At 39.0% G+C, this 51,918-nt stretch overlaps 7 protein-coding genes across 7 annotated transcripts in view; 4 read left to right on the forward strand and 3 right to left on the reverse strand.

Annotated features, from left to right (window-relative positions):
• The first annotated feature begins 2,840 nt into the window (after positions 1 to 2,840).
• Positions 2,841 to 4,759, forward strand: fkbp3 (FKBP prolyl isomerase 3). Its single transcript, XM_057353195.1, has 7 exons — positions 2,841 to 2,975; positions 3,279 to 3,380; positions 3,511 to 3,609; positions 3,846 to 3,981; positions 4,192 to 4,259; positions 4,339 to 4,436; positions 4,543 to 4,759. The coding sequence occupies exons 1-7, from the start codon at positions 2,871 to 2,873 to the stop codon at positions 4,595 to 4,597; spliced, it is 663 nt and encodes a 220-aa protein (XP_057209178.1). The 5' UTR covers positions 2,841 to 2,870; the 3' UTR covers positions 4,598 to 4,759.
• Positions 4,760 to 6,224: 1,465 nt separating this feature from the next.
• faua (FAU ubiquitin like and ribosomal protein S30 fusion a) lies at positions 6,225 to 7,602 on the reverse strand. The gene is made up of 5 exons (XM_057352941.1): positions 7,544 to 7,602; positions 6,929 to 7,011; positions 6,699 to 6,843; positions 6,518 to 6,573; positions 6,225 to 6,412 (listed from the first exon to the last, which is right to left on the reverse strand). Exons 1-5 carry the CDS (start codon positions 7,593 to 7,595, stop codon positions 6,287 to 6,289), a joined length of 462 nt encoding a protein of 153 aa, XP_057208924.1. The 5' UTR covers positions 7,596 to 7,602; the 3' UTR covers positions 6,225 to 6,286.
• Positions 7,603 to 8,302: 700 nt separating this feature from the next.
• Positions 8,303 to 14,586, reverse strand: prpf39 (PRP39 pre-mRNA processing factor 39 homolog (yeast)). Its single transcript, XM_057353676.1, has 14 exons — positions 14,456 to 14,586; positions 12,851 to 13,374; positions 12,644 to 12,769; positions 12,179 to 12,297; positions 11,929 to 12,096; positions 11,679 to 11,841; positions 11,176 to 11,283; positions 10,738 to 10,902; positions 10,207 to 10,333; positions 9,823 to 10,091; positions 9,399 to 9,583; positions 9,226 to 9,300; positions 8,907 to 9,024; positions 8,303 to 8,776 (listed from the first exon to the last, which is right to left on the reverse strand). Exons 1-14 carry the CDS (start codon positions 14,466 to 14,468, stop codon positions 8,690 to 8,692), a joined length of 2,247 nt encoding a protein of 748 aa, XP_057209659.1. The 5' UTR covers positions 14,469 to 14,586; the 3' UTR covers positions 8,303 to 8,689.
• A 1,000-nt stretch (positions 14,587 to 15,586) lies between these two features.
• Positions 15,587 to 17,622, forward strand: arf6a (ADP-ribosylation factor 6a). The gene is made up of 2 exons (XM_057353756.1): positions 15,587 to 15,733; positions 15,866 to 17,622. The coding sequence occupies exon 2, from the start codon at positions 16,397 to 16,399 to the stop codon at positions 16,922 to 16,924; it is 528 nt and encodes a 175-aa protein (XP_057209739.1). The 5' UTR covers positions 15,587 to 15,733; positions 15,866 to 16,396; the 3' UTR covers positions 16,925 to 17,622.
• A 4,740-nt stretch (positions 17,623 to 22,362) lies between these two features.
• Positions 22,363 to 30,334, forward strand: LOC130565894 (E3 ubiquitin-protein ligase pellino homolog 2). The gene is made up of 6 exons (XM_057353026.1): positions 22,363 to 23,000; positions 26,352 to 26,481; positions 26,580 to 26,681; positions 28,115 to 28,312; positions 28,449 to 28,634; positions 29,545 to 30,334. The coding sequence occupies exons 1-6, from the start codon at positions 22,927 to 22,929 to the stop codon at positions 30,142 to 30,144; spliced, it is 1,290 nt and encodes a 429-aa protein (XP_057209009.1). The 5' UTR covers positions 22,363 to 22,926; the 3' UTR covers positions 30,145 to 30,334.
• A 9,122-nt stretch (positions 30,335 to 39,456) lies between these two features.
• Positions 39,457 to 41,029, reverse strand: LOC130566001 (homeobox protein OTX2-like). Its single transcript, XM_057353204.1, has 3 exons — positions 40,895 to 41,029; positions 40,591 to 40,742; positions 39,457 to 40,309 (listed from the first exon to the last, which is right to left on the reverse strand). Exons 1-3 carry the CDS (start codon positions 40,989 to 40,991, stop codon positions 39,791 to 39,793), a joined length of 768 nt encoding a protein of 255 aa, XP_057209187.1. The 5' UTR covers positions 40,992 to 41,029; the 3' UTR covers positions 39,457 to 39,790.
• A 5,825-nt stretch (positions 41,030 to 46,854) lies between these two features.
• The window catches only part of LOC130565670 (protein eva-1 homolog C), an 83,008-nt gene continuing 77,944 nt past the window's right edge, over positions 46,855 to 51,918 (forward strand). Inside the window, exon 1 of the mRNA XM_057352633.1 lies at positions 46,855 to 47,092. Within this exon, the coding sequence (XP_057208616.1) occupies positions 46,990 to 47,092 (103 nt within the window). The 5' untranslated portion in view covers positions 46,855 to 46,989. The remainder of the gene's footprint in view (positions 47,093 to 51,918) is intronic.

Below are 51,918 nucleotides of genomic sequence, written 5' to 3' on the forward strand. Positions count from 1 at the left end.
GTAGTCAGTGTTATTTAACGTAACATAATGAACTCATCAACCTTTGAGCAACAAACTTTTCCTCTGAGATGTCACTGTACTTCAGGGAATTCAAAACAAACCTTGTCAGAAAGTGTCAAACCCAGATCTTGTGGAGAATTACAGAATGCAAGGAAAGATGCTTTCCAAAACCTCAAAACATGATCGCTATTTATGACTGAACAATTGAAATACATTTTACACACAGGTATGTTCGATTTCTTTTCTTTCAATCCTTCATATATTTAAAAAAAATGTTCGTTCTTTTGACACATCAGGCTGCAGAGTTTCATATGAGACATGTTCAACCTTTAGGAGTCATGACAACAGACGTAGTTTTTACTTTAGCACACAGAAGCTTTCGTGGATGGTTTATTGATTCTATTGTTAATGCAGAATGGCTTTAAGAAACTATACAGAAAAAGAAAAACAAACACTTGGTGTAAAAGCACATAAGGTCTGCAATATTTTATCATCTTTAGAGAGAATTTAACATTGATTATTTTTGTGTGTTTATATACATAATGATTCTTACATTCAACTGACACACGAGATGTATAAAACATGCATTTGTGGAACATACGTGGGTTTCGTTGTAAAGCTTGTAAAAGAATCTCAGAGGTTTTAACTATGTGTGAGTTATCCAAGTCAAAATGAAGCTTCTGTTAAATTTGTCGTGAGATAAAGGGTCTGTCTGTTTGATAGAGCTTGTGGCTCTGCATAGAGCAGAAAGCGTTGGAGGTTAAAGTGTTTTAAAATCTTCAGTTAAATGTACTTTTCTTTGGACGTTTGACCATGAGTAAAACGAATTACTATGTCGAGAGTTATGCAGCCATGTGTAGACAAACTGACCCTTCCTCTGTAGTCCAGACATAAACTCTGTGTTATTCTGTGAAGCTGCTGCCTGAAGCGTTAGACCGCACTTTTGAACTTCTCTCTGACAGAAACCGTTGAACCTTCTTTCAGAGAACAGCAATTAAAGAGAATCACTAATGTGTTTTGCACTTTATCAAAAACGTACAAAAATATATATTTCACTTCAGAGACCCACACAAAAAGACAGTGTTCTGACAAACGTCTAGTGTATGTTGTCCTTCTTATGTCTCATTTTATTGCCGTTTATAAAAAGCAATTGAGAGATTAATGGGATTTTTCTTTTCCACTCGCGATTCTCAGAGAACAAAATAGCTTAGAAGAAATAAAAGAAAAACAAACGAGAGAGTATTTGTTGACATCCATGAATGTAGTATGGAGGTGTAAACTTAATGTAGATTGTAGATTTGGGTCATTTTGAGGAGAAATATTTGACTTAAATTTGAGATCTTCAATAATATTGACTTTTGATTTCAGACTTGACAAATCTGAGCTCGGTTTAAGACATTGTTGAGATCTCTTATGAAACTCTGAGACATTTGTCAGATTTCCGTCTCTTTCCTTAGGAGAAATATCTGAGACGCAGATGAGACTTAAGCAAAAGTTTGCTCTTCATTTAATCATAAATGAAAATATTAGAGCCTAATGAAAGCTGTGTGAGAAATGAGTCTGACAGCAAAGTGGGTGTGTGTGAATCTACTGCCCCCATGTGTGTGTTTGCTCTCAACACCCCTTGAGAACAGTCATTACTTCTGTGATAAGTCGAATATTTAGTGACAGTCATTTCTCAGTCCTGTTCAAATGTGTTTTATTAATCACTAGGATAAAATTTACCCCGGTGTCAAATGTTGCATGAAATCTCATCTGTTTATACAGATATTTTCTGTCTGTCTGCATTTTCAGTCATGCCGAGGATTATCTGTTTTCAATCATCCACGAAATTCTCACTCAAAGTTGTATCAAATTTTCAAAAGGTGAATCTCTGAGATGCGCCCACGTTCAGAATGAAACAGGCGTGTGCGTGCATGTGCGTGCGTGCGTGCGTGTGCGTGTGCGTCTCTCTCTCTCTCTCTCTCTCTCTCTCTCTCTCTCTCTCGGCCCTCAGAGCAGAGGCTGTGATTTATGCATATGGGTCACGCACACCAAAACTAGTTAACTCTGACAGAATTACATAAGCCACCCCTAAAGTGTTACACAATGCAAAATTAGCCGGCTAACCGTAAAAACAAAAGTCACTTTGGGATGAATGAATTCCATAGGGGTAAAGCTAAATACTATAGATTGTTGTTAAGGATGGCATGGCTAAAAAAATTCATATGAACAAAAGCCTGCGTCTTTGAACATGTTTTTAAAGAGGATAGAATAGGATTATTAAAGCATTTTTTATTTATTTTTTTGTTATATATTTTATTCTGTTATTTATAGGTAGTCATATAATCATAGGGATATATTAAACATAATTTTCATCCTATACTTAAGTCCCTGTTTTTTTATTATATATTTTTTATTCACTTGAATTTGAATCTTCTGTTTTTGACCCCTTTTGCACAAAATGATCATGTTTTATTTACATTTATGCATTTGGCAGACGCTTTTATCCAAAGCGACTTACATTGCATTGTATTATACATTTTGTTTCTGACTATGTGTAATATATATATTAATAATTATATTAGGCTAATTATATATATATATATATATATATTTTTTTTTTACACCACATTATTTACCACACACCTCTGTACACATTATTTCCTTATATACCCTATCATTCGAACTAAACTCCACTTGACATTTGCGCTAAATTCACATTATTTGTTATTTTTAATAATAATAATAATATGTATTATATAATAAAAACACGCACGCACACAAATAACACATGTATATATATTGCAGCAGTAACAGCGCGCTGTCGCTTTAAGAACGTGACGCGTGATTGGATGTTGATACGCACGTGGTTAGTCTTGCTGATCATCATGGCGGCGGAACCCGCACGCGACTGGAGCGATGAACAGCTAAAAGGTGAAGAAGTACCGAAGAGAGAGATCATTACATTTCTCAGGGATAACGGAGCGCACTCGGTAGTGTACACACCACATCTGCGCACTGACACATATGGGTGAAACGACATACAGTCCTTAAAGAGCCCGTTCAATTCTCACTCGCTATTGTACGCATTATACATGCGCACTGACACACAGTGTGAGTGACGTGAGATACAGTGCGCAGTGTTATATATATTCATGCATTCTGGAAAAGGTGGAACTGATAAATGCCGATTTGTAATCAAATGTTTTGTAAAATACTAATCAAAAGCATCGACGTTGAACGTGCAAACAGATTTACATGAGACGTATGTGTTGTTATACACGATCTATTTCCAGTTTCTAGCTGAACACAAACTTCTTGGAAATATCAAGAATGTGGCAAAGACGGCCACAAAAGAGAAACTCGTTGAAGCCTACAACCAGCTGTTCTTGAGCAAGGTAACAACCATGCGTTTAAAGTAAATCCAACAAACGCATTTGACTGAATGAATATCACACCATCATGAAGAGAGACGTGATGGAGTCTGTGCAGTTTGTAAATGTTTATTTTTGTGTGTCATTTTTTCAGAGGTTTAAAGGCACAGAAATTGATGTGGTCACAGAAGAGGTCAAAGCTGTAAAAATCGATGACACCCCTAAAGAAGTCAAGATAGAAGCTGTAGATGAGGTACCACCAATACATTATGGGCTGATGTTCTTATTATCGCTCACGTTTAAGGTTAAAGTTTGAGCAACTAGCCATAGCTTCTTTGCACATGCCTTTAGATATTTCATGCATTGAATGTGAACATTAAGTTTCAGTGACCTGTAATGATTGCCGGTCTAAAACAGCATTTCGTTTTTCTTCAGCCTAGCAATGTTGATGTATTGCTGAATTTCATGTTTACTCTCATGTGTTTTTAGGGTCCTCCTAAATACACGAAGTCAATCCTTAAGAAAGGCGATAAGGCGAATTTCCCCAAGAAAGGAGATACAGTAGGCTGCTGGTACACGGGAACTCTTGAAGACGGAACTGTGTTTGATACCAACATACCTGCATGTAATTATCTCTAATGCGCCATAATTAAACATTTGCAACCCATTCGCATCATTCAGTTCACACATGCATTTCTAAACACCTGAAGTCCGAATTTCAATCGCAGGCATGGATCTCTTTTGTATTTCAGAATCTCAAATCTTTCAGTGTGATTTAGTTTTAGTGATTTGGTTCGTGCGATTCAGTTCATTAGATTTAATTCTGCTTTCACAGCTGCAAAGAAAAAGAAGCAGTCAAAGCCTCTGAGCTTCAAAGTCGGGCTGGGAAAAGTCATCAGAGGAGTAAATAAAACATGTCACTTATTAATTTCACGTGTCTGTATTTGTTTCAGTAACTCTTGGAATCATGTTTTTCTTGCAGTGGGACGAAGGTGTGATGACGATGAGTAAAGGCGAAACCGCTCGATTAGACATCGAGCCTGAATGGGCGTATGGGAGAAAGGGAGTGCCGGACTCAAAGTATCCTTTATTATTGATCCTTTGCTTTGTTTATCGGATTTTTATCTAGTTCTTTAAATCTAAAAATACAGGTATCGAATCAACTGCCTTAACCATTTTAACCCAGAATCCCACCCAATGCAAAGCTGATATTTGAAGTCGAGCTGGTGTCTATTGATTGAGTCCTTCTAAAACACAGAAGCACTTCAGTATCACTCGAATGTTATTTTGTTTCTCTTTTTATGTTGGAATGGCCATGTTTCATCTCAGTCATGCGACACTGAGTTCTTCAAAAGCTATTTTTGCATGGTTGTAATGTTACAATAAAATGAAACACTGAACAATACGGTGTGCTGTTTTTCTTATCTATTGTATTTAATGTTAGACACTGCTGTTTTATATAGTAAGTTTTGTGTATATAAAATAGATTTTAATGTCTTCATATGAGGGATGTAAGTTCTGGTAAGACATTTACAGCAGGTCTTCCTGACCTAGGGTCTTTAACTTCTCTATCGTTTGCTATTCTTACAGTAAAAACATACCCCTTTTAAATGGGCAATTCCGTGAAACTGTCTACCTACCTTACCATGAAAAAAAAGGGTTTTATCAAAAGTTTTAACTATACTATACTTACTTTAGCACAGATGTCAACCTTTGCTGGTTCGAAAACCCATTTCAAGCCTCCAAGTTTTTAAAGGGTTTGTTTTATTTTTATTGCATAATTTCCCATAGTGACTCATGTAAGAGCCAATTTCAGATTACATAGCCGTCTGTTGCTTGGCCTTGCTACACATGTTGAATAACCGTTTTATTAACGCAATAAGCCCCACAAAGCAGTGGGCTACAGTGTGTTTTATAACAGCTAAGGGGTGTTGTTAGGCATGATGAAAAGCTTTATTATATACGTAGTATCATACTGTATGTCTCTGAGCATTAATGCTATATGAAAGTTCATGGTTTGACCTGCAGTGAGTTTAAAAAGTTGGCAAACGGTACAATGGTTAAAATAGCGTCGGAGAATATTTTATAGTATAAACTACAAAACTTCAGTTAGATTAGATGGAAACACTTTATTCACTGTTTGTTTTTACACCATTTACAAAAGTTAACTCATCAAACTATAGTGTAACTGGGAATTTTTGCAAATAAAACCACTGAAAATAAATCAAAGGCATGTTATTTATTAGCATCTGCAAAGTTGCCTCCTTTCATTTCATCATTCAGATTCTGGAGGTCTCTGGGAAGCTCTTTGAAGAGTATTGAAGGAGTTCCCATCTATTCGGGTAATATATTTAGAATCATTTTAACTACACTACATTTGTTTTGGTTTTAGAAAGATAACCTGTAAGTTCTTTGGTTTTCAAACATTCGTGTTCTTGCAGCAGTTCAGTGATTCTGAGGTCAGACTTTGCCACTGATATCACAAGACTTGAATACTTTCATGCATGAATTTTCTGACGATCTCAACCAGGATGTTTTTATAACTCTTAGGGAACATTAAACAAGATTTTAACTGTCCACTAGAACAGCGAGTATGTTTTTGCATGACATATTAGAGGTATCCTCCTCTGACCTCTATGCATAAAAGGGTTAAATAGTCATTAATGCTTGAAGCAACACTGGAAAGTTACGTACCCTCAAGGCATCAGTTTGATATTAAACAGTCTGCATAAATGGCTTGATAAAGAAAAATTGGCAAACATGTTTAAATTCTTACATCAGTGTTTGTGTAAATTCAAATATTTTGCCTAACAGCATAGACCGCTTGATCTGAAAGTAAAATATGAATCAACTTAAAATCAGACAAAGTTTGAGTTCGAGAAGAACCTTTATTATTAATGTAATTTCTCCAAACAAATCAAAGGAAACATTTAGGAGTTTGCGTTGGGACCCTTCTTCTTGCCGAAGGTGGGCACCACATTCACGAAGCGCCGGTTGTACTGGATACGACGCTTGGCGCGGCCAGTCTTCTTTTTCTTCTTCTCCTGTTTGTCCACCTATAGACAGCAGAGAATGACGGTCAAAATCAAACGTAAATGTATAAAACCAACTAACAGGCTTTGGTTAACATGCCAGAATTATAATGAAAACATTTCACTTACTTTGGGTGTCTGTCCTCTTACTTTACCAGCACGAGCCAGAGAACCGTGAACTTTACCTGAACATCACAAACAGATGTTATAATTTACAGATTACACGCCAATCACACTTAACTAAACTTTATGATCTTGCCCATTCCACATTTTTGTATTCTAAAACAACTGAATTCTAAAACAAATTTACCTCCCAGAAGCCTGGCAGCTACTTCAAGGGTACAATGTTCAGTGATGCCACAATCCAGCAGACTGGCATCGCTCTCCAGCGGGGTACCAGACAGCAGAAGAACCTGATCTTCTACAGACACTCCCTCCAGAAGCTGGACACGGGCCTAAAGCATCCAGAAACACACCACAATGAAAAAAACTGCTCTCCAAAAACACATTTAACATGCCCAATGCTGAACTATGTCTCACCTTGATCTCATGGACAGTCTCATGTCCGGACACCTCAACGGTGTGAAGATTCTGTGCGCGCAGAAAAAGCTGCATGTTGATCACTGAAACGCAAAGAAACCATTTAACCAGTTAAAATGACGCATCCTATCATGGCAACAACATAAAAACAATCAATAATGACTATATGTGAAGACACGATTACAACAAATATCTTAACGGTGCTACACATCGACTTTGGATGTCTCCAACACGTCCGTGCATTTTTCTACTGTAACGTTAATAAGGAAGCTCCAGCTGTAACTGCACCCGTCCACCCAAGTATGATTTAACCAACCCATACATATAGATTTACTCAGCCCATACTTATTTATCCAGTTATCGAATACAGGCAGTTTATCGTTACTTTGGAGTGTTTTAATAGCGAGTCTCTCACGCGTGCGCGAAACATACACGACCGCACTGCACGAGCACACGCGGTTTAAATAAATGCTCATAAACGACCAGTATGAAACAACTTGTGGTAAGAATATCGACCGAAAATACACCTAAAGCGTATATATTCAAACCAGGAATTTAACAAGTTTATTAAGGGTCTTAGAACGATAATTTTGTTATTCGAACATAAGGCCTTACGTCGAGTGATGCTCGTCGAACCACAACTGCTCGAGAAAAGGAAAGTGCGCATGCGCGCAGCAAAGAACTATGGGAAGAGAACCGCGTCACCTACAGGCCACGCCCGTGCATGGTGACGAACGTAAAAAATAAACGCTTTTACTGAAAGTTTGACGTTTAGGTTATGAGACTATTAAAGATAAATAAGTTTATTTTAGGGAGAAAATACTCTTAGATATTTTTATTCACTTATCTATTACGATTAGTTCTTATTTGTTCATTAAGCCGTTTTTCGAAGACTGTTACACAATAACTACTTCAATGGTTAACTCAGCATTTCAACTCAACATTGATTCTCATTTACCTTATCAAAATAATGATTAAAAAGGGTCTGAATGGTCATTTGGAACATTAGAAGTCAATTTGTAATTTATTTTACATTTTAAGGTCAAGTATATATAATTTATTAAGAAACCAAATACATTACCTTAAACACAAACGCCGCTTCAAGAATAAACTACCCTGAACTGTAGTAAGACAACTTACTTTAGAGCAGAACTTAATCAAACCTCCTAACAGGTCACAAATGACAGAGTTGATGATTTTGTGGCTACATTACCTGGTGTTAAAAAGGCCTGCTTGTTTAACTGCTGATGCATCTTGAAATACTTTTGTCAAAGTTTTTACCCATTGAAATTACCATTTCACACAATAGTATTACTTTTCATTTTCATCAGTCATATTTAAATATGATTCAAACACAAATGAACCACCGTGAAGTATAGCATGTCAATCTCTTTATTATGAAATCAAGTCAAAATAAAAAAGTATTCATGTCATGTTTATCTCTGAAAACAAGATCACATTTAGGAGAGCATGGATGAGGTTAAAGTGTTACGTCTTCAACTTCCACACAAATGTAAATGTTTCATCTAACATAACTAATCCAGCAACAGACGGCTCACTAAACCAAGCACCTTTCATTAAAAACTCACTTGCACTTGTACAGAAGTTAGAATGCTCGTTTAAACTTTCAACACGTGCCAGAAAAAAACCACACTAGTCTGTTTTGAGTGACAGTATGAATGTTGATGAGAAACATGAAGCTGTAGGTAAAAAGATCGCAGTCCTCCTGGATGGAGCTCACATGGGCGCAGTAGTAGTCCGTTATGTGGGGGGTGGTGGGTAGTACTGGTTATATTGCCCATACTGGCCGTATTGACCCCAGGAATTCTGAGGTCCCCAGGAATTATACTGATGGCAAAGACAAAAAAAAAAGCAAAACATTCAATTCAAACACGCAATATAACCATAACCAACAATCTGGTTTACACTGTGATTTAAAAATATGCATCAAAAATGTAATGTGACAGCAGCAGCTCACCTGATACCAGTTGTTGTAGTTGTATCCTGCGTTATTAGCTTGCATGTCCTGCATCATCTGACCCGAGGCTGCTGATTGGTCATCTGTTCGTTGTCTCTTGGAGTCTGGTTCCTCCGAGCTGCAATAAACACAATTAATTACTGTGCTTACATTTATTATTAATAAATGTCATTTGACAGACCATGTATCTATATGATATATATATACATAAACATGACTTATGTTAAACAAAGCAAAACAACATGTCATGAGCCAGGCATTACAGATATTCAGCAGCTTTTACAGAGCTCAGTGTGTCATCTTTGTGGCTTTAGCTTACCCATCCTCCGATTTCCTCTTCAAAGAATCACTCTCCTTAACAAGCTTCTGATGCTCTTCATACGCAGCCACAAGTCTGTGAGAAAAACACGGATTACCTCTCAAAGAAATCCATTATAGAGACAGAGAATCCTTCTGGTACCACTTGTCTTCTGAAATGAGATCTGTACTTACACATTGATATCAATGCCGAAGTCTTCCAGAAACTCAACTTTGCGCTGGGCAAATGTGATGCGTGATTCTAGAGACATCGAGCTGCTCAACGCTCGATCAAAGCAGGCGATGATGTTGGCTTCGTTCTGCTGAATGTCACTGCTGTACTCCATCTCAAGCAGGTTCAGGTACAGCTTTGGATTCGTCTGGAAAAAATATGATGACACCTTTTGTACATCTTCAAACATGCAACATGAAACAGCACTCACCAGTAGAGCTGATTTTAGTGTGCTTTTTAATGGGCAATTGTTAAAAAGTCTCAGATTTCAGCAACAATGTTGGCGGCAAACATGATGTTGCAGGATCATGGCATTCTCAGAGAACAAAAATAGATGAAGTGTGTAATACACCTAGTAACATGAATCGCGTATGAAATCATACACACCTCATCTTTCTCCACAGCCTCCAGCAGCACGGTCTTGGCTTTGTCGATGCTCTTCTGCACTTTCACCAGTTGCCGTGCCAGTTTCACAGCGTAGAACGACGACTCGCCGCTGTTCCTCCCGTTTGCGATGGCATCACGCAACAAGGCCTCAGATTCATCCATGTTCCCATGACGACGCTCCAGACTCACCCTGCGTAGCCTCACCATGGCCAAACCCAGAACACCCTCCTCTACCTCTTTCAAAATTCTGCGCGCCTCATCAATGTTTCCTGTAAACAAAAACACATTTAAAAATCAAGGGCATATAGATAAGTAGAGCTGCACAATTCTGAATACATTGAGAATCCGAAGGCATAAGGTCAAGAACATGATGCTCATCTTTACCTTGTTGCTCCTCAAAAGCCGCCCAGAGTAGGTGAACCGTGGGTTTCTTGGGCATGTGAATGGTGCAGGCCTTCTTGTAGATGTGCCTCACTCCTTCAACGCTGTAGCTCTCGAGATACTTGGCGTACTTCAGAGGAAAAGCAGGACAGGAGAGACAGAAGAAATAACAGAAGAACAGGGAAAAAAACACATAAAAATTGAGCTTTCATTTCACATTCCCGCACTGGTGAATTTCCATTGACAAGATCGTTTTGAGAATTTCTGTTTTAAACCCATCAGCACCTTCATGGAACCAATAAGATAAGTTTCTGTAAGGTAGAAGAAGACGGAGAGGTGCAACGGAGTTGGCAAATGCTGCAGTCAAATCTTGTGGCAAGCAGGCCATCTCCTAATATAACAGATACAGTCAAATATCAACGTTACACGCAAAGAGGGCAGGTAGTTTTACTGTGGAAGTGATGAAATCGTTGATGGGGAAGCAAAGGGGTGGACAGAGGGAATGACGCGGAAGCGGAAGGTCCATCTAACTACCTTGATCCAAAACTCCTCATACAGCGCACAGGCGATCAGGCAGCGCTCGAACAGAACCACGACTCGCTCCGGCGTGCCGTTCTCCAGCTCAAACTCCAGGTACTCTCTCCAGTTGTTCAGCTGGGTCTTCTCCAAGGCTTTGACATGGAAGTACGGACGCTTTATCTAGAGGAACAAAATGACTGAGTGAGAACGATGGGCACGTCATCATAATCAACAACAATTTGATTTAGTTTAAGAAATTTAATTGTCCTCAGGATTACCAAAGGTAGATGAAAAATGTTGGTGAAAAGTCTGATTACAAAATTTATCTCTCTCCTCAACAAGCTGCATGTTTGAGGATCATTCATGTCTGCAGCACAAAGTTGAAAATTTAGATGTTTCTATAAATCATTAACTATAAGCGACAGTGTTGCTTGAAAGGTCATGCTAACTCACCCCCTCTTCAAACGCCCAGCGCTTGCTGACTTCGTGCTCGTTATGGTTGAATATCTCCTGCCGAGTCTCGGTGACTTTGTGCCTCATGTTCTCGATCTCCGTCACTCTCTGAAGGGAGAAACACACCGTCCTGATCAATCACATCATGAAGAAGACAATAACTTATCTCGTCTGATGTCCAGCTACACAAAGGGTTTACGTCACCATGACTTTGACAGAAACAAGCAGGTTGTGGTGAGTAGAACAGTACGGTATGCACACCCAGTGAATCAGCTGTGGAACGAGCCCTGGTGCTGGGAGGGGTCAGGGGACGGTGTCATTCGCCACGATCCCGTCCCACTTTTAGCCCATGTCCCTTATTGGATGCCAACCCGGACCCTCAGCTGGGCTGCTAACGGAAAGACACCTTCAAACCTGTACAAGTTTTGCTTGTCTCCAGGATCAGGAAGGGCCCCCCGACCTCTGCAATGTTTTGTAAAACTTCAAACAAGTGACGCTCTTACCTTAGCTGGATCTGGGAGGTCCTCTACGCCAGGAGGAAGTTCTTCGCCGGGGGCGTCGTCCCCATCGGGTCTGTTAGCGTTGGCCAGTTCCACTCGAAGCTGCACAAACTCTTCCTCAGACAAAAAGTACTTTGGGTTGTTGTTCTGAACATGTTCTTTGAACCTGAAGATGGTGCGATATTCATTTTAAATTACGAAAGGCATCTCAAAACTCTAAACGAATTTGTTTGGCTCGAACAGCAGTACTCACTTCTGAAAGTGCTGGGAGTAGAGCTGAGTAGGAATGCAGAGGATGCGGTCGTATACGGCCGTGACGTTGGCCAGTTTGTTCTGCTCCGTCTCCCAGTTGATGTAAGCTTCCCACAGACGGTCAGAGCGGAAGTCTGTCCCACAGGCGAGTACTGCGTGCTCGTATGACCTAAACCATAGAACACTTCTACTTAAATCAGTCCTAGAAAACGTTCAGGGTAGTTCAGGTGAGACGGGGTGGGTGTACTCACGCTCTAATGCGGTTTTCAGCCTCTCCGTCACTGTTGTCTTGGTTCTCTCTTAGGAACGTAATGTAATGAAGCCACAGGTCCACACTGAGTGGGATGGCCTGCAGGCCACGGCGATACACCTGCGAAAGAAATAACATTCAAATGAATACATTTGTATCATGTTGTTTTTACAATACACACACAGCATCACAAAGCAACTGTAGAACACAAAAACATGTCATATGTCACTCCCAAATTAACTCATATTTGTTTTTAATGAATCGTGGCTGACTTTTTGTATTGTGACTTTTTATGACACACAAGGAATGTTAATGGTTTTAAAAACTTCATTTTGTTTGTGCAAAACAATTTCTATAATATTTCTTTTGGGATGAAAAACAACCCTGAGTTAGTGATCATAAAAAGCAAGTATAAAAAGCAAACAGCTCCATCAGCACTTAAACATTTAGTGCTGACTGTCTTTACCTCATCTGCCATCTGTATACAGCCATGTTTCTTCTCAATGTCGGCATATTTCTTCCAGTACCCATAACAGTAGGGATAGTGCAGGAAAAACTCATCAAATGCTTTCCTCGAAGAAACCAGGTGGTTCTATAACAGAAGGAAATATTTAAAGCACTGAAGAATGTTTACACCGATTATGATTCCTCATTATGAAGTCAAAGCACTTACCTCTTGTTCAACATACTGCAGAAGATAAACCCAGCCGTTGAAATCTTCAGGATTATCTTCCACGACCTTAGAGAGCCTCTCGTACTCAGATGGAAGCGCAGGTTCTTGTTCCACAGCAGCATCTGTCGCTTCTTCTGCCTCCTCTTTGGGCGCATCCTCAAGCTCCATGTTGGAAGGGCTCTCTGAGTCGCCCTCTCCTGCCGGTTTCTCTGTTGATTGGTCTGTATGCTGGCCGTTTGATTCCGGAGGCTGTTCAACAACCTCCCCGGAGTTTGCTTGGCTGGGATCCGCCTGCTCAATGTTCTGTGCCGCAGACTTCAATTGCTCCTTCGAGTACAGCTGGTACTGCTCCACACCGGAGGCCTGTTGCATCTGGTCGTTTTCCTGGTCTGCGAGAGGAACCTGTCCCGCAGTCCAGTCGGTGGCAGTTGGGTCTGTGGCATTTTCGTTTCCTGCAACCTCCATAGCAGGCGCGTCCCCGTTGTCGGGGGCATTTGTGTCTAACATCCCCGTCATGGGTGTACCTGAAACAGCCAGAGCAAAATAATTCACATGAAAATAGTGTGAGAGTGTATGCGTTTCAATGTATCTGTGTTGGCCAAAAATTAACAAATGAAGGGAATATCACGAAGATTTTTAGAATCTTGCTGATCAGCCATTAGATTTAGTTTTGTAAATAGCATTCGTTTTCATGAGGCTATCTTTATAGAACACCGTCACCTGTACATTGACATCTCAGGGGCATTTTTTACTTTTCATACCGGCCTGTAGAGTATATAGGCCTATTGTATCTTAAAAGACACTGGAGATACATATGAGAACTGCTAAGAAGCACAGCAAACAGATTTCAATGTCCGCTACTGGTTATTGTGAAATATTTGTCCGTCTGATTACACGTGTGATTGATCCGAGTGCCAAGTTTGTGTTATTTAAAGTCAAAGTCTAACAGACCCATGTGTAAACACGACCAAAGCCCAAAACTCTCACACATGAACTTAACACATCGATGTCAAAGTAAAGTAAAAAAAAAGTATTACTCAGCAAGCCATTACACGAAAGTATAAAAATTACGAAAAAACATATGTAAATATGATCTCTGTGCAATTTGCATTCTTACTTTAGTGACGTGTAACGTTAATTCTCACGTTGCAATGATTTGTCCCCTTTTTTCTTTCGCATTCATTTTCTTGTACTGGTTGTTATTTGCGTTTTTCTGTAACTAATGTAACGTTATTGTAAAACTGTTTTTTGTATTTCGTTACGAGCATAAATTCCTCGAGCTTCCTGGTCAAGAAAATCTATTAAACGTCGAAGTTAGTTCGCTAAACTAGCTAACGTTAGCTGGTTTCTTTATCTAGTAACGCAAAGCTGGCTTTAAAAACGCGTTAGACTCAAATCCAGCGTGTATAAATTAATTATTCTTTGCACACCGACATAAACATTTTAAACTCTTTCGGTTCGGTCCGTCTGGTTTCGGCCTGGCCTCTTCACGCGCTAGCTAAACTGCTAAATACTCGACGGCGCTAATTTACCTCAGTTTTTAAAAACAAAAACACACAAACCACGTATCAGTTGATGAAAACCTACGATGTTATTAATACTTACCAGAATCTTCCATGAAACTGGGTTGAAATGGGAAATATTTTAACAACGTATATCAAATATTATCGGTTGATAACATGCGGTCAGGCGGCCGCGCTGCAACGAAATGAACGAAAATGCCCTGCGCATGCGCGACAAAAGACTTTAATGACTGCATGGCACTCTGTGACCGATAGGGGTGCGTCGCTGTACCACGTTAGACACTCTTCCCTTTTAAATTTGAGTTATTGTGTTGCTCACATGCCCAGTAGAAATCAAGTATTTGTTGTTTTTTTATTATAATTTAATATTCAATGGCATACTTTGAAAAATAATTCTTAGATATAGAATAGATAACTGTTAAATAAACATTCTTACATTACTTAGAAAGTATTTTACTTCGTTACACTTTATGTTAAAACAAGAAAATAAAACAACAACCCCATCACTTAAAAACATCTCGATAAAGGCTCTAAAAGATTGCGTTGTTTTGTATGTAAAAACTAGGCATTTTTTGAACACGCGATCACGTCATGAGTTACACCCCAACGACGTAAAATGATGCCACTTAGCAGTTTGTCTGAATTTGAATGTACAAATGTACTTTATGCAAAAATGCTCTAGGTTGATCGGTTTGAACGTTTCTTTCACCACACTGCAAATGTCCCATTTATCCTGTTTGAAACAGATCACATGCTACAAGAGCAGCGCGAGCGCACTCGAGTCTGAATGGCATCCATTTCATTCAGCTCGAGCTCGACTCGCATTACAAATCCTACTATGATATGGCGAATGCTGAACTCCTGAATATTAATCACTTCATGCGGACGTCGCTTTTCGAACCGTGGGTAAATACATTTCGTGTGTTTGTCATCCGTGAGCCCCTTTGCAAAAAAACGACGCTAAATGTACGTAAACGCTTCAATAAATCTACTTTTGGGACTTTTTTCCTTGTGAATGTTAACAAGGTCACGCCCACCCTTTCGGCGATCCTCCGCCTTCTTTGCGTGATCGTTAACTAACAACAAAGACGCGCTGACGCACACGCCGTCTGTCCAATAGCGAAGCGCCCCTCATGAATATGAAGAAAGAGCCCTCGCCGTAGTACGATTCGAGAGCCCGAATGGCAAATGGCGCAGTGCGCCTGAGCGAAAAAGAGAGGAAGTGGCGGCTGAGGCAGGTCCGCACCTTTTCCGGTAACACCGACAGCAGCAGCTCGACCGGGACCGAAGGAGCGACCGGAGAGGAAAGAGGGGCGAGAACCCACCCGGGGTGAGAGAGAAGGGCTGCCGTCATATGAAGGTAAATGGCGCGCGCTCGTGTACGTTAGCCGCATTTAGGGGTTTCAGTACGAGTAGCACGCGACGGGAAAGTAAGAATAAGAGTGGCCGATTAAAGTTGTTTGACACCCCTCCCTTTTCTCTGGTGTTTCAGGGAGAGAAGAGGGAGAGTCGGCATGAACCGCTGACCTCTGGAGGTCTTCATCTGATTCCCACCTGACTGAGAGAAGGACCCGAACGTCGGAAGTCTCAAACAGAAGTCAGACCGATTGAATGCGAGGGTGAAGTCGGAACTGAACAGAAAGGCCCGTTGTCGATCAATACAGCTTCACTTTTTTAAATTACAAACCCTTAAAGATCTTGTTTTGGAGGCGAGGAGCTGTATTTTTCTGGAGTTTGAGAGTTTGAGGGTCTCTACGCCCTCGCTAGTTCACAAGTTGCTTGCATAGTGGTTTCTGTTTCCCCTTGTGCACACTGTATCAGATGTGAGTCATTGGTTATGCGTGCTATATTGGGTTTTTGTAACTAACGCCTGGCAAGGTTTGGACACAAGTCGATTTGAGACGCTCATCTTGCAGCAATATTTTGTGTGAAGTCACTTATTTCTTGCCAAAGCTGCAAAGCCAGACACCCCTGTGTTTTTTTCCTTCTTCGCAACCATCGTAATATATGAACAGCCAACAAGATGGGGAAGATGCTTTCGAAGATCTTTGGCAACAAGGAGATGAGAATATTGATGCTTGGACTTGATGCTGCCGGCAAGACAACAATCCTTTACAAACTTAAACTGGGACAGTCTGTTACCACCATTCCCACCGTCGGCTTCAACGTGGAGACCGTCACCTATAAAAACGTCAAGTTCAACGTTTGGGACGTCGGTGGTCAAGACAAGATCCGACCCCTTTGGCGGCACTACTACACCGGCACCCAGGGACTGATCTTCGTTGTGGACTGTGCGGATAGAGATCGGATAGACGAGGCCAGACAGGAGCTGCATCGCATCATCAATGACCGTGAAATGAGGGATGCCATCATTCTGATCTTCGCCAATAAGCAAGACCTGCCGGATGCGATGAAACCACACGAGATCCAAGAGAAGCTCGGCTTGACCCGGATCAGAGATCGAAATTGGTACGTTCAGCCGTCCTGCGCTACGACGGGCGATGGACTCTATGAAGGGCTCACCTGGCTCACGTCGAATTACAAATCGTAATGCATCCATCCCATCGAGCAGAAAAGAGTGAGCAACGGCAAAGAAAATCCAGAAGCAATTAACATTAACTTTGGCTTCAGATCTGTCTGTAAAGTTTGATTTTTATTTTAGATTTTGTTGAACATCTTTTTCTTTCGTTCGCCTTTTCGTTTGGCACGCGCTTACGTTCCTTTTAGCACTATAATCTCTGTTGCGTTTGTTTGACTGTCTCTGAATATTTCATGCAAAAACCCGTTTCTTCACCAGTATTTTTGTCTTTGTCAATTTATTCTTAAAACCAGATGACTTGTTCTCAGAACGTGTGGTCTTACTGTTCCCAATTATAGTTGTTTCTTATTTAATGCATAAAGAAAATAACTATTTGTCACTATGGTAAGACAAATTAATTAAAACTATATGCTCAGAAAACAAGTCTTAGTATCTTTCACAAATTTGCTTGATTTTTGTTGTTTTGTTTAAACCAAAAAAAGTCAATACTAATTAAGAAAAATATTTTTTATTTGCGGTGTAAAGTATTACTTTCAAAGTTCTTCCTTGCAGTCCAGGTAGCGCTTGGCTGAGTTTTTTTTTTATCTGAAGATCCAGTTGTTAGCCCACAAAATGGCAGCTTGTTTGTTTACCTCTGTGCCAACACACGTAACGAATGTATGGAGAATATTTACAGTATGGAGCATTCAAATAAATAAATCCAAGCAGAAGTTGCTCAAAGAATTCATTGTTTTCTACGACAACGCTTCAAAGTTGTTCTTGTTTTGGGTAGCTTTCCATTGCAACAAGTATTTACTCAGTTTTGGCCCTTTCTTGAGCGAGACGGACCAAAGGTGCTTGAGACACGGCTGAGCTATTTAAAATCCTGGAAATCATTTGGTGTTTAAGGGCCCTTTGCATTGGGTGTTTCTAAACTTTTGGAAACTAAACTAATTCAGGCATCTTAACCCATATGTGATATGTATCTGGTACCTGTTCTCCTCAAACCTAAACCATAAACCGCACAAATCAAACCAAGCCTTCCTTTCCACGTGAAATTCTCGTAATTATTGATAAATGCTTTGTTTTATTATTTTGACATATTTGTTATGCTCATGAAAATAAAATCTATATACATCCAACAATGTGATCGTATCTTCTTGATGTGTTCTGCGGAACCTAAAATGTCAAAATTCATTTTATGCCAAAGTGTAGATCTTTGTGTTTTGGATATCACATCTTTTAAAGTGATACTTGGCAGAAAAATGCTGCGGAGATGTTTTGCAACTTATTTGATTAACAGACATTTCGACTTGTTCTCACTCCTGGCATGCATCGCCGAGGATCTCATAGCTTGTATTTCAGTATTTAATACATATCTGTGTGAATCTCAAGAAAACATCTCCAGGTCACATTTCACCCGTGCAACCAGTTCATTTCGCCAACTATTTTAAATGAAAGGTCAGGTGACATCATTTACTTATTAGCATGTACATGATGTCATCACGCCATATTTGTGTTCTCTATTTTTTTGGCACTTTACAACTATTATGCTTCTCTCCTACTCTCTATACTGTATTTAATACAGCCAAATGTAAAAAAAGCTGTTCTCATTTACATATGTTCTGTTGTCAGACAAAGAAACAAGTATGAAATGATTGACTGATCGTGACCCGTTTAAACTACCGTCTACTGAAAGTTAACACTTAATTTCACCTCAAAATGTAAAAAAGTGATAGTTTGGATTATTAAAATAAGCCTTTTTGTCGGACCATTAAGATTTTTTACACTCCTGAACGATACAGACTTTTGTGAGTTCTCCGATTTTTTGCAGTGTTTGTCAGGGAATTCCAGTGACGTAAAATACAGTGGAAACAGAAAGATTCTCATGAGTGTGTTGTCATCATCTTACAGTCAAAGAGTGTGAAATTACACCCAGACAACAAACAGGAGCAACATGAGGGAGGTGCTGAGGTTTTTTGGATTAGCTCGATCTCTCTAGCGATACAGTAATCCTGCAGTTTACCATTGAAACACTGTTGTTTGTTCAGCGAGTTTCAGTGGAGTTTCACCTGACACACAGAAGCTTAACGTTTTAAATACATTCAGCGACAACATGAGACGACTTACTCAACTCAGTCAATAAAGCAACATGTTTTGAACATAATGATTAAAACTTCAATCGCTGTGTGTGTGTTTAGACGGAGCACTATATCTAAGAAAGAAACTTCCTCTCCTTATAAATGGAGAAATCTTTAAAGGCCTGGAAAAGTTGTGTTGCAAATGTCATTTGACGCAGTAGAAGACAACCGGTTTGTCACCGGAGAACGTGTTGTACTTTGCGAAGCTTTACTGAATTGTGTATCGTCATTAGAGGAAGATACTGTTAACCTGCTGAGTCAGACCAGAAACTGAGATAAAAACCATCCCATCACAGTTACTGAGGACACGATCCACCCGTTACAGCCTGTGCTCTTTACATCTACAGTCTTTTATTTTCATTTACTGTACTCATGTCATTCCAAACCTGTATGACTTTCTTCTTCAGAACACAAAAGAAGATATTTTGAAGAATGAAACCTCATTGACTTCCACTTGATGAACATAAAACCACTGAGACATTTCTCAAAATATCTTCTTTTGTGTTCCACTGACGAAAGAATGACATGAGAGTAAATAAAAGTGAAACTGAAATGTATCACAAATCAATGCGTGTTTTAGTGTATTTCATAGCACAACTTTACATGCGTGCAAACTATCATGAAGTCATCACTTCTGTATCAACTGTATCTTTGTCTACTCGTTCGTCACTTCTGCAGACACAGGAAGTGATGTCAGTGCCTGATGTAAGACGACCGGTGTGGTTTTTCAACAGAAATATCCACAGGCTCTCTTTATTATCGTGTTGTATTCTCTTTGGTTCAACAGTCTGAACTCATTATTGTACTCAACACAATTGAAGGTGTCGTTAGATTCAGTGAAACAGATTTGCATTGGTTTACATTTTGGACAAACCACTTTTAATGTGTTAATCTGTGTGTTGTGTGATGTTTTTATGAGGTATGACTTGTTTTAGTAACAGAATACACTTGTTGCAAGCTGATGAAAAGGACCTGGTTTCAAGTTTCTTTGTGACACAATGAGGTTTGTTTGCCTGCACAAACTGATCCTGTAACTCTCGTGTCACTCACTGTCTTGTAATCCTTGAGCTTTGAATCAATATTCCTGTGAACGAGTATAAGTTATGTGTGCGTGACTAGATTTGTACATTTCTGAACTATAATGTGTTGTGTTTGCATTACAGAACTCGGTGCCACATTGCTAGAGTTTGGTGCAAGGTTATTTTAGTTTACTATAATAAAAACTTTGAAAACGTTTCTCATTGAAATCAGATAAAATACGGAGTTACATTTTTTTTGAAAAACTTAACTGAAGTAAAAATGTAAATGTTGCCTTAAATATAAACTGAAATAAGTTTAAAGCACTAAAATTATAATAATGAACAAAAACTAAAAGAAACTAAAATAAAAATTTCATTTAGCAACATAAAAAAAATAATAATAATTATAAAATGATAAAAAGCATTCACCAAAATGGCTAAAACTTTAACAAAATTTTACATAAAAACGAAAAAGCTCAAAATAAAAGCTAATTAAAAATAGTAATAAACCTAAATAATACTAAAATCAAAACTATAATAACTCTGGTTTGGTGTGATGTAGTTCAATACTTAGGGTTGGGCTTTACCCTCTAAGCGTTTACAGAAGCTGCAGTATATGAACTTTTTATTTCAATATTTTGTATCAGTTCTCACTCCCAACCTTCAATAAGAAGCATGACTGCATTGTCTCTGGTTTCTAAGGGGTCCCTCAGAAGTGGATGAGCAGACCAGATAGCTTTACAGAGCTGGAAATGTCTCTGGTTTCCGTGGTGACCGACTGGAGTCTGTGCGGTGAGTATTCTGTTCTCACGAAGACAGAAAACAATACAGGGGAAAGAGAACAAATGAGCATCAGCTGTATTTCCTTCCTTCCTATAGAAAGAAAGTAAGCCACAGTTATGTAGCAAACATACTTCAGTATGATGGCGGTAAAGTGTGGTCATTAAATCAGCTTTGAGCGTTTTTAAAAGACATTCAAATTCACTTTAATGTCTGGAGTAAACCTGCAAGAGAAAACTTTAAGCATGCTCCTATCTTACTACAAATAAAATACAAAACATTTTAATTAACCACGTTGTTTGATAAATAAGATGTATTTATTGACATAGTTATTAGAAGAAATGAATTTATTTGTTTAATGTGTAATATAAAACAATATTTTTATATTGAAATGTTTTTTATAGGAATATCACGTCACCGTTACACTTAAAGGGATACTTCACCCAAAGATGAAAATTCTGTCATCATCTACTCACCCTTAGATTGTTCCAAATCTTTATAAATTTGGAAGAATGTCAGATCTCACCCACCATTTATTGCCATAGTAGGGAAAATAAATACTATGGGAGTCAATTGGGGGGGGGTCTGAGATTTTACAATCTTCCAGATATCTATACCTATGTGTTCAGCAGAACAAAGAAATTTATACAGGTTTGAAACAATCTGAGGGTGAGTAAAAGATGACAAGATTTTCATTTTTAGGCAAAGTATCCCTTTAAGAAGGAAAGTACACTTACAAAAAACATTTTGTAAGCATATATATTGAGGTATATTAAAGGGGCATGGGGTGGTCCGTCATTAGTCACTAGAAAATTGTGAGTTTGGCTCTGCATTTTTTACAGTGAAGTGTACACTGAGTATAACTCATGATAGGAATGACAGAAGGTACAATCAAACGCAGCATCGGTTTATGATTCAAGAGTGACTGATCCGTGTTTGAATATTTGTTTACAGTGATCATGTGTTAACAAAGAAGTAAAACATGAATATTTACATGTGTTGATGCCTAGGGCTATGAGGAAATGTCACTTTGTATACTCTTTTACATTATATAATAAATCTGAAGCCACACAGACGGCAAACATAATGTAGTCCAGATGCTCATAATGTGAGCAGAATCTCTGCTGTACAACCGGATAAGGACATAAAGCCAACTGATCAAAACATTCATTTTGAGAAATCTTTCAAACACCTATTAGAATACAGAAGGGTCACCCGAGGCACATTTACAAAAGGAAAAAGTTTCAAGATTGAAGATTTTTATTTGTCACATACACTTTGTGAACATGTACAACTTGCAGTGACATGTTAATCTGGTGTACTCCAATTGAAATCAACAAAGCAGACAGCATGCAGTCAATGTCATGGGTCGATCCCCAGGAAACACAAAAAAGTATCAATTGAATGCACTTGCAAGTCGCTTTACATTAAAGCAAATGCATACAAAACAGATATGTATTAATATTAATAAAAGATTAATAATTAATCAAATAAACAATACATATAAGGAATATCCTGCTCATGACCACTTAAATATATCAATACATCAGCTCCACACAGTTTTTAAACTATATTTAGTTTCCTCTTTATTACATTTTCAGATGATCAGATTATGTGAGACAGCAGACACTATTGTACAGTGACGTAATGCTTCAAGGCGATCCGGCACACGTCATCCAACTCAGATCAGAGGGGGGCGACTTTATGAACGAAAACACGCGCGCGTCACCAAGATCCTGCACGGTCGTAAATTCTGGACACTGGACTATAAAAACCTAAAAGAGACACTTGAACCATAACTAACACGAACGACGTTTAAAGCAGTTACACATTTGAGTGATTTCAGAAGCCCCGCCCCCGCCGCGCGGATGGTTCGCTCCACTCCGCCGTGAGCTGCTTGTTCCTCCGCCGCCGCCGTTTGGACCCGATGAGCGAATCCGTTTCGAATATTTACGCTTCGGACCCGCGGAAGAGCCATGCATTGCGGATTTCCACGCGTGTTCAGTCGCTTTTAATAGTTTGAGTTACTTCTAACGCTACTTGATCAGGTCGTGTAACGCCGATCGCGGACCAGAGTGACGGTGTGTCCAGTCCCATGTTGCAGCCGAATCAGGACGAACATGCCCGCTCAAAAGATCCGGTGAAATACGGTGAACTGGTGATCCTCGGGTGAGAAACACACACACATACTCGCTACAATAATCGCGTGCGGCTTTCATCTCCGCGCATCTGTTACAATGTTGCAACATTACGCGCGAGTTTGCGAAGGCGTGCGCGCTTGTACCATTGATCCTCATGTGTTACTCACACTAGCTGCGTTTTTTCATATTTAAAGTGACATTATTAGCCTTATTGTTATCAGCACCACTACACTGTCGTGCTGAAGGGTATCGTATTGTTTTTAGGCCGGGGTTTGGGTTGAAGTGACAGGAGGAAGTTGTGAACTAGTGCTTGACAGATGTGCTGTAGATTTGATTCTTAATATCATGTCGTTTACAATTTAATTGCTGCAAATAATCCCTTAGGAAAACTAACCATGATTTTACTACAAATGAAAAACATGGTTACTGTTAAACCACAGTAAGCTCAAATGAACCATGCTATTTGTGGTAAACGTGTGGTTATACAAATGGTAATCAATAATGGCCAATTTTCGTAGGGGGTGGCTATTTTACGCAGTAGTTAAAAATATGTGAATGGACAAAATATCTATAATAGCCTAGGCATTTTCTTGATTTGTAGTAGGTCACATTTATGGGCACCATAAATTCACGATAGTCTCACCCAATAAACTTAGTTTAACCATGATGTCTGCAGTAAAGCTGTGGTAAAGCAGACATAATTTGAAGTCAAATAATAACCACAAATTTGCTATGTTCTCACCACAATTATCGTAGTTTAAACTTGGTATTTATTTGTAGTAAAACTATGGTAATATTAATAGTAATAAATCGGTGTTCCTACACAGCGTTGTGTTAACCAGTCAAGCGGTCAAATGGTTAAACTGGGCACAGAAGACAAAACCATTTTGAGTATCTTTTAGAAAGCTGTGAGCGTGAGACAAACCCACTCAGGAAATGAAGTCATAAAATGTTTCCAGTCACATGCTTCACATGAGGAAATGTTTCTGGAGAGCGCTGAATTAATCTTTTAATGTTCGCACGTTCCATTAGATGTGAGTGAGACTGTTGGGATGCGTATGTCCCGGAGTGAATTTAAATGATGTTAATCTCCCACCTGCTCCCGGGATGCATCTCTCCTCATGTGCCCCCCAACCCTCGCTGGCACGGCCAAATGTTAGCGGTGACCGTGCATGCTGATCTGACCGGATTCGCCGTTAATCGCACCCTAATCTGCATTTTTGGGCTTCAGATTCGCATCTGTAGGAGAAGGAAAACTCCAGTGACTCTGTAATGCCGCCATGGCCTACTTCCTGTTGTCTGCGTGATGGATTTTTTTGGAACTTTATATTGTGTTATTCTTTGCTCTCGTATTCATAACGCCTCTGGAGAATGCGAATCTAGCCCACAGTCTACAAGACCATCTTTATTACATTTCTTTTCTGGCGGTCTCGCTGGAGTATCATTACTTGTGTTTGCTGAGTCAAGCGTCACCATTAATGTTGCTTGTGCATTGGGTAACATTTAAAGAAATCTCCAAGTGTTAATTAAACATGAGGGATTGTTGAGGAGAGGCGTGCTGTTGCTTTTCAAAGCCATTTTGAACTTGCGGATAATACAAATCTCTTCCATTTATGATTCCATTTATTTAACCAGGTTAAAAACTCATTGAGATCCAAGAAATCTCTTACAAGAGTGACCCGGCCAAGAAGCCAGCAAACAAGTGAAGACGATTTACACCATCAATCGCAAATAACAATGCATTATCTGTCAGCCATAACACCCACGGTGTCAATGCGTCAAGTGTTGCACCATTTGCTGTCCTAGCGACACATCTGCTCTCTGACAGGTCAGCATGGGACTATTTAAAGGTAAAGGTGTTTGAATATTTCATTCTGTCTGTGTGTGTGCGCGCTCATGCGAACCCTCGCTCTGCTGCAGCCTGTCTCAATGCTGAACCGGCACTTTGACCGCTGTCGACAGTCGATGCGTTTACAGCACCTGAGTTCCAGAATTTTACAGGCTGTGAGTGTTCAGGACAATGCACCATCTCTGCAACAAATGCACATGGAGGCCTGATAATAATGACGTATCCCATAATAATGAGGTTGTGATATCAGTAGCACAGGAGTTTAATGTTCTCTGCACGCAGCTGCGTCCTCTTGCATTTGAAACCGAAAGTTTTTGGGCATGCATGCAGCTGCAGGTCTAGTCGTGTTACTGATAGCTGCGGCGAAAACAAAAGAGTCTTTCTGTCACATACTGAGGTCTTGTGTCTCGTGGCGTCACGCGTATGCAAATGATGGTTATTTTTATGTCTGCACTTGCTTCTGCTTACTTTTGCAGCTTGGTAAGAATAAGGTTTAGTCATGGATGGGAGATGCTTTTCGGGGGGGGCACATGTTGGCTTGAGAATGGCAACAGAATTTCTCTTATCGGTGTTGTTTTCCCAAGTAGGAAAATGAACAACTCGAAACCTGTGTGACTGGATTTCCTTTTGGCAAAAAGACTGAACTTGTAGACTATTCTTTGTATGAGGAACAGACTCGAGCGAAAGATGTCGGTAACTGTGAATGTCTGTTGTGTGTTAAGGGACAGTTCACACAAAACTCAAAATTCTTTCATCGTTTATTCACCCTCATGTCATTCTGGATCTGACTCGTTCTTCAGTGGAACACAAGAGATGATCTTTTGAGAAATGTCTCAGTGGTTTCAATGGTTTATAAACAGTGGAGGTTCAATGTTATTTGGTTGCCAATGTTCTTCAAAATATCAAAATAGGAAGAAAGTCAAACAGGGCGGGTGAATGATTTTCATTTTGGGGTGAACTGCCCCCTTAAACTTTTTCCTGTTTTAAAGATCAACACGGGCGTTCTTTGACAGAATTCAATGATGAGTAAACGATGACAGAAATCTCAGTTTTGGGTGAGCACATTTGTTCTGTGCGAGGAAATTTTTTCCATCTGTTTGGTGGAACGAGAGAATTCCACAGAAAACCGTTCATGTATGAATCACATTGCTGTTCATCTTTGAGAAGAAACAGATGCTTGAGAATAATGTTGACTTTTCAGCGGAAGCGGCAGATGTTTGTTTGTCGGAGTGTCAGAGAACTTGTTAGAATCTGCGGAGAAGCTCTTGAGAACCACCGGTTAATATCAATTGAAATTTTTTTTTCACAGAGATCTTATTCAATTTTGATGTAAGGAACGCAATTTCTTCTTCAAGCCTTCACTCGCTTCAAGTGAGACTCATCGGTAGTTTATGAGCAATATTGATTTATATCACATATTTAAGCAAAGCTGTACACTACAGTCTTTAGGCTCATGGCGTCAATAAAAAACATTTTTTTATTGTTCCGAGTTTAAGAAGACAAACCAACGTTCTTCTCTCTCCCGTTCAGGTATAATGGCTCTCTGCCAGGCGGAGATCACGGTCGGAAGAGGAGCCGCTTTGCTCTTTTCAGGAGGGCAAAAGCCAACGGCGTCAAGCCGAGCGCTGTGCACATCCTCAGCAACCCACACGACAGCAAGGTGCGTATTTTAAAAGGAAGACGTCTTAACCGTCACCGTTTAAGCTCTTGAGGTGCATCATGTGCCGTTTGCAAAACTTGCGTGACCTTTTGTTTCAGGCGGTTAACAGCAGGGGTCAGCACAGCATCTCCTTCACTCTCTCCAGGAATCAGACAGTGGTTGTGGAATACTGCCATGACAACAACACCGACATGTTCCAGGTGAGCCGGAAGATTGAATATCGATTGAAATGTGAGCTGACCGTCTTTTCTTGAAGCATCTTCCTAGTTCTATTGTACGTATATCAGCGTACGTTATGTAAGGGATCATGTTCAGGCAGCCGGTTGTTCTCAGAATTAAGCCCGACAGTGTGGTCTTGTCTTGTATCGCACTGAAGGGGCTTTTTTCCCGTTGCTGCTTGTACACTATGCCGCTTATTACACGTCTACTTGCCACATGAGAAAAAAACTAGACATTAAATATTTTATTAGCTCATTTGTACCGAATGCAGAACTTCCGTGAGGAAATGCTGTTTACTTTCGATTTTTTTTAAGGTAAGAAACGACATTCAAATGTCACGAACAGGCAATTTGGTGTAATCATTTGTAAATATAATGGCATATATGTTATTAAAAGAGATATTTATATTTAATTTGTCAAAAGAACTGTCAAAATGATTTTTAGAGGTTGTTATCTGGGAATAACGAACCCACAAATGTCACGACTGGCCAGTCGGAATCAAGCATTCCAACGAGCCGTGTAATAAGAACACTGCAAAAAATGACATTCTTACTAAGCAGTTTTGTCTTGTTTTTAGTGAAAATATCTCAAACTTCTTAAATCAATATACAATTACTTGACAAGAAAAGTGACCTAAGATATTTGGTCTTGTTTTATGAAAAAGAATGTAAGAATTAAGTAAGTTTATGGTAAAAACAAGCAAAAAACTCGATCTTGAATTTAGTTTGACCTTTTTCTCAAGTATCTAAATCAAGTTTATTTTTCTCACCACATGGACAGATTTTTTGCTTGTTTTTACCTATTATTTTTCTTATTATCAAATATCTTTGGTCACTTTTCTTGTCAAGTAATTGTATTTTGATTTAAGAATGTTTAGATATTTGTACTACAAAACAAGACAAAGACACTTAAGCCCATTGCACATTGAGTCCGAAATTTGCGTCCAAAATTTCCGCACGTTAAAAATAAATACGACCTCACGTTGTGTGGTAATCACATTTACACACTGCCTCCGACATTTTCGTCCGTCATAAAAAAATTCGGACCGGGTTCGATTTTCTGCGTTTTTCGCATCCTTAGCAAGCATTTTGATTGGCCTTTTTTAACAATTCAGAGACATTGAACAAACGAGAGCCAAATATGAAAAAACGCATACGAACATTTCAGACTTTATGTGCAAAGACCTTTAGTAAGAATGTCATTGTTTGCAGTGAAGAAATTATGTTTTCATCTGTCATTAATAACTAAAGAATAACTAAAATGTCTTATATCATAGTGACTTACTGTTTTTTCTAGTATGCTTAGATAAGAACGCTAACTATCTTTTGGATCCTCTTAAGTTTAGAATGATTGAAAAAATGATCATCCTTGGTATGAACAGTCTGTGAGACAGTCAAATATTTTTCTTCTGCAGATCGGCCGCTCCACTGAGAGTCCTATAGACTTTGTGGTGACCGATACACCCGGCGGCTCAAAAGAGAGCGAAGAATCTTCGTCTGCGCCCAGCACCATCTCTCGCTTCGCCTGCAGGGTGGTGTGTGACCGGAACCCTCCGTACACCGCCCGAATCTACGCCGCTGGCTTTGATTCCTCCAAAAACATCTTCCTCGGGGTTGGTATTTACACTGGAATAATTCGCAGATTATATTTTGTCATCTGAGAACAACTAGCGCTGAGAGCTAGACCTCTTGTTTTGTTAAACGAGTCATAATGTAGTTCACTTTTTATGGTCCGTTTCTCCCATATAGGAAAAAGCTACAAAATGGAAGAATCCGGATGGTCACATGGATGGACTGACGACCAATGGGGTGCTTGTGATGCATCCTCAAGGTTTTCCAGAAGATCCTACGCAGGGTCTGTGGAGAGAGATATCGGTCTGCGGGGACGTCTACGCCCTCCGAGAGACCAGATCCGGGCCTATGCGTGGACAGCTGGTAAATGTGATAAACATGATCTTTACGTTGTAGTTTCTGTCAAAAAGAATGTTGAGATTTAAGGATTATGATACAAAGTACAGAGGGAAACGTGTTTTAGGTAGGGTTTTAGAAAGAAGCTTTTAAATCCTGAAGCTGTGAAAGCGATACTCCACCCAAAAATGATCATTTGCTCCCCCTCGAGTTCCAAATCTGTATAAGTTTCTTTGTTCTGATGAACACAGGGAAAGATATTTAGAAGAATGCTTATAACCAGACAGTTCTTGGACACCATAGTAGGAGAAATGACAATGGTGGTCAAAAGTGCCCCAGAACTGTTTGCTGTTCTACATTCTTCAAAATATCTTCTTTTGTGTTTAACAGAACAAAGAAATGTATAAAGCAGTTTTTTCCTACTATGATAGTCAATGGTGATCAAGAACTGTTCAGTAAAGTCTCTCTGCTCCGATCTTTATTCAGAAAGCTAATTTGATTTCATTCATGTTTATATCCAATATTTTCTTTTTGTGTATAATTTTAAAGGGATAGTTCACCCAAAAAAGAAAATTCTGTCATCATTTGCTCACCGGCAGGTTGTTCCAAACCTGCATAAATGTCTTTGACAAAAGAAAGATATTTGGAAGAATGTCAGTAACCAAAGAGTTCTTAACCCCCATTTACTGCCAAATAAATACAAGGAAGTCAATGGTGGATGAAATCTGTTTGGTTACTGACATTCTTCCAAATATCTTTCTTTTTTTGGGGTAAACTATCCCTTTGAGGTCATTGTTTTGTGGTTAAAGATCTGGGGTAACCAAACATTTGCTGGCAATTTATGAACGGCTCCGTTACTAACCCAGATCTTTAACCACTAGACGTCACCTCTCCTGACGGATGAGTCTTGGTCATCAGTGTTTTCGTGTCACCACAGGCTCAAGGTGAAAGCAGCGCTCTGCAGGACGGCTCTCTGGTGGATCTATGTGGTGCCACGCTGCTGTGGCGCACGGCTGAAGGCCTGCTAAAAGCACCCACCCTGCGACACCTGGACGCCCTGCGTCTGGAGCTGAACGCCGCTCGCCCGCAGTGCCCCGTGGGTCTGAGCACGCTGGCCTTCCCCAGCCTCCCCCGCAGCCACAGTCTGGAGGAACGTCAGCCGTGGGCTTACCTAGCCTGCGGCCACGTCCACGGCAGACACGACTGGGGGCAGCGACCCGAACGCCACCGGGAACGAGAGGAAGGGTCCTGCGGAGGCACCGGGGGCCGTCGGGAGTGCCCTCTCTGTCGGACGGTCGGGCCTTATGTTCCCCTGTGGTTGGGTTGCGAGCCCGCCTTCTATGTGGACGCAGGTGCCCCCACTCACGCCTTTGTGCCCTGCGGTCACGTGTGCTCAGAGAAGACGGCCAGGTATTGGGCGGAGACGCCGCTGCCACACGGGACCCACGCCTTTCGACCCACGTGCCCATTCTGCTCGGCCCCGCTGTCGGGCGGCCCCGGTTACACTCGCCTCATCTTCCAGGGTCCCATTGATTGATAAGGTGGCCGAAGGAGGGGAGGAGGGGGCGTTAGTTACACTAGAGGCTGTATTTCTGACCGTGATGCCTGTGCCAATGTTTTACATTACGTTATTGTGAATTCGCATTATGTATTTTTGTTTTAAGCGCACAGATCGCTCAGCATTGGTGAGTAATGCTGCCTTCAAGTCAGAATGATGGATGAGACGATTGTATGTACCAGAAAAAAAGAGTTTTCAATGTTTCTTGAGAAACAGTAGTAGATGCAAATTTGTATACCAATATATTGATCAGCGCACGTTTTTAACATTTGGGAAACTGGGACCGGATTCACAAAACATTATTAAGAAGAAAATTCTTCGTAACTGCCATATATCCTAAAAAATGTAGGGATGATATGTATTCCCTAAAAAACTAAGACAGTTCTTAAATTTTTGCACTTAGGAATTAAGAAGAATCCAAATTCTCAAAACGTAAATGTCCTCTTAAAGTTAACATGGCTTCACGTTTGTCTTAAATCATGTATATTTTATACATGTATTTGGTTGTTTCACATGTGACGACGTGTATCGCATTGAGCCAGAATCCTAATTTTTATGTTTACTTGGCATTGAGGAGTTTTTATACTGATATAATAATGATGAGGTCTCACTGTCTTTAACTTTCATCATTAAAAACAGTGTTTTTTACATGAAGTGACTCGAAACGAGAGGGTCACAAATATTTTAGTCGTAACACTAACAGTATTATAAAAATATAATATTGTAACGCTTGCTAACATGCTAAAAGACCGTAAACGCCATTTAACACGTCACATAAGAATGCGAGGTGCTTGTTACACAAAGTTTATTGTATAGATGAATAGTTTACCTCACGAGCAGGCGTATTCTTACAAAAAAATAGATGTTCTTAAAAAAATATTTGAGAGCTTGAGAAATGTTTGAGAATCACACTTTGGAACATTCTTACGAACTTCCTATAATTTATCTTAAGAACAATCCTATATTTTGTCTTAAGGCTAAAACACACTACAAGACTTTTGCTCAGACTTTCAGTCGTTGCAGAAAGTCTGTGCCAGTCTGCAGATTTGATCAGTTAGTGTGTTTCTATCTGAAACTTTCAAAAAGTCTGCAAGTGTACGATGTCTAGTTTAAAAAAAATCTCTTCAGTTTTTAAGTCTTGTAGTGTATTCCAGCCATTAAGGACAGTTTCATGAATTCGGCCCCAGCTCACTAAAAAAAGTGACTACCTTAACTACATTTTTCAGTAGATTGACGACAGTTCAAATTCGATCATATTTTTTATGTCCCATTTTCTTGTGTTTGATCTTTAACTCTTTCTCTCTCGCCCTCTCTTTCTGTTTCTATTCTTCTTTCTTTGTCGATCTCTCTCTCTAAAGTAGTGTTGGTGAGTCTGATTTGATTTTAGCAAAACTCACTTATTTTATATTTGTTTGTGCATATAGTTCATGCACATAAGATCAAGTTTAAAAAGATGATTTCCCGATACAAATCATTTATAGCTTCTTATTTCATTATTTTATTTCTACTATTTTGATTTTGAATAGTAATTAGGGTTTGATTTAGTGTAACGTCTTTTGAAGTTTATCCTGTCACCTGCTGTCACCACTAAATGACTGCATAACTATATAGCCTACTATGAAAATATACGATGTTATATTGTTGAGAAGTTTCCCTACCTTTATTTTTACTAACCACTTGTAGCTTGACTAGTTAAAATGGCGAGTGGCGTGTAACGTTAGTGTTTTGCGAAGCAAAAAGAGAGACAAATAATCACTTGATTACCAATGCAAACTTCCCAGAAGGACTTGAAGGCAGCGTTGATTTTTCATACAATCTTTAGTCGTCTCCTTGAGTCCAAAGAAACGCGGTATTATGGTGTGACGGCCTTCACATCTTCAATGGCTTTTAATGGCAAGATCGCAGTTATGCTATGGTTGAGCTAAACTAAGATGGTTGCCTTCTTACTCCCTCCTACGGCCACCTTCACAGTACATGACTGACGCGATTGACTGATCTCACACAACACGCTAGAAAGTACAACTTCTTTTTTAGCAATAAACAGTATAGAAGCTACTAGATTACACAGAGAGATGCAAACGGTTCGAGCCATGTGCTTCCTATAGCTTATACCTTGAACATGGCTGAATCCGGCCTTCGCGTGAAGGGCTTCACACCTCACGAGAAGTCTAGCCCTTGTGGTTTTGTTTTATATTGTTCTTTCCTTTATAGATGGTTTTAGCGTTTCAATGAAGTCGCCGTATGTATCGTAGTCGTCGAGATGTCATATTTTTCTACATGACTGTGTTACTTAACTTTTGACCCAGGGTCAGATTGTTTTATATACGGTGTTTCACATATAGCAGTATATAGATTCTATAAATATATATCGATTATTTTATGTACATGATATGATTTGAGTCCAGGAGAGCTTACTGGTAACGATGACACAATGACTCGCTGTGTTCAGTCAGAGAAGATACCCAGTACTCCATCTGTTGACCAAGATGATGAATGTACAATTCCAGTGGTTACTTTCTCCGATCACCCTGGTGCTATCGTTCAGTTGGTTCTCCGGTGAACTTCACTGCACTCCTTCTTTCACTCGACAAAAGACTAGCGCTCGATAAAAGCTTTCTTCAATAAGTGCATAACGTTTAACCTCTGATGTCGGTCAAGTTACTGACTGTGTTATTGATGAAAGTGATTGTGAAGTGTTACGTTAAACTCATATATTTGGCTTCACTGTCACGCGCCTGCACTGTGCACCTCTGAACATTATAAACTAAGCACTTGACGAAGCTTTATATCGCAGGGTTTAGATATAGAAATGCTCTACTTTACCTCACAAGCTTTAGCAGAGACCTCAGTTTAAGACCCTATTTTTTTATCGACGGAAACGATGACCGTGGGCAGTTGGGATTATTTTTTACCTTTTTTAAAGTATGTGCTGTGCCCTTAACGTTGCGTTTGCACGATTGGGAATCCACTCTTAATTAAAAAGATTCGGTGAGAGCTGGATTCGGTGCGCTCTGATTCTGTACGCGCTTGATTCTTGGCTTGCTTGATTCAAAGTTTCTATAGGCTCTGATTCGGTGCACTCTTGATTCGTAGATTTGGTGCGCGTTTGATTCAGTTTGTGCTCTATTCTGTGCATACTTGATTCAGTGTGTGCTTGATTTATAGATTTAGTGCTTGATTCAGAACCCTCTTGATTCAATGAGCTCTTGATTCAGTGCTTGCTTAATTTTCGTGTGCGCTTGATTCATAGATTTCGTGCACACTTTATTCAGTGCATGCTTGATTCAAAGACACTGTACGTGCTGATTCAGTGCACACTTAATCAGTGTCCGCTTGATTTGTAGATTCGGTGCTTACTTGATTCAGTGCCCTCTTGATTCAATGCATACTTGATTCAGTGCCCTTTGGATTCAATGCATACTTGATTCAGTGCCCTCTTGATTCAATGCATACTTGATTCAGTGCCCTCTTGATTCAGTGCCCTCTTGATTCAGTGAGCTCTTGATTCAGTGCTCGCTTCATTTTAGTGCGCGCTTTGATTCATAGATTTGGTCCACTCTTGATTCATGCATACTTTATTCAGTGCACGCTTGATTCAAAGACTCTGTACATGCTGATTCAGTGCACACTTAATTAGTGCCGCTTTTTTTGTAGATTCAGTGGACTATTGATATAGTACATACTTAATTCAGTTCATGTTTAATTCAGTTTGTGCTCTGTTCAGTGCATACTTGATTCAGTGTGTGCTTGATTTATAGATTTAGTGCTTACTTGATTCGGTGCCCTCTTGATTCAATGCATACTTGATTCAGTCCTCGCTTAATCAGTGTGCACTTGACTCATAGATTCATTGCACTCTTGATTTAATGCATGCTTGATTAAGTATGCTTTATTCAGAGTGCAAGTTCGATCCTCTGCCCTCTCGATTCATTGTGCGCTTGATTGAAAGATTCAGTGGGCACTTGATTCAATGCATGCTTGATTTAGTGCGTTCTGATTCAGTGTGTGCTTGATTCAGAGGGCACATTCGATCCAGTGCTCGCTCGATTCAGTGTGCACTTGATTCAAAGATTCAGTGGGCTATTGATTCAATGCATGCTTGATTTAGTGATTCCTGATTCAGTATGTGCTTAATTTGCAGCGCACATTAGATCCAGTGCTCGTTTGATACAGAGTGCGCTTGATTCAAAGATTCAGTGGGCTCTTGATTCAATGCATGCGTGATTCAATGCATGCTTGATTTAGTGTGTTCTGATTCAGTGTGTGCTTGATTCAGAGTGCACATTGGATCCAGTGCTCGCTCGATTCGGTGTGCGCTTGATTCAAAGATTCAGTGGGCACCTGTTTCGGTGCGCGCTTGATTCAGTGCACACGCTTGTTTTAGTTCATAGATTCAGAGCGTGCTTGGTTGTGCCATTCTTTCACTTTTTTCAAGGCATTACAAACAGGACTTTGCTGCAGTGGCCCTGTTTCTTTTCTCAAATCCTTCAGTAAATGAAAAGTTTAAATATAAATGAGAATTCTTTTCACCGATCCCGTTTCAAACCTGTATGCTTTAATTTCCCAGTGAAGGGCAGACATTCGGTTCATGTGCTTCTTTTCCAGTTCATAGAAACTACATCTGTTAGCTCCAAAATCTGCAAACTAAGACTTTTGTGTTCGAGGGAAAAGTGACAGCAAACAGGTTTGGAAAGATACGAGGTGAGAGAATTTTCATTTCTGGGTGAACGTGTAATTGAATTGGAAGTGTGCGTTACGTAGAATCTATGCTTCAAGTGGTGTAGCAGCAAATTCAGCTCTTGTGTTAGTGAAGGACAGTTTGTAGTCTTCCAAACAACCTCCAGAAAATGCTGTTCTTGTCCCATTCTTGACCTGGGAACAGGTCAGCTCAGGTTTACACTAGTCAACGTTTACACAAGTTCCAGGGTCTGTTTGCAGAGTGTCGTGCATGTGCCTGTATCGCCACCAGGAGAGGCGTTTCCAGTGCAAATTCAAAACTCGTAGCTGTATGTTCAGTATCGACTGGTTGGGAAAGATTTGTCCCGCTGGTCTTTACCGGACCTGAGAAATGACACACTGGATCTGTTGTCTTCATCCTGAGGGTCTGTGTTTCTTTGTAGGACTTTTGTATATTCTTCTGGATATACTCCCACACTGGATGCTTTGAATCTCTTATAATTAAAGTTGGAATTAATGATTGAAATGTGATTGATCTGCTGTCATTAAACGGTTTGTCAGATTTTGTGTTCTATATGAATGAGATGTCAAAATGCTGCACCTTGTGTTTGACCCGTTGAATAAATCACATCTTTCTCAGATAAGAATGGAGACTTTAAGCACTGCCACACTGCACATAAACCTGTACGGCTGCTCTTTCACAAAGCAGACCGGCCAAACTGATGCCCAAACCCAAGGTGCACTGATAATCGCATAACATGAATAAAAGTTTTCTTTTCAAAATACATGCAGAGCAGTGTTTTTCATATACCTTAATAATGTGTTTAATCATATACCTTTCATATACCATAAATTAAGCCGACAAGAATTCTGTGGAACTTTTAGGTCCTTAAAACTGTAACAAATATCAACCAGTAGAGGACGCAGTTGCTCCACAAAAATGATATTAAAATCTAAATCTGTATAAAAAGATGTGGAAAAGTGGAAAATGATTCTCTCAGTGTCTCTAAAATAACAAAAACGTTCAAGTTTACTATAGTGAAATGTTTCTCTTGACTACCTATCGTTTGATCTAAAAGTGTGTTCTTCAATGTCTGAAATTAGTCTTGTAGACAAAAGTATAATTGTGCAAACATCGCATTTTCATTTCAATACTAAACTTTACTTAATCAGAAAATAATTCTTCATGTAAGATCTCAATAAGCTGCTTGATAAAATGATGCATAAAATGAGCATTTCTACAAATTCTAGACAATCAAATATATCATTAGTCACAACATAATTCTGAAAGTTAGTTTTATTTTACTTGGCACATTCTTTTGATAAGTTTGCTATTATTCTAAACTGTGGACAAAATATTAATAAGTCTGCAAGTCCCTAAGTATTTTGGAATGGCAGTGTAGGCCTATTCGACACCGAGTAACTTTCTCAGAGATCGCTTGTTTGTGGTTCATTGTAATGAAACAATATACCAACATTATCATTTTCCCAGCAATGTAACAAAAAAGCCACATAAACCATAACGATGTGGCATTTTATTCCAGCAAAAGCTAAATACAGATATTCATAACCTTCTGAGACGGTTTCCCGGACAGGGTTGAAGACTAGTCCCAGACTAACCTCAATGTTAGAGGTGTCTTCATCGAAAACAACTTGCACTGGCATATCTTAAAATATATCTGTGTGATTGTTTTGTCTCAAGATGCACACCAGTAATGTTTTTTTGTAAAGTACGTTTTTAAAAACCTAATTTAACCAAGGCCTAGTCCTGTTTTAAACTAATCCCTGTCCAGGAAACCGCCCTCGATCTGGCCCAGTTTCACAGACGGGTTTAGCTTAAACCAGAACAAGCCCCTCGTCAAATTTTAATATTCAAAGTGATTGCTTTAAAATAGTATAGTTAGAGACATTACTGGTGTGCATCTTGAGACATTATTTTAAAAATTAGCATTTTAATCTGGGACTAGTTTTAAGAGTTGCCTGTGAAACCATGTGTGAATGACTTCTGGAACTGTATAAAATGTGAGGTTTTTTTTAAAGACCTATTTGATTTTTTCTGCAGTTATCTGCCACAGTGAGTCATGGTTTTGTTATTGAGGTCATAATGAATGCATGTAATCCTCACCCTGTCATTCAGACCATTTCTTCATGCAACCCCGTTCATCATGCATTTCTCATCAGGAGTGTTTGTGTCTGAAAATAGGCCATTAAAGCCCCCCCCCATCCCCAACACACATTTTAGATCAAGAGATTCTTCCTACTTGTAAATTTCATGCCCAGATCGTATTTGATCCCAAAATCAAAAGGTGAAATTCCATTGTATATAAAGATGTGAAAGTCTTATTTTAGGAGTATAAAGATTTACCCCCTCAAATTTGAAACATTTATTCATATTCTCTAAATATGTTTACTGTACTTTATTTACTGTTTTTTGTTGTTGATGCTATTTTCCTTGTGTTAGCATAAAGTCGTTAAGTACAAATGCTTGCATACATCATTCTTATTTTTACAATTTGGTGCCTTTTATTTCCGAAGTGTTTAAGTGTCATGAAAATGAAGGTACAATATGATTAATATATTTTCTAGGTTTTTATGTTTTTATAATATCTTGACTGCTAACAGTACAATTCACGCCCACAGATAATATCTGTGCACACAAGTGATTTAAAAAGGTTTCTGATGTTCTTTAATCGCTTGTTGTTGTAATCACAATGTTGTAATTCTAATCAATAATTCCTGGTAGTTGTCAGGGGTTTGTTAAGGGTGCATGTGTGTTGCTTTGTTTCATGTTTATTTTAATTGTCAGGGTGTAATGTGGGCAGCATTCAGACTCTTTTTGTTGTCTTTACGGCATACTTGCAGTAGTGTGTTACCATTGTGACGCATGTAATCCGCGTGCACACTAATCCCGGAGCAGGTGGTCACGCGTGTGTGCTTGATTCATTCTGCCTGCATGAGCAAACACACAAACACGAGTTTATTATCTCTACATAATGAGGTCTACATGCATCAGCAGAAAGCATCTCAACACACGTGCCAGCATTTATAAACCCTTCATCCAAACACACACACACAGTCCATCACACAGACACGTGGGCAAATCTGTTGATGCCCAAAAACTATCTCAGGCTCCTTTTGTTCTCCGTCTGCTTGTGTGTTCTCACACTGCATCTGTTTGCTCTACATGAGGTTCTTCATTTCTGTGATAAATTTACCCACATTTAGTCACGTTTTAAGGAGCAACATGTTTCCTCATGCAGAGAATGGCTAAACATAGCCTGAACAGAAGGTGTGTTTGTGTGTCCAGGTGGACGGTGTACCGCAGGTTTTCGGTCCACATGCTGCTAATAACAGTTTCATACTTTTAATTAACATGCTGTTGCAACTTGTGAACAGGTCGTTGTTGGATTTTTGATGACAAATAGCACCCTAACCACAGTTAAAAGGCTTTCAGTTGAATGTTGTGGCTCACATCATCTTCACTGAAGTCCATTATGTTAGGTTGAATCAAGCTGCTCTTGTGATTCTTTAAGTGAGTTGAATTCACATTACATTTACTAGACAAAAGTGATATACCGTGCATTAAATCTACGTCTTTGTGGTGATCAAACCCATGCCAAGATCCAATTGATTAAAGAAACACAAATGCATAAATAATGCCATACCAGCACTTTGTTGCTGCCTTAAATTTTTAAGTGACATCAAATTGCAGTGTATTAAAATACTCCATATAAATGTTTATAAAGGTTTATTAGCCCATGACTGATAACATCATCCTCACAGCAGGACACTTGTTGAGTCCTGACAATACAACCAGCAGCAAAGCCATTAAACATCCACTCTTCCTATTAAGTCTTTGGACCAGTCTGTCCGAATTTCCACCTTAAATGTAGGAACTCGAGTCTTTTTTGAGCCTTGTGTTATTCTTTTACCATATGATTTCTTTTTTCGTTTTGAATTCGTTCATGTTAACGTTTTGCTTTTATTCAAGTTTACATAAGTTTGACTTGAACATTCGTCAGAAAACAAAGAAAGAGGATTCAGATCAAATCTATTTGTTTCAGGATTTAAACTGTGTTTGTTGCACCTACGCGTAACAAATATCTCAAAATACAATCACCGTATTTTTATATGACTATATATTTTATAATTGGGAGTTTCAGTTATGTTTGAAGACTGAATATATGAGTTCTACATTTAATATAAAAGTTGTAATATCAATGCATTTAATTGTAAATGTTTTTTACGAATCGTTGTGAGCCTGTGACGCTTCACTTTTATTGTGAAATTATATTTGAAATTATTACGTCGTTTCCAGTAACTGTTTATGATCCAAATGGTTATAAATGTCCCGGTGATTTATAATGCATGTTGATTTGAAAACGAACATGTTTTTCGTCCCAAAAGAAGTATTGTAGTCAGCCCCTGTGTGTAGTTTGCAGATGAATCAAATTAAGCAAAACTAATTTGCAATAAGTAGGGTTCAGTTTTCAATCTAATTCAAACTATTTGCACCTCAAAAAGTTGACTTTACAAGTCTGTTGATAACAAATTTATGGTCAACAGAACATACAATAGTTTTACTCAAGAGAACATTTAATCAGCCTACAACAGACAACAATACAGAAGAACAATAAAAACACAAAACTAATACGCAACAAAAACCACAAAATCTTTACAAAATATAAATAAATACAATAGTGCGTTTGAAAACTCTGCATTGATCAAAGAGGTTTTCATAAAACCTGGCCAGTTCTGTGCCTTCAAGTTGTTCGCTTTGTGCAAACACATTCTGCACAATTATTCTCATAATTCATTTTAACTGCGTACTGACAGAAAGAACATTCAACGTCCACAACATCCACTTTTTTTCTTACGAAAAAGGTTATTTGCGATGGAAAGAGTTCTTTGACTAAGATAGTTCACTTTCTTAGACTTTCTGTGCATTTTACAACACCTGGAATTTCCAGGACGACGTCGGATCTTTGTAATCCAAACAGTCTGATTTGAAACCGAACTTCCACGAAGCGCTTTGCTCCTTGTAATCCAAGCAGTCCGAGGATGCGTCGAACCCGAGACCCGTGGGCGCGTAACCCTGCGCCGAACAGGTGAGTGGATAATGATGCACAGACCCGAGATAAGAGCCGCAGTCCATTCCACTGAAGTAAGACATCGAGCCCTGGCTGTATCCCGACGCCTGGGTGTATGTCATGGGGTAAGATCTTTGTATGTTGGCAGATGAGGAGGAAGAAAGTGGGTCCCAGACTGGAGAGATGCATGCGGGGCTCCATATGGACACTGCGGCGGTCGGACTGGATGTGACCGGTAAGGAGGTGCTGGAAGGGCTTGAAGTCATTTCTCTGACTGGAGGGTTCTTGCTCTTTACTGGTTTGTTGCAAGTCTGCGCGCTGCTCTCGTTTTGCTGCTGTTGTTGGCGACACTTTGCTCTTCGGTTTTTGAACCAAACCTGCACAACAATGTCAATGCGAGTCGTGAGTGTACATGCACAATTATATTATATTTTTTCGTAACGTATTAAATATCAACTTGTAACGAAATTGCTCTCTCTGATACAGTTAAGAAGGGACTGTTCATTAAACGACTTTAGTTGTTTGAATATTTTTTTCGCATGAAGACCTCAAGTGCCCAAAAGTTTAACCGTGAAAACCTTGTATGTTTTAGTAGCCTATATAATAAACTCTAAATAACACATTTTATGACTTGTGACCTTTGATTTTGTTTGCTTACCTGTACTCTAGATTCAGATAAATTGATTTTTAAGGCCACTTCTTCCCGCATAAATATGTCTGGATAGCGCGTCTTTGTGAACAGGGTCTCCAGTACATCCAGCTGCGCTCGATTGAATGTGGTGCGCTCTCGTCTCTGTTTACGCGGAGTTGCTGTGGGATAAATATTGTGTTTAGAGTGATTTAAAAAATGTTGCCTATTGCATTTACATTTTAATTCAAAATATTCGAGACCCGTGTTCTTGTAATACATGTTATTCTAAGTCAATGCATTTATCCAAATGTTAAAACGCGTTTGTCTTTACCTGTATAAGCCGCGGACTGGTGCAGCAGGTCTATTCCTGTGGTAGTTAAACTCAGCCCGTTGACGGGATAAGGTGCTTGTTGAAGGTAAGACATCATATTCGCGTTTTGGTTAAGAAAGTTGTAGACAGACTGTGGTCGCCACTCCTCTGAGCTGCAGTCTCTTCTATATATCGAGCGATGATAGCAGATGACTGGCTGAGCTAGTTGTTAAATTAGTTCGTTGGCTAGGGCGAGAGGGGGGGTCTTCTCAACATCATAATTGGAACCCCTCCCCAAAAAAAACCACCAGTCATTTGTAGAGCGCTCACATAGCCAACACATTTGAGGACAAGCTAATTGTCTCCGAAGTAGACAGCCTCATTGGGGGTCATTTGCAAAGACAAAGACCACTGTGGATAAGATAAATACTGCTGATAACAAAGCGCCCTTTGGCGAAAAACAATGACGCAGACCTGTAAACTTCTCCATTCTTTGTATTAATGGGCCTCCACTTGTCCAATTTAATGAGTTTGCCATTAACATGCGAAGAGCAGCTTAGCGAGAAACAATCAAATTTAAGGCAAATTTTAATTTCAGCTTGACATTATTGACACTCCTGGGGCCATTGTGCGTAATTGATTGTAGCCGGTAATTAGATTGACGTGCTGAGCCTAGCTCTTAAAAAGTGTCGAGTAGTAATTTAGTAATTTAGTAATTTAGCAAGTAATGTGTCAAGTATCAATTTGTTACAACGTTGCCCTTTCCAATGCAATGCAAAAAAAGCGCTTGAAATTAAGATGCTGGCATAATAAAGTTAATATGCACAATGAAAGGTTGCACTTATTTAACTCAACAGGTTATAGAGCATTTGTAATTCTCATTATGTGGATTTTCCAACCCTTCTGGAAAAAAGCTGTTTCTTAATTTATTTTGTTTTATTAAAACCAACACAGTTAGCCTATCACTAGAACCATTAAATCTATTAGAAATTCTTCGATGTTTTTATTTGCAGCAAGAAACGCAAGCAGAGTTCATCTAAAACAGTAAAATCATTGAAATCGGGGACTACTGAAAAACACGAACAATAAAAACACATCTTAAATGTTCTAGAAGCGCTACACTGTTTAATGCAGTTATGGGAATTAATCTAACTTTTATTTAATTTATATTAAAATACCAAAATTTGGAGAGTGCAGGACATCTCTAAGGAGATTAATTACTTTCAGACAGTTCAACGTCTTTTTTGTTGTTGTGGGACGTGTGCCTGACATAACGGCCACCGTCTCAATCTGTCACTGAAACACAGAGTTATTACTGATCGCTTCACATACATTCAATAATCCATGAATGATGCGGACGGCACGCGCTCTGGTGACGCTCCAGCGCGCGACTCCTTCCGGTTGATTAATCTGCGTCACGCGCGTCGTGTTTCACAGACTCGTCAGACTTTTCTAGATTTACCCTCAGCAATCTGTGCAGACTGATTACTTGCAATATAATGTAAAATAATATAACATAATAGGCTATATAATATAATTATTATGAATAATATGATAATAATAATTCAGGAATTAAACTAAACAAACGACAAAATAATTTTGTCATAATTTTGATTATGACATAGATCATAATTTCGTTTCTCAACTGAATCGCATGTAAATTTGTATAGTCCAGTAATGAAACTAGTTTGTTGTCATTGAACAAACAGGATAATCCCCAGACTCAGAATGTTGATCCTGTTCATACAGATTCAATTCAATTCAATTCAATTTGATTTATATAGCGCTTTTCACAATGTGCATTGTTCCAAAGCAGCTTTACAGGAGCAAATAAGAAAAACACAGCACAGTGCATGGTGTTTATAGACCAAGCAAGATCATTCTAATAAATAATATCTAATAAATAAATGAATAAATAAATCTCCTGGTGAGCAAGCCAACACTGCACTGCTAGATAAAATTCACATTCACATTCAAATGGTTTTATTTATATTCTTCTTCTTTTATTCTTGACAAATGTGTTACATGTGTGTGATTAAGACAAAGAGAGCACACTACAGCAACATAATGAGTCCTTAATGACATAACATCAGTTTTACAAATGAAACGGTTTCTCCAAATATACACTGTTAAAACAATAAAAATGCCATTTTATTTCTCTGAAGGGTAAATCTATTAAAATCATTTTCAGTGTGCATAATAAATATGTCAGTATAAGGGGAGCATTTTGATTGACATATTGACATAATCTGTTAGCCTGTTCATTTACAGTGTCTTTGCAGTTTACTGTCAATGAATTGATTCGTTTGATATGTAATTCTGTTAATCATAGTTAGATTGAAACATGTAAAGAATGGTTTACCAGCATTTCTGCAGAATGACCTCATTATTTATTTGCATTTACATGTTCACAAATAGTTGTGTGTCAGTGAGTTTGCCTTGTGTGTGTGGTAAATGAAAATCCACATTTCTGCATGTATATCAATACAGAGTCAGCAGGGGGCCCTAAAGCCCGGTGAACCCCTTTCTGAGATACCTGGTGTGTGTTTGCGGTTGTGAGGAGGAGAGACAGGGGTTTACCTGCATCCCCAAACAGTGTGTGTCTGTGTGTCTGTGTGGAGCTTAAACAGACACATTTAGAAATGTGTCTTAATGCCACAGTGTTTGTTGTTATTTTTAGCAAACAAACTGCAAGCACACTGAATTGCAGAATGTTTTTGGTTATGTGAGTATTCAGATTCTTGTGACTTCTTTAGACTTCAGCGCTGTGTAGTTTTGCTACAATACACAAATACAAAAAGACTAAACTGCAAACGTTTTTATATCTGGGCCTGATCAAGCTTGTGTGATATCTCGTCCATGTGAAATTCAAGATGTTTCAGAGCACGGCATAAATATGACACGAAGTTCAAGTGCTGAAGCTCCAGTGCTGTATTCCTGTTGTTGTGGGATGTGTCTTTTTGTAAACAGTTTCTCTTTGTGAGGGTTTGTGCGAGTGATGGAAACAATATTTCCCCGAGGAATCTTTAAAGACATTAATGTAGTTAATCTGGTGTGGAGGAACTCTAGCAAATCTCAGATTAACTATTTAACAATGTGTTTTTTGGCTTTTATAATGTCTGTAACATTTCAGGCCATAGCGTCCATACATCTGTGATGTTTATGAAGCAGCTCGATGGGAGAAATGTGCTGCTATAAACAGTTTCAGAACAAGAGGAGTTTAATCCTCATTGTTTGGCAGACAGGGGGGGCGAGGGTCCATTGGCTGTAAAACGATCCAGACGGTCCGCCTCGATCCCCCCACTACACACCATGACCCCAACCCCATCACAGAGAGATGTCTATTATTTGTATAAGTGTAGGGGAGGTGAAGAGATGCTGTAAGAACGGTGGATGAGACACTGCTTATGTATGCTTGTAATGTGACTCTCTCTCTCTCTCTCTCTCTCTCTCTCTCTCTCTCTCTCTCTCTCTCTCTCTCTCTCTCTCTCTGAGTGACAGCTCAATGGTCAGGCTGTAAAATGTTTATCATACTAAAGAAGATGGTTGGGTGGCTTATGTGAATCAACCATAACAGAGCTGAGAAAGACCCTCCTCTATACTTGTTTTCTCATGTCATGTCATCTCATCAGGCTTGTCTGTTTTTCATCGTCTTCGCACTGTTTTTTTCTTCATTTATAAATAAAATAGTATTTTTCCTTCACATCTTTCTTCCACTGTACCACAGTGACAGTTTCAGTCCTGTTTGAATTCCATGTGTTCATGTGTGTTTCATTCTTTCTCTCATGTTGTGCAGTCTCCCTGAGCCTGCTGTTGCCTGCTTGTCTCTCCTCCTGCTGGTTTGGCGCCGTGAGGATGATCCGAGACGGGTGAGAAATTGTGATTGTGCCAGCCTAACTCTCCCCTCTTAATCTGTGTGTCTTTCAAAAACATCTTCATTTTCTGATGCTCTTAGAAAGCAGTTTTTCTCACTTTGAAATGATGAAACACTTTACTGCCTCACTTGAAACTATTATAAGAAAACATGATTAGTGGTCAAAACAAAATTCAAACCCTGAAATGTGGTCTTTGTTTTAAAGATGGTTGAAGAAAGTGTTGCATGAACTAGCACAGGCTGTGAGTTTGTAAATCCAATCAATCAGAGATTGGATGAACTGGAACTCATGAGTGAAATACTGCCACCTGTACGTGTTTAGTCAGTACTGCAACCAATCTGTTCACAAGCTTGAGGCAGATAAAAATTGCAAAAATTACAGGGAACCAGTAGCACTTTAAATAGAATATTAAAGGAAATGTTTTTCTTTAAACTCTTCGTGTATTGTCTTTATGGTCTATGGCATTAAAAGGGTAATAAGAAGCTTAATAACTAGTTTATCGTTTGAGAAAAAAAAACGTTTTCGTTAAGATTTAAGTTATTAAACAACTTAAGTTATTTAACTACTATACATTTCTCCTTTTTGCTGAGCAATGAGTTGAACTTTAATTTCCAGCTCTTTCGAACAGACATTTTTATTTTGTCTGTCAGGTATGTTTTTGGTTATTCTGTTATTTTGTGAATTTTGTTTAAAATGCTGTCCATTTTAAAGGGCTCATCCCTATGCGCTAGTCACCACAAAGGGTTTATTTAAGTGTGAGATTTCAAATATGAATGCGGACTAAAAATAACTTTTTCTTTGAATGCACTTCTGCGTCATCTTCCTGTGACCATAAGGAGGCGCCCTCGTCACACAATGTGAGTTGCCCGTCAGTTGATGCTTTGACAGCTTAGAGCGTTTTCACACTTGGTCCTTTTTCATTTGGTCCACCTCTTGGTCCACTTAAATGGTTCTGAGTTCGTTTTTTTTAAAGTGGTCCCAAGTGTGAAAACACCCTAAGAGTCTGTTTAAAGTTGTCTGTGACGTAACCACAGATAGTAGCAGGTCTGATGTCATGAGGTTATTGATCCGCAATAACCAGCTACGCGTCTACAAAATAAATTGATTGTCACATTATGACGGAGACATAATGTGACTTAAAGAAATCTTTTTTTTATCATGATTTGTACATTAGTATACATTTAAACAGCGTTTAATGTACATTGATTTACATTTAAAACAATTATTACAGAAAAGGCTTTAAGTACAGTAGTGAGAATTACAGAGAAACTCAAGTGCAAAATGTTTAAAAAGTTAGAATTTTTTTGAAGAATTATTATTAGGCCTATTTATTTGTTTGTTAAATGCTTGCATGAACTTATTGAGAATTTGGTGGTAGAAAATCTGTCTAACTGTCATAAACGGCACAAAAATTGGAAGGCTTTATCTCTTCACATATAACCTATTCATTCTTACACATTATTTAATTAAAACTAAATGTTTCCATTGTATAAAATGGTTTATCTAAATTACAGTAATACTGTGACATACCCACAGCTGTTCGTCCTATAGACACTGTGTGGTGATTTTGTTTTTGTTTTCAAATAGGTGTTTTCTTAATACTGTATATTAAAATACAAAGCATAAATGAATTATATCTGGTTGCCTTACTGGGTTTAAACAGTGGAGATTATAGTCTAAGGAATTAAAACTCAAGATTATACCAATTGTTTATATATTGAAATAGTTGAGGAAATCAACAAACACCTAAATCAGATTCAACATCGCTAAAGTTGAAAACTGATCTATCAAACAATTTAAAATTGAAATCAATATGCATGTTTTTTTCTCTTTCTACTGCACTGTGACATGACGGTAAATCACATAAGACTCAAATGTTTCGTTTTTCTTTCCTTATAATCTTTCCTCATCTATTATTATTGATGTTGTTGTTTTTATATTATGCGAAGACATTGTGAATATAAACTGAATGGAATGGAATGACATTCTCAGCAGTGAAAACGAAAGTCAGGGACTCTGGGACCAGGGGGAAATCTACCTCACGCTCTCTCTCGCTCTCTCTCTCTCTCTCTCTCTCTCTCTCTCTCTCTCTCTCTCTCTAATGTTTCTTTTAGCAGGTATTCTCTGGTTTGGCTCAGTCTGAGTTTCTCCAGACTGCAGTCATGGAATCAGACATTCATTTATGGCCTGCAGCGACTCTTTCAGTCTGATCACCTCAGGACTCGTCGGACTGTTGATCGGATGACAGATTTAATGATGTTTTCCCCTGATGTTTCATATTCACTGCTGTTATTGGGAATATCGTGTCTGACTGTGTTCACCAAGAGTTCTCAGGAGTTCTCAGGTACTAGACCATCACCATCACCTTTATTTATGCATGTAACGTTATACTGTATGAAATGATACACACGGCATGTTTTTTTTTTCCTTTTAAACGTTCTCAGATTCCTGCACGCTTAACTTCAAATTACCAGTTTTTACTATGATAATTTTACGTTGATGATGTTTCACACGCGGGTTATAAGATCTAATAGATTTCACGCGTTGTTTGTTCTCTTGTTTTTGCGCGTAATTGAGTTAATGTGAAACATTGTAACTGATCGTTTCGCGGGAACTTCCGTGACCGACGCGATCATCAAAGGAGCAATGTTTGCGCGCGCTCACTGGGTACTATCTCGATCAGACACATCTCACATAATGATTTATATGATCAAATAAAATACACGAGAGCTTGATAGCGCTGGTTTTATGGACACAAATTGTTTATATTTCGTGTGGATAAGAAACAGGGTTGTGATGGTAGTTTGGAAAGACGCGGTTACAAATCAACATGAGTCTTGTCATGTTGTGTTTAATCAGAAATAGTTGTAATTCGGAGTAAAATCTGATCTGTGTGTGGGGGATTGTGGTGCCTGCATGTGTTTCTTCTAATTGACTCAAATGCTCTTTAGAGGAAAATAAAGACTTTTGTTCTTTGGACCACCACCAGCAGGCTTTTATTGACTTAGCCATGAGTTATAGATGAATATATTTATAGCAGATGAATGTAATCCACGTATAGAGCTTTTCACAATACATCACATTTCAAAAGAGTTGAAGAAAAGTCATGAAGCCTGCAGAGAACAGGTGTGGAAAATAATTCACAACTTCATAATGGATCTAAAACACCCTTTGTTTTCTTGTAGCCCAGTGTAGTTTCTTTTGATCCTTCATGGGGCAAGGTATGGCCTGGTTCAGTCATGATCAAAGACAGTCACTCTGTCCTAAAAAAAAGAAAATATTACCTAAAAGGCAGAAACACACCAAATTCTTTCATAAAAAAAACTTCTGCTGGTTCAGACCCAACCGCATCCCGAACTGAGAGAACCTCAGAGCCTTTAGAATGTCTGTTTGATTGACAGATGCTTGAAGAGACTGACAGCAGTTGTCGATGGATACGAAGCATCTGTTGCTTAGCAACAGGCCTGTACATCTGTTCTACAGGAACCTCATGCCTTTGTGTGTGTGCTGTATTTTATCTCGGTTAATTGGCTTCACACACACACACACACACACGCACGCACGCACACACACAGACACGCACGCACACACACAGACACGCACGCACGCACGCACGCACGCACACACACACACACACACATTTAGATTCATTGTATGTGTGTTCACTACAGTGTAAGTGGTAATAAAGCTGTGGGTGGGGCTTGTTGAGGCGCTGAATGGGATGTGCGCCTGTTAAAGGGTCAAAGGGTCAACTGGGGTCAAACCATTTGATGGATCCTTATCCACCATTAAAACTAGAGGAATGTCTCTGTCTTTCATTCATGTGTTTAGCTCTTAAAGTCACCATGAAATGACATTTTTAGGTTCGCTTAGATTAGTAATTTTTTTACTAAATGTTACTTTACAGAAGAAGAAAATAATGTGCACGCTTTGATATACTTTTTGTGAGATTTGTATTGTAGCATGCACTGACCAGGAACTGGAGTTATTGGTATTATTTGATTTCATGCTGACTGGATTAAGATTCAGAGTCACATTGCTGAATCCTAACTGAGATATCAATATCCTCAGAGGCGAAAGAGAATTAATGCTTGAAATCAGATTGGTGAGAGTGCTCCAATAAGGTTTATATACCTTAAAAAAAACTTAAAAAGCCTGTGTGTGTGTGTGTGTGTGTGTGTGTGTGTGTGTGTGAGACAGAGAGAGAGCTTTCTTAGGACTTCGTTCCGGAGGTGGAACTTGAAACCCCTGCTATGTGTTTGTAGAAAAGACCCCCACCACACACACACACTTCAAGAATCCTTATCCCCCTTTAGACCCCTCACACACACACACACACACACACCGTACACAGTTTTCCTACATTTTATTCTTTGTTCATTTGTGGTGCTAACTTAAACCTTGAATTTTGTTGCAGTGTGGTTTATGATTGACCCCACATTAATTTTGAAACATTTACATTAAAGGAGGGAAGTGGAACCAGACTCATAGAGACCTGGGGGCCCTTAGTAAGAACACGCTCACAACACTCTTCCAGCGGCTTAGCAAAACACCTTAGCAACCACATACCAACGCCCTGGTTGTCACATGTGAACTAGATCAGACACACTCTTCTGCTGAAAAGACCAGCATTTATTTTCCTGGTTCAGGCTAGTTTACTGTATGATGGTTAATGTTGGTTGACCAGTAGGGCTTCTTGATATTGAAGAAAAACGTGATATCTTGCTAAATAATGTGATATGCAATTCTATAATCAAACATAATGAAGAGTTTGGTTCCAAAATGAGATAACTCCGTAAAACTTTTTTTTTTTAAATCATGTTTTTATTATGTTATCATGTTCTTATTGTGTTAGTTAGCTGTATTTTTTGAGTTATCATGGCTTAAATCAAAACAAACCAACTGCAGTTTGATTGGTATTAATTTGAATGCACGATAAAAAAACATGATTTTTGAACATTTTTAATCTCATTTTGAAACCAAACTCTTTGTATATATTAATGCGCCACTGCCATTACAATGAACGGAGAGGAATGCAACGCTCAATATGGCCGCTCTAGCGAAAAAAAATCCAGTCATCAATCGGTAAAGACTGACGATTCTCTAGGGAGGGGCTCTCGTGAGGTAGATGCGCAGTAGCTGAAGCGACCTTGAAAAACGTGATTTTTAACGCAATTTAAGCTCATCAAACCAAAGTTCAATCATAGATTACAGAAATATGCTATTTAATTGTGATTTGCCCACGATTTTTTAAATATCTGCCTTCCGTCACTCACGGAGATAGGACTGTTGACCTGACGTAAATAACTGCCCAGAGGCGTTGCAATCATGGCCGCCGAGTGGAACGTAAACGGACTTTGCTATAGTGCTTAAAGTTTTTTAAATCTATTCAAATTATATGAATAAAATATTGAAAAACTGAATATTATATTTTGATATCTATATCGATCGGAAACTCTTTACTTTGTTGTACATCTTGAAGCTATAAAATCCTTTAGTTATTGCGTAGAGTTGCAATATTGCGATAATTTTGATATATCTTGCAGCCACATTAACAAGAATGGTTTGATAGTAAAGGTGTAAGAAAACACGAGTGAAGCTTGTTAAGAAGTCTGGTGAGAAAACTCTTTTGAGCAAACCAACATCGCATGCTGGGCATGCATCCAAAACACAATTTTCATTTTTGCTTTAATAACGCCTAGTAATTTGTCTCATTGACTGGTTTCCACAACACGACCCACCCCTCTGTGTTTACACCCACCCACCCACCCGCACATACGCACACACACACACACACACGCACACACACACACACACACACACACACACACACACACACACACACAGAGCGTCAGGTGAGGTGTCTAAACAGATCCTGTGGTTGACATGTTATGTCTGCAGCAGAACGCTGAACATCAGATGTGCAGACACACCGGAGCATCTGATCATGTGATAGATCTCAATCATCTCCGATGGAAATAAACTCATCTGTCCGTACATGTTCATCATCCTGATTTATCACACATGAGAACGTTGACGTGAATGTTATTTCTCGCAGGTTGCTCTTTCTTCGCTCAGATGTTTTGAAGTTTTCTGACAATTCTCTCAGAATTCCTTTTAAGAATTAAAAACCAGATTAGACAAAAGAAGGACACACAGTAAGAGTTCAGACAGTTTGAGAGATTTTTAAGGGACAGTTCACCACAAAATAAATATTCAGTCATCATTTATTCACCCTCATGTGGTAAAAAACCTGTATGTGACTCTTTCGTGTGTGGAACACAATAGAAGATATTTTGAGAAATGTCTCAGTGGGTTTGTGTTCATACAATAGAAGTCAGAGTTGGTTTGCTCTATAGCTTCTTTTGTTTTCTTTTGTGTTGTGCAGAAGAAAGTCATACAGGTTTGGAATGACATGACATGGAATTTCATTTTTGTGGTGTTGCTTTAAAAAACACTTTGTGAGTTCGTGTTGAGATCCATTGGCTTTAGTGTATTGTCCAATTGGTGCACAGTTTAGGACAATGATAAGATCTTTCTGAAACTCAAGAAGAGACACATGTGAGGTTACGAATAAATAAGGGCTGTGAAGTTAATCGAAAATGAATCGTCATTGTCAATTTGGGCCTTCAACAAGTACAAAAGCAAAATAATCGAGGTAAAACGATTATTGTGGTAATCATTCCATTTGGTATAAATCCACAGCGCACCCCTTTCCTTTATAGTGGTTCAGCTGTGCTATTTTTTTACATTTATTTTTCAGTTGAATTTACAGTTTAAATAGTTTTTTATCATTTCTATGTTGTTTTAAAAAAAAATTAAATAATCGTGATATCAATATTGGCCGAAATAATTTAATTTAAATAAGTCGTCTTTACATCACTGTAAAGAGGTCTAGACAAAAAAACCAGCAGAGTAATCGAAAGTAAAATCTCAATCTGTTGCTTTTTTTCTCAGTTTACTGTATTTCATTCCTTTAGGTTCATCGCTCATATGTGAAAAACAGAATTTGTCGTTCTGTATTTTACTGCAACCTGTGTTGGTTTTGCAAAGCACTGGTTCATGCAGCACCACAGTTGTTTATTGTTTAGCAGTACTGTACAACAAAACCATAAAAAACTTTGAGCTGCAGAGTCTATGGAGAAAGTTAAAATGACATCTTATCATTTA

Source organism: Triplophysa rosa, linkage group LG15 (assembly GCF_024868665.1).
Source record: "Triplophysa rosa linkage group LG15, Trosa_1v2, whole genome shotgun sequence".
Lineage (NCBI taxonomy): Eukaryota > Metazoa > Chordata > Actinopteri > Cypriniformes > Nemacheilidae > Triplophysa > Triplophysa rosa.

Excerpts from the sequence above, each read along its gene's own strand:
- fkbp3 (XM_057353195.1), top strand. The coding sequence starts at position 2,871 with ATGGCGGCGGAACCCGCACGCGACTGGAGCGATGAACAGCTAAAAGGT. Across the intron at positions 3,381-3,510 it reads ACCAGCTGTTCTTGAGCAAG|AGGTTTAAAGGCACAGAAAT; the intron begins GTAACAACCATG and ends TCATTTTTTCAG. Across the intron at positions 3,982-4,191 it reads TGATACCAACATACCTGCAT|CTGCAAAGAAAAAGAAGCAG; the intron begins GTAATTATCTCT and ends CTGCTTTCACAG.
- faua (XM_057352941.1), bottom strand. The coding sequence starts at position 7,595 with ATGCGCACTTTCCTTTTCTCGAGCAGTTGTGGTTCGACGAGCATCACT. Across the intron at positions 7,012-7,543 it reads TTCGACGAGCATCACTCGAC|TGATCAACATGCAGCTTTTT; the intron begins GTAAGGCCTTAT and ends TTTGCGTTTCAG. Across the intron at positions 6,844-6,928 it reads AGACTGTCCATGAGATCAAG|GCCCGTGTCCAGCTTCTGGA; the intron begins GTGAGACATAGT and ends TGGATGCTTTAG.
- prpf39 (XM_057353676.1), bottom strand. Across the intron at positions 12,298-12,643 it reads GTATACAGATGGCAGATGAG|GTGTATCGCCGTGGCCTGCA; the intron begins GTAAAGACAGTC and ends TTTCTTTCGCAG. Across the intron at positions 9,584-9,822 it reads AGGCTGTGGAGAAAGATGAG|ACGAATCCAAAGCTGTACCT; the intron begins GTGTGTATGATT and ends TATTTTTTCCAG.
- arf6a (XM_057353756.1), top strand. The coding sequence starts at position 16,397 with ATGGGGAAGATGCTTTCGAAGATCTTTGGCAACAAGGAGATGAGAATA.
- LOC130565894 (XM_057353026.1), top strand. The coding sequence starts at position 22,927 with ATGTTGCAGCCGAATCAGGACGAACATGCCCGCTCAAAAGATCCGGTG. Across the intron at positions 26,682-28,114 it reads ACAACACCGACATGTTCCAG|ATCGGCCGCTCCACTGAGAG; the intron begins GTGAGCCGGAAG and ends TTTCTTCTGCAG. Across the intron at positions 28,313-28,448 it reads CCAAAAACATCTTCCTCGGG|GAAAAAGCTACAAAATGGAA; the intron begins GTTGGTATTTAC and ends TCTCCCATATAG.
- LOC130566001 (XM_057353204.1), bottom strand. The coding sequence starts at position 40,991 with ATGATGTCTTACCTTCAACAAGCACCTTATCCCGTCAACGGGCTGAGT. Across the intron at positions 40,743-40,894 it reads CCAGTCCGCGGCTTATACAG|CAACTCCGCGTAAACAGAGA; the intron begins GTAAAGACAAAC and ends TTTATCCCACAG. Across the intron at positions 40,310-40,590 it reads TATCTGAATCTAGAGTACAG|GTTTGGTTCAAAAACCGAAG; the intron begins GTAAGCAAACAA and ends ATTGTTGTGCAG.